This window comes from Lolium perenne, chromosome 5 (genome assembly GCF_019359855.2).
Source record: "Lolium perenne isolate Kyuss_39 chromosome 5, Kyuss_2.0, whole genome shotgun sequence".
Classification (NCBI taxonomy): Eukaryota; Viridiplantae; Streptophyta; class Magnoliopsida; order Poales; family Poaceae; genus Lolium; species Lolium perenne.
In genome coordinates, this window is record NC_067248.2 from 123,933,471 (window position 1) to 124,005,559 (window position 72,089).

The following is a 72,089-nucleotide window of genomic DNA, read 5'->3' on the forward strand; positions in this document are numbered from 1 at the left end:
ATATATTGATGTGGTAATCTAGATGTTAATATTTCTATCTACATAATTGGTTAAACTTTATACTGTTTGACTTTTCAAGAAACATATATGCGCTAATTTTAGCAAGGAGGGGGTATATACTTTCTGGCAACAAGATTTCAAAACTCCCTCCGTCCCAAAAAAGTATGTCGCATATTTGTCTTAATTTAGATTTAGACATCGGATTTAACTAAGTCCGTGACATCCTTTTCGATGTTGAAGGGGTATAGTATTTTTGTTTTGAGCTGAGGAAGTATAATATGTTCATGGTACTACTCTTTTTTGCGAATCATGGAGCTTATATTAATCAACTAGTAGGATTACAATCTTTGGCTAGCACATCAGCCGGGTAAGAGCATCTCCAGTCGCGTCCCCCAAACCGTCCCCCAAACCGCGCCGGATTGAGCGTTTGGGGGACGTGTTTTGTTCGTGCCGCCTTTGGGGGACGTCGCTCCCCAGCCGCGTCCCCCAAACGCCGCCCCCAAACATTTTAAATAATATTTTTAACACATAAACCATTTATATCAAATGTAGCATATGAAAAAAAAATGTTTTCGAGGATTGTTTTCAAATTAAATTACAACAAACAATAAAACAAGTAATCAAATATAAAAAAAAGGGTCGTCGTCGTCGAACGCTAGCTCGTCCTCCAGCAGCAGGGCAACCATCTCATCGTCGTTGTCCATGCCTAAAACAAAATCAATGGTTAAAATTGCGCCGAGGCAGACGACGCAACAAACAGCGACCAATCGCGCCTACCTGGCAAGTCGTCGAGCACCTTCTGTGCGCGGAGGTGGGGCGGATTTGACGGCGCGTTCTGGGAGGCGCTGGCGACGCGGCGGCGGCGGCACGACCGGCGGGAGCCCCAGCCGCGACAACGGTGCTGACTCCCAGCACAAATCAGACGCCCAAACGGCCGGGAAATCGAGCGGCGGCGGTGGAGTGGGAGGCGCGGGAAGGAAGGAGCGACGAGAAAAGAGGCGCGAACCAACGGTTTATGCAAATAGTCGCCGACATGTGGGAGCCCGCCTCGCTTTTCGTTGTGTCCGGCGTCCCCGGAGCGTCCCCTGTGGGACGGGGACGGGCTCGGGGCGCCGGACACCGAATGGGGCCGCGCCGGACAAAAAAGGGCTTTGGGGGACGCGGCTGGAACGCTTTTTTTTGTCCGGCGCGCCCCAAATCCCTTTGGGGGACGCTTTGGGGGACGCGACTGGAGATGCTCTAAGGTGGATTATAATAGACCCATAAGCACCTTCTGATACTAATAGCTTAATTGTGTGCTTTACACACGCATAAATGATGTTGCTACATATACTAGCTTCCTATGTGTGTAAAAGATATTAGTCCTATGCTATGCTAGAATGGAACTGCCGATTCCTAAGTAACCAAGCTTTAAAAATTCAAAACAAAACAAAACTAGCCTAGCTTTCAAAAGCATGAAGCTACTAGTGATCTCTTGGTGATTATAAGACGTACTTAAGAGTTAAGAGGACACGGTCAGTATGATTAATTACCCACTCACTCTCCAAAGTGTTTGAATCGGTCCTCTAGGCACAGTTTTGACTGAGCAAGTTAGTGCACGGTCACTTTATTGTGTCGCCCGTATGTGATGATAACAAAATCGATGTGTTGCTGCGAAAAGGGGCCCCATAGTGCGCACTAGAGAGATAAAATGTGTAGACTAAGGAAAGTGCAAGGGGAAAGATGACAGAAAGGATGATCGTGGTGGGGCTTCGGAATGTGCTGATGGCTACTCCATGATGTGATGGCGAGACGCGGATCGACCATGACACGCGCTTTTGTTGTCTTGCACTAGATTCGCCTAGCTCCTTGCTTACGTCGTGCCAACGAGAAAAACGGCTCATGCTTCCTTGTTCCTCACGGCATCTCCAGCGGCGCGACTCGTCCGCCGTGACCGAAAATGCGTCTGGGGCCTGTTCCAGCGGGGCGACGCAAAGTGATCGGGCCGTCCATCGCGACGCAAACCTGGCCCAAATATGCGCCAGGTTTGCGTCGCGGCGGACTTCTTACCCGGTCCCGCATGTCAGGGACAGCGAAATCGACCGCTTCGATTTGCTTCTTGTTTCCCCTTCTTTGCTGCCCTAGTGCGACGGCACCACCCCCACTCCTAGCACCGCCGTAGCGCCGTAGTATTCGGCGTCGGCTCCGTTCTTGCCACGCGGGAGAGCAGGAGCGTGCTCCGCCGCGTACCTGCCGGCTGTTTTCGGTCGAAACGCTCCCGGTTGCGCCGCCCTTCCGCGCCGCCCACGATCTGTTCGGTCAATTGCGCCGGTAGGTTTCTACTCGTGTTTTCGGCGCTATTGTTCGCGGCCATTGATCCGCAGTTTGTACCCACGCAGATGGACATGTGGCAGATGTTGGACAAGTTCCGCGCGGAGGTCGTCAATGATACGTCTCCGACGTATCGATAATTTCTTATGTTTCATGCCACATTATTGATGATATCTACATGTTTTATGCATACTTTATGTCATATTTATGCATTTTCCGGCACTAACCTATTAACGAGATGCCGAAGAGCCGATTCTTTGTTCTCTTGCTTTTGGTTTCAGAAACTCTAGTAAGGAAATATTCTCGGAATTGGACGAAATCAACGCCCAGGGGCCTATTTTCACACGAAGCTTCCAGAAGACCGAAGATGATACGAAGTGGGGCCACGAGCTGGCGACACACTAAGGCGGCGCGGCCCAAGCCCTGGCCGCGCCGGCCTAGCGTGTGGGGCCCTCGTGTGGCCCCCTGACCTATCTCCTCCGCCTACTTATAGCCTTCGTCGCGAAACCCCCAGTACCGAGAGCCACGATACGGAAAACCTTCCAGAGACGCCGCCGCCGCCAATCCCATCTCGGGGGATTCAGAGATCGCCTCCGGCACCTGCCGAGAGGGGAATCATCTCCCGGAGGACTCTTCACCGCCATGGTCGCCTCCAGAGTGATGAGTGAGTAGTTCACCCCTGGACTATGGGTCCATAGCAGTAGCTAGATGGTCGTCTTCTCCTAATTGTGCTTCATTGTCGGGTCTTGTGAGCTGCCTAACATGATCAAGATCATCTATCTGTAATGCTATATGTTGTGTTTGTTGGGATGCGATGGATAGAGAATACTATGCTATGTTGATTATCAATCTATTACCTATGTGTTGTTTATGATCTTGCATGCTCTCCGTTATTAGTAGAGGCTCTGGTCAAGTTTTTACTCTTAACTCCAAGAGGGAGTATTTATGCTCGATAGTGGGTTCATGCCTCCATTAAATTTGGGACAGTGACAGAAAGTTCTAAGGTTGTGGATGTGCTGTTGCCACTAGGGATAAAACATCGATGCTATGTCCGAGGATGTAGTTGTTGATTACATTACGCACCATACTTAATGCAATTGTCAGTTGTTTGCAACTTAATACTGGAAGGGGTTCGGATGATAACCTGAAGGTGGACTTTTTAGGCATAGATGCATGCTGGATAGCGGTCTATGTACTTTGTCGTAATGCCCAATTAAATCTCACAATACTCATCATATCATGTATGTGCATGGTCATGCCCTCTCTATTTGTCAATTGCCCAACTGTAATTTGTTCACCCAACATGCTATTTATCTTATGGGAGAGACACCTCTAGTGAACTGTGGACCCCGGTCCATTCTTTTACATCGAATACAATCTACTGCAATACTTGTTCTACTGTTTTCTGCAAACAATCATCATACACACTATACATCTAATCCTTTGTTACAGCAAGCCGATGAGATTGACAACCTCACTGTTTCGTTGGGGCAAAGTACTTTGGTTGTGTTGTGCAGGTTCCACGTTGGCGTCGGAATCCCTGGTGTTGCGCCGCACTACATCTCGTCGCCATCAACCTTCAACGTGCTTCTTGGCTCCTACTGGTTTGATAAATCTTGGTTTCTTACTGAGGGAAAACTTGCCGCTGTACGCATCACACCTTCCTCTTGGGGTTCCCAACGGACGCGTGTTGTACGCGTATCAAGCAGATTTTCTGGCGCCGTTGCCGGGGAGATCAAGACACGCTGCAAGGGGAGTCTCCACTTCCAATCTCTTTACTTTGTTTTTGTCTTGCTTTATTTTATTTATTACTTTGTTTGCTGCACTAAATCAAAACACAAAAAAATTAGTTGCTAGTTTTACTTTATTTACTGTCTTGTTTGCATTCTCTATATCAAAAACACAAAAAAATTAGTTACTTGCATTTACTTTATCTAGTTTGTTTTATTTACTGTTGCTAAAATGGGTACTCCTGAAAATACTAAGTTGTGTGACTTCACAACCACAAATAATAATGATTTCTTATGCACACCTATTGCTCCACCTGCTACTACAGCAGAATTCTTTGAAATTAAACCTTCTTTACTGAATCTTGTTATGCGAGAGCAATTTTCTGGTGTTAGTTCTGATGATGCTGCTGCCCATCTCAATAATTTTGTTGAATTGTGTGAAATGCAAAAGTATAAGGATGTAGATGGTGACATAATAAAATTAAAATTGTTTCATTTCTCATTAAGAGGAAGAGCTAAAGATTGGTTGCTATCTCTGCCTAAGAATAGTATTGATTCATGGACTAAATGCAAGGATGCTTTTATTGGTAGATATTATCCCCCTGCTAAAATTATATCTTTGAGGAGTATCATAATGAATTTTAAACAATTGGATAATGAGCATGTTGCACAAGCTTGGGAAAGAATGAAATCTTTGGTTAAAAACTGCCCAACCCATGGACTGACTACTTGGATGATCATCCAAACCTTTTATGCAGGACTGAATTTTTCTTCGCGGAACTTATTGGATTCAGCTGCTGGAGGTACCTTTATGTCCATCACTCTAGGCGATGCAACAAAGCTTCTTGGTAATATGATGATTAGTTACTCTGAATGGCACACGGAAAGAGCTCCACAAGGTAAGAAGGTAAATTCTGTCGAAGAAACCTCCTCCTTGAGTGATAAGATTGATGCTATTATGTCTATGCTTGTGAATGATAGGACTAATGTTGATCCTAATAATGTTCCGTTAGCTTCATTGGTTGCTCAAGAAGAACATGTTGATGTAAACTTCATTAAAAAATAATAATTTCAACAACAACGCTTATCGGAACAATTCTAGTAACAACTATAGGCCATATCCTTATAATAACTGCAACGGCTATGGTAATTCTTATGGGAATTCTTACAACAATAATAGGAACACACCCCCTGGACTTGAAGCCATGCTTAAAGAATTTATTAGTACACAAACTGCTTTTAACAAATCTGTTGAAGAAAAGTTTGGGAAAATTGATATACTTGCTTCTAAAGTCGATAGTCTTGCTGCTGATGTTGATCTTTTGAAATCGAAAGTTATGCCTAATGAAAATCATAATAATAAAATTGTTACTACAGCAAATGCCATCCAAGTTAGAATTAATGAGAATATAAGATTGATGGCTGAATTGCGTGCTAGGTGGGAAAAAGAAGAAAATGCTAAAGAAGATAATATAGCTAAAGTTTGGACTATTACCACCACTAGCAATGCTAATGCTTCACATGTTGCTGCACCTCCTACTATTAATGGTAAAAAATTGGTGTTGGCAATGTTTCCACTTCTAATGCAAAGCGTGAAAAACTGCCTGAAACTGCTAAAACTGCTGAAACTGCTTGTGATAAAACTGCTGAAATTTTTTCCAACATTGGGGATGATGATCCCATTGCTTTAGATTATAATGGATTGGATTTTGATAATTGCCACATCTCTGAAGTTATAAAGTTCTTACAAAAGCTTGCTAAGAGTCCTAATGCTAGTGCTATAAATTTGGCTTTCACGAAACATATTACAAATGCTCTCATAAAAGCTACAGAAGAGAAATTAAATCGCGAAGCTTCTATTCCTAGGAAGCTAGAGGATGGTTGGGAGCCCATCATTAAGATGAAGGTCAATGACTTTGATTGTAATGCTTTATGTGATCTTGGTGCAAGTATTTCCGTTATGCCTAATAAAATCTATAATATGCTTGACTTGCCACCATTGAAAAATTGTTATTTGGATGTTAATCTTGCTGATAATTCTACAAAGAAACCTTTGGGGAGAGTTGATAATGTTCGCATTACCGTTAACAATAACCTTGTCCCCGTTGATTTTGTTGTCTTGGATATTGAATGCAATGCATCTTGTCCCATTATATTGGGAAGACCTTTTCTTCGAACTGTCGGTGCTATCATTGATATGAAGGAAGGTAATATTAAATATCAATTTCCTCTCAAGAAAGGTATGGAACACTTCCCTAGAAAGAGAATGAAGTTACCTTTTGATTCTATCATTAGAACAAATTATGATGTTGATGCTTCGTCTCTTGATAATACTTGATACACACTTTCTGCGCCTAGCTGAAAGGCGTTAAAGAAAAGCGCTTGTGGGAGACAACCCATGTTTTTACTACAGTACTTTTATTTTATATTTGAGTCTTGGAAGTTGTTACTACTGTAGTAACCTCTCCTTATCTTATTTTGTTACATTGTTGTGCCAAGTAAAGTCGTTGATAGTAAGGTTCATACTAGATTTGGATTACTGCGCAGAAACAGATTTCTTTGCTGTCACGAATCTGCGCCTAATTCTCTGTAGGTAACTCAGAAAATTATGCAAATTTACGTGAGTGATCCTCAGATATGTACGCAACTTTCATTAAATTTGATCATTTTCATTTGAGCAAGTCTGGTGCCTCAATAAAATTCATCTTTACGAACTGTTCGGTTTTGACAGATTCTGACTTTTATTTCGCATTGCCTGTTTTGCTATGCTTGATGGATTTTTCGATTCCATTGAATTTTAGTAGATTTGTGCAATGTCCAGAAGTGTTAAGAATGATTGTGTCACCTCTGAACATGTAAATTTTGATTGTGCACTAACCCTCTAATGAGTTGTTTTGAGTTTGGTGTGGAGGAAGTTTTCAAGGATCAAGAGAGGAGGATGATACAATATGATCAAGGAGAGTGAAAGCTCTAAGCTTGGGGATGCCCCGGTGGTTCACCCCTGCATATTTCAAGAAGACTCAAGCGTCTAAGCTTGGGGATGCCCAAGGCATCCCCTTCTTCATCGACAACATTATCAGGTTCCTCTAGTGAAACTATATTTTTATTCCATCACATCTTATGTACTTTGCTTGGAGCGTCAGTTTGTTTTTGTTTTTGTTTTGTTTGAATAAGATGGATCCTAGCATTCATTGTGTGGGAGAGAGACACGCTCCGCTGTTGCATATGGACAAATATGTCCTTAGGCTTTACTCATAATATTCATGGCGAAGGTTGAATCTTCTTCGTTAAATTGTTATATGGTTGGAAACGGAAAATGATACATGTAGTAATTGGTAAAATGTCTTGGATAATGTGATACTTGGCAATTGTTGTGCTCATGTTTAAGCTCTTGCATCATATACTTTGCACCTATTAATGAAGAAATACATAGAGCTTGCTAAAATTTGGCTTGCATAATTGGTCTCTCTAAGGTCTAGATAATTTCTAGTAAAGAGTTTGAACAACAAGGAAGACGGTGTAGAGTCTTATAACGTTTACTATATGTCTTTTATGTGAGTTTTGCTGCACCGGTTCATCCTTGTGTTTGTTTCAAATAGCCTTGCTAGCCTAAACCTTGTATCGAGAGGGAATACTTCTCATGCATCCAAAATCCTTGAGCCAACCACTATGCCATTTGTGTCCATCATACTACCTACTACATGGTATTTCTCCACCATTCCAAAGTAAATTGCTTGAGTGCTACCTTTAAAAATTTCTATCCTTTACCTTTGCAATATATAGCTCATGGGACAAATAGCCTAAAAACTATTGTGGTATTGAATATGTACTTATGCACTTTATCTCTTATTAAGTTGCTTGTTGAGCGATAACCATGTTCCTGGGGACGCCATCAACTACTCTTTGTTGAATATCATGTGAGTTGCTATGCATGTCCGTCTTGTCTGAAGTAAGGGAGATTTACCACTAGAATGGTTAGAGCATGCATAATGTTAGAGAAGAACATTGGGCCGCTAACTAAAGCCATGATCCATGGTGGAAGTTTCAGTTTTGGACAAATATCCTCAATCTCATATGAGAAAATTAATAATTGTTGAATGCTTATGCATAAAAGAGGAGTCCATTATCTGTTGTCTATGTTGTCCCGGTATGGATATCTAAGTTGAGAATAATCAATAGCGAGAAATCCAATGCGAGCTTTCTCCTTAGACCTTTGTACAGGCGGCATAGAGGTACCCCTTTGTGACACTTGGTTAAAACATATGTATTGCGATGATAATCCAGGTAATCCGAGCTAATTAGGACAAGGTGCGGGCACTATTAGTATACTATGCATGAGGCTTGCAACTTGTAGGATATAATTTACATGATACATATGCTTTATTACTACCGTTGACAAAATTGTTTCTTGTTTTCAAAACCAAAGCTCTAGCACAAATATAGCAATCAATGCTTCCCTCTGTGAAGGGCCTTTCTTTTACTTTTATGTTGAGTCAGTTCACCTATTTCTCTCCATCTAAAGAAGCAAACACTTGTGTGAACTGTGCATTGATTCCTACATACTTGCATATTGCACTTGTTATATTACTTTGCATTGACAACTATCCATGAGATATACATGTTACAAGTTGAAAGCAACCGCTGAAACTTAATCTTCCTTTGTGTTGCTTCAATACCTTTACTTTGATTTATTGCTTTATGAGTTAACTCTTATGCAAGACTTATTGATGCTTGTCTTGAAGTACTATTCATGAAAAGTCTTTGCTTTATGATTCATTTGTTTACTCATGTCATTTACCATTGTTTTGATCGCTGCATTCATTACATATGCTTACAATAGTATGACCAAGGTTATGATGGCATGTCACTCCAGAAATTATCTTTGTTATCGTTTACCTGCTCGGGACGAGCAGAAACTAAGCTTGGGAATGCTGATACGTCTCCGACGTATCGATAATTTCTTATGTTCCATGCCACATTATTGATGATATCTACATGTTTTATGCATACTTTATGTCATATTTATGCATTTTCCGGCACTAACCTATTAACGAGATGCCGAAGATCCAGTTGCTGTTTTCTGCTGTTTTTGGTTTCAGAAATCCTAGTAAGGAAATATTCTCGGAATTGGACGAAATCAACGCCCAGGGGCCTATTTTCACACGAAGCTTCCAGAAGACCGAAGATGATACGAAGTGGGGCCACGAGCTGGCGACACACTAGGGCGGCGCGGCCCAAGCCCTGGCCGCGCCGGCCTAGCGTGTGGGGCCCTCGTGTGGCCCCTGACCTATCTCCTCCGCTTACTTATAGCCTTCGTCGCGAAACCCCCAGTACCGAGAGCCACGATACGGAAAACCTTCCAGAGACGCCGCCGCCGCCAATCCCATCTCGGGGGATTCAGGAGATCGCCTCCGGCACCCTGCCGGAGAGGGGAATCATCTCCCGGAGGACTCTTCACCGCCATGGTCGCCTCCGGAGTGATGAGTGAGTAGTTCACCCCTGGACTATGGGTCCATAGCAGTAGCTAGATGGTCGTCTTCTCCTAATTGTGCTTCATTGTCGGGTCTTGTGAGCTGCCTAACAAGATCAAGATCATCTATCTGTAATGCTATATGTTGTGTTTGTTGGGATGCGATGGATAGAGAATACTATGCTATGTTGATTATCAATCTATTACCTATGTGTTGTTTATGATCTTGCATGCTCTCCGTTATTAGTAGAGGCTCTGGCCAAGTTTTTACTCCTAACTCCAAGAGGGAGTATTTATGCTCGATAGTGGGTTCATGCCTCCATTAAATCTGGGACAAGGATGAGAAAGTTCTAAGGTTGTGGATGTGCTGTTGCCACTAGGGATAAAACATCGATGCTATGTCCGAGGATGTAGTTGTTGATTACATTACGCACCATACTTAATGCAATTGTCTGTTGTTTGCAACTTAATACTGGAAGGGGTTCGGATGATAACCTGAAGGTGGACTTTTTAGGCATAGATGCATGCTGGATAGCGGTCTATGTACTTTGTCGTAATGCCCAATTAAATCTCACAATACTCATCATATCATGTATGTGCATGGTCACGCCCTCTCTATTTGTCAATTGCCGAACTGTAATTTGTTCACCCAACATGCTATTTATCTTATGGGAGAGACACCTCTAGTGAACTGTGGACCCCGGTCCATTCTTTTACATCGAATACAATCTACTGCAATACTTGTTCTACTGTTTTCTGCAAACAATCATCATCCACACTATACATCTAATCCTTTGTTACAGCAAGCCGGTGAGATTGACAACCTCACTGTTTCGTTGGGGCAAAGTACTTTGGTTGTGTTGTGCAGGTTCCACGTTGGCGCCGGAATCCCTGGTGTTGCGCCGCACTACATCTCGCCGCCATCAACCTTCAACGTGCTTCTTGGCTCCTACTGGTTCGATAAACCTTGGTTTCTTACTGAGGGAAAACTTGCCGATGTACGCATCACACCTTCCTCTTGGGGTTCCCAACGGACGCGTGCTGTACGCGTATTAGTCGACTCCTCTTCCGATGAGGAGTCCGATGAGTCGACGCAGACATTGGCAACTACTGCGGCCTCCATGATCCACGAGTTCACCTCTAACCCGGGGCCGCAACACCGGGGCTCTGTGAAGGGGCGCTCCAAAAACCTGTCGTGCAACAGAGTGGAAGGGCAGGCCCGCCTCCACAAGGACTACTTCCACCTTACCAATCCGATCTTCCCGGAAAAATATTTCCGGCGCCGATACAGGATGTCAAGGGACCTGTTCTTGGTCATTCTACGGGGCGTCAGAAACTACGACCCCTACTTTCAATGTAGGCGCGATGCAACAGGTGCGTTAGGCTTCACCTCCTACCAAAAATGTTCCGCGGCTATTCGCATGCTCTCATATGGAATGCATGCGGATATATTCGATGAGTATCTTCGAATGGGTGAGAGCACCTGTCTTGAGGCCATGTACATGTTTTGCCGAGCCGTGATTGCCGTGTTCGGAGAGTATTACTGTAGGGAGCCAACTCTTGATGATACAAGGCGCCTCCTGTCTATCAACGAGTCTAGAGGCTTCCCAGGAATGATTGGCAGCATAGATTGCATGCACTGGCAGTGGAAAAACTGTCCATTTGGATGGCAGGGTGCGTACAGCGGGCATGAGGAAGGAAGAACTGTCATTCTTGAAGCTGTCATATCTCAAGATTTATGGATTTGGCATTCATTCTTTGGCATGGCCGGTTCCAACAATGACATCAATGTGTTGCACCGATCACCGGTTTTCAACCGGCTCATGCAAGGCAAAGCTCCCCGGGTGAGCTATGAGATCAATGGAAATGCATATGACAAGCCATATTATCTTGCTGATGGCATCTACCCTGACTGGCCACATTGGTGAAGACTGTCCATAATCCAAACTCCGAGAAGACGAGAAGGTTTGCGAAGATGCAAGAGGCTTGCAGGAAAGATGTGGAGCGCGGGTTTGGTGTGCTCCAAGCTCGGTGGGCAATTGTCCGTCACCCGGCAAGAACATGGTCGCTGAAGACCATGCATGAGGTGGCAACATGATCGTTGAGAACGAGCGTCCTGATGGCCGCAATGAGAACCAATGGGATTTCCAAGGTGAGCTGGTTGCGCCACTTCCTGGAGCTTCATCTTGGCAGGACTATCTACATAGGAATGTAGAAGTCACTGACGAGAACGTCTCCAAACAGCTGCAAACGGATCTGATTGAGCATCAATGGACATTGGCTGGCCATGCAGATCATGCCTAGAGGAGTACTATCTTATTTGCATGCAGACTTTTTAAAATTTAAATGTAATAACTATGACTTCGTTGAATATTATTTTGTTGTTTCGAAACTTCATATTTCATGCAAACGCGGAAATGCGTCGCGCCGCTGGAGCCACCCCAAGGTGCAAACGGACGCGCGGACAAAAACGGTCAGTCTCGCGTCCGCCGCGCGACGCAAACGGATATTTCGGACGTCCGAAATACGTCGCGCCGCTGGAGATGCCCTCAAGCACTCTACTCGGAGGCGTGATACCGAGTCGTGGATGTAGATTATTTTGAAAACGGAAATTCAATTCGGCTCCCGGGTGCGTATGCTCCCTATATCAAAAAATTATACTTCGAGTTGTTGAAAAATTTTGACAAAAAATTCTACATGTACATCTCCATAATACATGTGCATTCGTCAAGTTTCACGAAAAAATCAATATTTTTTGTGGTCTATGTAAAAAAGATAAACTTTATCTTGTAAAAAGTATTATTTTTAGCATTGAGTTTTGTCTTTTTACACACATCACATGATAAGTCTCTTTTTTATGAAACAACTTTATGAGTGTGTAGCACGTGAAGATGTACGCGCGAATTTTTCGTTTCAATTTTTAAAATTCAAAATATGTATAAGATGAATTTCAAAATAAAGGGAGCATATGCTCCCATGTTCCAAAACACCACTCCCATTTGAAAATTAATATACTCTTTTTCATTGGGAACAGCGATTTGGCTCCCGGGCGCACCTACTCCCGCGTGGTGATTGGTCCATTGGTGCATAGGGTGGTGTGCCACTTGATTTTGGTGAAGGAATACATATGGTAGAAATTTGGCTGCAGGTATGTGAATCGTATGGGATTCAATGGGCCAGGTGTAGAGACATGAACGTCCGCGTAGGCTGATCATTCCTGTACCGTCGATTGCATCCCCGTGTTTAAGCATCTCCAACGCGGCGATCCATCCCACGTCCGCGCATCCGGATAGGTCGAATCGGACAAAAACTCAGTCCAGCGCGTTGACCCATCCCAAAAACGGATGGCCGCGGTGTCCGGAACGACCCAAAGCCGGCCCAAATCTGGGTTGCGTTTGCGTGGGCGCGGACGCTGATGGCCGGCTGCTCGCGTCCGCCCCTTGTCCGCCCCTGGCCCGCGTGTTATAGGGAGATAGTTTCTTTCTTTATTAAAGTTAGCTATTACATTTTTTTCTTAAATCTACTACTACTAGTCTACGTACGTACGGAGGCGGCGGGCTCGCAGGTAACTCGCCGCCGGGGCCGTGGATTTCACTCGACGCGGGTGGCATGTACGCGTGAGGATTCCACTCCAGCTTACCAGCTGGGTGGCTCGGCGGTGGCCCTCTTGCTGCGTTCCGCGACCGCCCTCCTCCTTTCCGTCCTCGCAGCTCGGGCGTGCTCGTGCTCCGCCTCCAGCGGCGGCACCATCTGCTTCCCGCACAGCTCGAGCTAATGCTGGGCGGCGCGTTCGACAGCGGTCGTGCCTCTATGCAGACGCGGCCGGCGGTCCGTGCCTCCAGGCGGACGCGGCCGGCGGCCTGGGCCTCGTGGTTCTCCTCCCGACGGCGCATGCGGTCGTGCTACACCGACGCAGCAGCCTCCCGTGCGCGCCGCTTGGGCGAGGGAAGCTGGATGAGGTGGCGGGATGCTCGCATAGCGAGGAGCTAGTTCTTCTGGCCGAGGAGGTCGCCTAAACGGCGGCGGCCTGCCCGGCAGGTGGCCTCGTGCTCCTTTGTCACGCGCATGAGGTCGGCGAGACGCTCCTCGATGGCGACGTTGATGTTCGCCAGCGCGAGGTCGTCGAAGTAGTCCTCCGCGTCGATGGGCTCCGCCTCCTCCTCCGCGGCCTCGTACCAGCCGTCCGCAGTCTCGTGCTAGCCGTTCGCAGCCGCCTCCACCAGCTCCGCGTCCTCTTCCTTCTTCGTCGCCCCCTCGGCAGCAACGCGGATCGCCTCGTCGTCGGCGACCCAACGCGCGTTCGCCCGGTCCTCCTCCTCCGTCCGCGGGAACCTGGCCCGGTCGGCGAGGGAGAGCTTGGCCCACATGGCCTGCAGGGTGCGCGACATGGCGATGGAGGTGTAGACGACGCCGGAGAAGGAAAAGGGGGAGAGGACGGCGGAGCGGGTGTGAGGTCTGTGAGGCCGACGCCGTCTTTTATTGCCGGCGGCCTTGGCAGGAAACTTGGGCGTGAGCGCGCGCCCATGGCCTTTTCACGCGCGGGGGAACTTTCCCGCGCGTTCTCCCGCCCGCCATTGCTATCCCATCGGGGCTGCCATGGCGCAGCGCCGCCCAGGGAAAATGAACCACATGGCGGATTTTTGGGTCGTCGCGTTGGACGGAGTGTGCGACCCAAAGGGACAAGCGGACGCGGGCCGCTGTTCGAGTGTCCGCGCGGCCACCCAAATAGCCTAAAATGTACGGCCCAGTGCGTCCGTTTGGATCGCCGCGTTGGAGATGCCCGAACAGCAGCAAAATAGGGAGTGATTAGTACAAATCTATAACCCACAAGACTTCCCTTTTTGCAGCCTTTTGGTTTGTGGAATGGGACAACGGACCACGGAAAAACGATAGCAGCCTCTCCCCTATAAGAGCATCTCCAGCCGCATCCACAAAGTTGCCCCTAAAGAGATTTGGAGCTCGCCGGATAAAATTTCGTTCCTAGCCACGCGACTCAATACGGTGTCCGGTGCCCCGAGCCTGTCCCCACTCCACAGGAGACGCTTCAGGCACACCGAACACAACGAAATGCGATGCGGGGAGTGGCGGGACCGATGCGTCAACGACACGTAAGCCTATAAACCCGTCGCCCACCTCTGGTCAAGCGGCGTTAATGGCGTCCAGCTTTTCCAGGCGACACAGTTGCGCGTCTCGTCGTGCATGGCCGTGTGGCCATCCGCGCTGGCATTTATTGCGACCAACGCCCCGCTGCCACTTCGCTCCTTCCTTCCCCATTCCAAACTCGCCGCTCCAATCTCTCGCCGCTCCCAATCTCCTCCTCCCTCGCTGCTCCCAAGCTCATCGCTCCCAATCTCCTCCCTCGCCGCTCAAATGTCGTCGTCCCGCAAGAGCGCCGTGGCGGAGGCGTGGGCGCTGTACCACACGGGATATCATGTCCCGCAGGACATGCGCCTGCCAAGCAGCAGCGGGTGGAGGATGGTCGTCAATGGCGGTGGCATCCTGCCGCCGCTGGGCACAGTGCGCTGGAGGGACACGATCAGGACCCGGCGGGCTCGACTCACCGCCGAGGAGCGAGCCGATCCAACCTAGGTGGCGCAGGGGACGCCGACAACTCCTACGGCCACACTGAACTGCAGCCACGCGCGCTGTCTCCTGCTCCATCCCCCGCATGGGATCCGTGGCTGCCGTCAACGCATGCTCCCCTTCCTCCTCCACGACGGCTCCCCTTCCTCCTCACTACCGGTCTACCAACTACCATGGTGGACGCCAGACATTATCGACCTCATCAGCAACGACGAGCAGTATTTCATGGCTAGGTTTTAGCAGGCCTTGCTGGCCCTTTTAAATTTTAAGCTTTTTCTCATTTTTATAATTATGTAAATAATGGGCTTTTAATTTATGAAAAAATTCTTTGTTTATGCGTCGAGTCCGGACACCCTAGATGCAAACGGATGAGCGGTCGATTTCGACCATTTTGAACAACACATACGGACGCGGCCGATCACTTTAAGCGTCTGTTTTGCGTCGGCTCATTATATGCCCTAAGCTCGTTCAAGCGAAATCGGTACTAACGTTGGTCGAACACGTTTTTCGTCTGTCATCTGTACTGGCACCTGTGACAAGCGGATGGTAATAAATGTGCTGAACTGTGAGCCTAATACTACTGTTCAATAATCTAGATACCAAGTCGAATACCTGAGCATATACACAACCGGGGGACCAACTGTCCTCTGCTGGTTGGTTTAAGTCGGGAGAGCAAATAGACCCGGGAGCCAGTTTGGATTTCCGTTTTTCATTTATATAACTTTGCATATAAGGTTTGATTAAAGTTAAATTTTGCAAAGTCTGATCAATCATATGAAAAAAGTATCAATATCTACGGAATCAAATCAACTTTATTAAAATCGTAATACAATATATTTTACTATTATTATTATGCACATTTAATATTATATATGTTGATGTTTTATCCTACGTATTTTGTTAAATATTGTAAAGTTTGTCTAGAAATAAAACCATATTACCATATTTATTATGTCACCCATGACTTATATATATTGGAACTGTGAGAGTAGTATCAAAGACATACTTCATTTGTTTCTAAATTAATTCCATATAGGTTTGTCTAGAAATAAAACCATATTACCATATTTATTATGCCACCCATGACTCATATATATTGCTTGTCGGGATTGCGACAGTTAGATACATACTCTTTAATACATAGTACTCCTTCTGGGAGGATAAATGGTTGGGTAACACCACACTCCGAGAACAATATCCGGCATTGTACATTATAGTACGCCACAAAAGCGATACTATCGATAAGGTGTTGGAAAATTTCCCACCAAATGTGGATTTTAGGAGAAGTCTTATCGGTCCCAGACAAATCTCTTGGCAGGAATTGTTACAGCGTCTTGAGTTAATTCAATTGATGCAGGGACCAGATGTATTTTGTTGGAATCTTACTGGGAATGGTTCATTCTTAGTGGCTTCCATGTACAATGCTTTAATTTAGCCTGAACTTCCGGTCGATAATAATTCCAAAATTTGGAAGATGAAGATACCACTGAGAACAAAAATCTTTGTCTGGTATCTCCATCGGGGGGTAATTCTTACTAAAGAAAATCTTGCCAAACGCAACTGGCATGGAAGTAAAAAGTGTGTATTCTATCATCAAGACGAGACAATTAAACACTTATTCTTCCAATGTAAGTTAGCTAGGTCTATATGGTCAGCCGTCCAAATAGGGTCTACCTTATACCCACCAAGTAGTGTTGTCAATTTATTTGGCAACCGGCTCAATGGTGTGGATGTTAGGTTTAAACGTCTTATTAGGATGGGAGCGATTGCAATCATTTGGTCGATGTGGCTATGTAGAAATGACAAGATTTTCAATAATATTTCATCTTCCTTTTTGCAGGTCATATACCGGTGCACAGCTTTGCTTCGTTCATGGGTACCGTTGCAGCGTATGGAGCACCGAGACCTATTTACGGAGGTGTTTTCACGGTTTGAGAATACAGTGAGGGATATTTTCTCCCAACATGGGTGGCAGCGTGACCTTCGGTTGGATCCTCCTACCTAGACTTTGTTCCTGCTTTTGAACTCAGTTTTTTCTTTGAACACCTTTTGGTTTTGTAACGAATTTGTGAGCGTCTGTGTGCATCTTAATTATGCAGAGGCCGGATCTATTGCGCAAGTAATAAAGTGCCAATTTTCGAAAAATAGTACTTCTTCTATGCCAACGTTTGGTACGTACGAGTTTTGGTCAAAGTAGGATCTCGTAACGTCTGATTAATTATACACAAAAATATCAAGTCTGCAATATAAAATTATACAGATTTCAATACATAAATGAACTTATTTTACAGGGACACAACTCAGACTGTTGCTAGCGTGCACACAAAATTCATGTCATAGAAAAGTAAAAATGAATTTATCTTTAATTTTTTAAACCTTAACTTTACATCAAGATTAACCTTTTTTACAAGGTCCTTATCAACTACATTTGTTTTGGCATGTACACGGAACCAAATTGTGCATCACACCTGCATCCTTGAAACTATGACCAATTTGCGCAATATAATGAGCCACCTAAGGGATGGGAATTTTTTGCTCTCGAGTGCTAGCGCACCCTATACGTCAAAAAATATAAATTTTAAATAAAGTCAAAAATTCTGTTTTTTTGGGGAATCAAAGATGATCAAGTATTGGCCTCGTATGAAAATGTTTGGCCAAGAATCCATTGATCTCAGGGCAACAAAAATTATGATGAATATAGCCAGAATAGTACTTGTATATAGGGCATTTCATCTCTCTTTTTTTACCAAGAAAGTCATTTCATGGCGATCTTCCTTATACGAGTACAATACATCATCTTTTTTTAGAAAGATTTGGATTTTTTGACTTTTTTTAATTACTATTTCTTTTGGCATGTATAGGTTGCGTTGGCACCCATGTCACTTAAGTATTTTCCTCCACCTGAGCTCTTAATATAATAGTTCTTCAGATTATGCCCATATAAGATTCACTCGATGCACAGAAGATTTATGCTGTTTTTTCTAACTAATGGCACTGACTATAAATATATTTTTTCCTGATAATTTAGGTCCTAACTTTCAAAAGATCCACCAAACTCGTATTTTTATATAGATATGATGATACATATAGTCATGAATGATACTATGATTTGTAGTTCCTACACTCACATAAAGACCATGAAAACAACACGCGTAACACTACAAAGATGCACATCTAGGACCTACGAGATTAGTAAATAAAGATAATATAAAACGATATGGTGCAATGCATGTTTTCATGGGTTGGTTGTTACTTTCTAGTGCTAATGGAGGCGGGTTGTTTTCCCGCATGTCCCCCATGCTTGTCGACAGTATACGCGCACGATATTTTTTCATGTTGTTTCATAGTGTCTGATCTGCAAAGTTTTGGCAACGCACAAATGATGGTCAGCTCCACTATACTCTCAAAAAAGCTAGCACAAGCACATCATGCATGGATTAGGCTTGCCTCCAAGATGTTGGACCCACATATGTTTTCTGATCTCATACTTACATATGACGTATATTCTGTTGATGCCGACTTCAGAGTCCTTCTAGCAAGCAATTACCCCCAGCACATTTGTCCCGTAAATCTAGTTGGGTATAACAGTGACTAATTGGCTTTTGGTGAAGCCGGGCAATCAAAACTGAGTTTTTAAATTGTTTTATGTTTTATGTTATTTACATTACAAATTAATTCTGAAATCAAACTCATCTTAAATTAACTCGAAAGTATATCATCCTAACATGTCAAAATATACTGCATAGTAGTGTTGTAGTCAAAATTTGGAAAGTTTGACCAAGTTTATAGCAAATTATATTGATGTCTACAGTACCAAATAATGACAACATGAAAGCAATTATTTCACATGAAGATTATATTGATTTATTATTATAAGGATTCATATTTTTTATAAACTTGATCAAAGTTCGCAAAGTTTTGCTAAGAACAATATTAATAATACATATATACTGACATGGAGAGGTTACTAATTTTCCAAGCATGTATTATTGTAGCATGGAGAAGAGTGATGCCACATTTATCCGACAGAATAAAGTTTTAGGCTTCATATATATTTGAGATTAATTGTGCTAATAGCCCCGTGCTAGTTAAAGTGTTGATTGTTTTTAGAAAATTTAGTGTTTGGCTCCCTATTTAGTTTCTTATGAGTTTGGATATATCCTTTTGTTTGGGAAAAATCTAGAGGTTGATGGTGATCTTTTATTTCGGAAAAACAAAAAGTATAGTTTGAACTGCAATGTGAATGTACAATTATCAACTAGTAAATCCAACTTATTTGCACCTAATTTGGTTTATTAATATGAGCAATGTAGTTTATCGTAAGTACTATGCAACAATTTGGATATTAAGACGCACACTTCGATGTCAAGTCCTACTAGTACTAGTTTTTTTTTAACAAATAATATATTAAACTAGCAAGCCGCCTCATTAAAAACCTTCCAGTCCCCGTAGGTACCCTGGTAAGGAAAAGAGTGCGTCTGAAACTTGCCGCCACCACATCAAAGTTAAGTTACATCGTTTATCAAAGTGCTAACAATAAACCTGGGAGCTTCAGCCTCCCAACTACTAGAGCTATTACTAGTGAAACTATCCCTAGCTATCTCATGAGCCACTTGATTAGCTTCTCTCGGGCAGTACTGGAAAGACACAGATCCTATTTGTGATCGCATATCGGTGCAATCCGCGAAAACTGTTGTTGCTTCATTCCACCACGTTTCTTCTCCCGTACATGCTTGGATCACCTCCAGGGAGTCTGACTCCGCCACTACATTGCTGCAACCCATCTTGATCGCGAAAGAAAGACCCTCTCTCATAGCTATTGCTTCCGCCATCAGAGGTGAAGCTACATATTGCAGAAAGGAGCTAGAAGCCGCCACAAAACCACCTTGATGGTCACGAATAATAGCCCCAGTCGAACCTGCATAAGAGTCCACATGAAATGATGCGTCAACGTTTAACTTCACCTCTCGAGGCCCTGGTTTCGACCACTTATTATCAGATGTCACATTCTGGCCTTGGGCCGATAACTTCGCCGAGTTCACCACTATGGAGAGGATAGATATCATGCATCGATATGATGTAGGTACGTGTTCTTCACGGGTTCTTCTTCTTCGCATCCACCATAGATACCAGCTTGTAACACAAACCAGTTCTCTAAGCCCCACATTTTCCAATCCTTGGAAAGTATTATCTTGCACCATCAACAGATGCTCCAGGACTGCAGAACCTGACCGATCCACCTGGGTAGCTTCATCAATGATGTTACTAATCCCCAAGTGCCTCCAAATCTCCTGGGCTGCTGGGCAAGTAAAGAGAAGGTGCAAAACATCCTCAGGTCCCAACCTACAAATCGGACATGCACCAGAAGTACCATGCAATGAACGCCAGATGAATACTTTCACTTTGCTCCGAATTTTTAATTGCCAAAGGGTCTTCCAAACAGGATTAAGCGCTGAAACACTTGGTCTTGCTAGTTGATTAGCCGATCCATAGTGATGGCGCCATTGAATATGATAGCCAGACCTAACTGTGTATCTTCCATGCTTGGTAAAGTGCCAAGCAATAAAATCCTCGTATCCTTGATGATTGATCGGAATTTGCATAATTCTTCGGACGTCCAAAGGGTTGAATAGAACATTCAGCAGCTCCTCATCCCATGTACCAGAAATCGGACAAATGAGTTCGCTCACTTTAGTGTATACCGCGCCTGCTCTCGGCGATAAAACTCGTCTAGATGGGCTCGATGGGATCCAGGGATCCTCCCAGATTTTGATACTGTCTCCATTGCCCACTCTCCAAATGTATCCTCGTTTAAAGGTCTGTAGTCCCGCTATGATGCTTTGCCAAGTAAAGGAGCTTCCAGATTTGGGCCCTGCCTTAAGAATACCCCCCTGAGGATAATATTTAGCTCGGAGAACCTGTGCACATAATGATCCTGGAGCATTTATAAGCCTCCAAGCCTGTTTAGCTAACATTACTAGGTTGAAAGAATGAAAATCCCTAAATCCCATGCCTCCTTCATTTTTTGGGTAACACAGTTTCCATCAAGCCATCCAATGCATTCTTTTAGAGTTTTCATCATCAGAATTGAGAAATAGCATCCATCATACTTTTGCAAATACCTTTAGGGATTTGGAATACTTTTGCAAATACCTTTAGGGATTTGGAATACAGACATTGCATACACTGGGATTGCTTGTGCCACAGCTTTAAGCAAAATTTCTTTCCCTCCCATAGAAAGTAGCTTTTCTTTCCAGCCATTTATTATCTGTATAATCCTCTCAGTGAAATGTTTAAAACAATCACTTCTGTCAGCGCCTACTAGTACTAGTTAATAGCCCAAAGGACATGCATGTCGAGCGTCAACCGCGGTCAAGGACATGAAGGAACAAAATAGAAGAGCAGCCGTCCAGTGCCTCTTTTTTCCTTAGTGGCTATAGCTTGCTTTTGCACCTAGGAGGCAACTTCACTTGACTTAGGTAGGCCAATGCTGCTTTACAAAAGAAAGAATTTGTCACAAAAATGAAAGCAAGTAGGCCAATGGCATTCGTGAAATAAGCTCTTAAATATTTGGTCATTCTGTAGCAACACTTCTTTATATAGAGCACTCCAATGGTCCATCCAACCTCCCACTTACACAGACACACTAACACACGCGCACTTGCAAATTGCGATCTTTCCACTGTCCTTCCCTCGTAGCTCATTACCAATCTGCTAGCTAGCATCACAGCTCATCGCCGGCCATGGGGAACTGCCTGGTGATCCAAGACAGGAAGGAGATCAAGGTGATGAACGTCGTCGACGGTGAGATCCTCAAGACGCTGCCGCCGCCCATCTCGAAGGGCCACCCTGACGCCGATGCGCTTCCGGCGGGCGACATGGGGCAGCTGTACCGCCTGTTCCCGGCCGCCGCCGGGAAGGCGCCTTCTACCGCCCCCGAAGACCAGAGTGCCGTCGTGAGGGTGAAGCTTGTCATCAGCAAGCAAGAGCTCAGGAGGATGCTGGGAAAGGAAGACCAGGCCGTCTCCGTGGACGACATGGTGGCTCTCATGCGAAGACGATCGGAGGAGCAGCAGCGGCAGGAGGAGATCAGTTCCTGCAGGGGGTGGCGCCCTGCCTTGCATAGCATACCTGAAGGCAGCGGTGATCTATTCTACTAGCAGAAGAAATACTGGCCATTTCCGGAGCTTGCTCAACAAAGTGCATATATGGGCAATAAGCATAAGAAATATGCATGTTTGTATGTATATAATTATATACACACAGAGAGATAGGCACAAGAGATGGGGTAGATTTGCTAGGAGTTTTGAGATAGGGGTTATCTTCATGTTGTCTTTGTTGCATGGTTGCATGCATGGATGTAAGACGATGTAAAGATAGTCCTGGAAATCACAACAATATAAACTTCAAAGTTTGAGGCATCCAATGGTTGTTGTTATGAAGCTTAATTTGCTGATCATGATCTCAAACAAAAGTGTTCTCAGCTATGCGTATGTGTTTTGTAGTTCTCATCGTTCTCCTTCTTTTAACAGTTTCGCTATTTCACACGATCTATATTTTAGGTCGATGCTGAGAACAAATACATCTCTCATCATTGAGATTCATACAAGTAGTACAAAAATAGACAGTCCGGAAGATATTTGTGGTGAATATGATTGTTGATTAGTAAAACATAGCCATTTTTTCTAAATCAACTAAATTAAAGACAGTCCCTCCCATTCTAATATTTCTTGATGAAAGAGATTTTTTTTATAGAAGTTAGAACTGAGTGCAATCTACATATTTTTAAATATAAAATAAATTTGTTTATCATTGCATCACCCGACCCAAGTCTGCTGTAAAAACTAGGGAGTGACCATACAACAATTGCAGTGCGTGGACCTAGCTAGCTAGTTTTCATGCTAGCTTATCAATCATATCAAACACGTAGGAAGCAATGCATCATCTCCTATGAGCTAAATACATCAATAGTTGGGTCGACATGTATACATCTACTTTCTATATGGTGGAGCACGATGATACACATTCTAGAAATTCAAGTGGAGAGATTAACGATAGTACTTCCTCCATCTATAAATAGATGTCCGGGGTTTTTCTAAATCTAGATGTATCTAGAGTCTAGACACTAAACAACGTCTAATTACAGCAAGATTTAGACAAATTTCAGACATCTATTTATGGACAGAGTTAGTAGTAAACTAAGATGTGAGTAACTTTCGGGAGGGAGGTATTTCTTCATGCTTCTGATTACTTGTGTTAGAACAAATCTGGTCATGATCATATGAAGGATGGTGGATCAATTCATGAGTATGGTGGTCCACTTAGATCAGAGAAAGCGACTTTAAGTCAGAAACATTTTATGCTTGGAATTACCAATAGATCCGTTGTCGTACACTCTGAAGCTTCAAGCTTAGGCTCTGGCTGGATGAAAAAATAATTAAATCCATGATTTTTGGAGTGGAAACTTTTCAAGGTGAAAGCTACCAAATACCCGCAAAAAAAGCTACCAAATACCGAAGTATCTGAATAACAGACTATTGCGGTATTCAAAAAGCCATGTGGGGTGTTTGGCACATGCATAAATATTTATTAATAGAATATTTTCTTTTACATAGTTGTCCTTGAAAGAACCAAAAAAAAAACAAGGTATATAAGTTCAACTTCAACTACCAAAGTGCTCTGATGTATATGTGTGCTATAGCTTGTTTAAACCATGTACGTGTACGTTCGTGAGGTAGCTTTGTTTTTGAATGACCATGCTTATGTTAGTCAGGGACGGAGACAAGGGAGGACGGGGGGGGGGGGGGGTATGCTCATGATTTTTCTTTGAGCACAAGTCATGACAACTCCTTATTGCGTGATTTAGCTAGTTTTGCCCCTCTTATACTTCATTCCTGGCTCCATCCCTGATGTTAGTATTCGGTCAAGCACCACTGATGCACTCATGACGTACATGGATGATGCTCGACTAATCTTATCCAAGTCGATTGAGCAAAAAGTAGAATTCCGTAGAGTTGATTTTTTTAGTACTGCAGTACATAGCTTTAGCAATATAAGATCTATAAGACTAGTATTTTTTTTTAAGCCAAACACCTCGAAGTATTTTAAACTACTACTTCTTTTCAAAAACTGTGGATTAAATTTTATTTGCATCCAGTAACCTCTTATTTTGGTGAACTATAAGGCTTTAAAACTCTTGTAGTATAAAAGAGAAAAAAAAGTAGGCTTAAGGGTCGGCGGTGAAATAAGAAACCAGAATGAGGGTGTCAATTCAGTTTGTGGTGCTTAATTCATCACAATCGAAACTGGAAATTATCTGGCCAATTCGGTTGTTGGGCCAAGTAGCCGGAATAAGGGATTGAGCTTGGCGCAAACCCATTGGTAAGTCTCTACATCGTGCTGCTTCCTTCAGGTCAGGCCCAAGAGCTTGATCCTTTTGTCGTGCAGAATAATGTTCCTGTCGAGAAATAAAATGACGACGGCGACATGGATCCAGATCTGCACGCCCTCATCACACCGCTGGACGCCAACCAACCACAAGTAGGCAGCCACTAACCGATACAACTTGTTGGTGCACGCACGTTGCGCTGCGTGCAGCCAGCTTCTCCGCCTACGCAAGCTCAAGCTCAAGCTCAAACAGAAACGTTAACTGATCACCGATTCCGGTTCCTTAATTTACAACTTTTGTTAGAAGACTCAACTTTATATAGTAGATGTGGATAATCTGTACTACTCCGTAAAATGAATCTACATGTATCCGCATTTACTCTCTTCGTCCATTAATTTAAGATATTTTAGCTTTTCGGTATGTATCTAGAAATTTAGAGGCGTGTTAGTGGAGGTTCACTTATTTTGGTCTATCTAGTTCACCTTAAAATATCGATACATTAGAAAGCCAAGGAAGTAGATGAAATCGAATCACATATTTTCAAATGGAGATATTTTCGAATAAAGTGGGTATTTTGGAAGCATTATATATATGAAACTCTTTCCATCTAAAAAAGGAGATTGAAGATTTGAATAAGTTGAGAACCAATCTATGGTTGGGTGGTTAGGAGGGAAGTTGCACCCCCAACCCACCAGAGTTTAAATCTTAGATTTGACACTTTAGTGTCTCATTAAAAGGCGAAATATTTTTCAGTGGGAGGCAACGTTTTCGTCGACAGCGAGGCGCTCGTGGTGACTTCGCCAATCTCAAGACCTGATGGATCAGTTTCTTGTACTCAGTCTCTCGGAGGTGCTCATAAGGGTAGGGTGTGCGTGTGTGCGTTCATATGGGCGAGTGTATGCACATATGTATGAGCATTTGCGTCTGTACTGAGTTTCGCAAAAAAAAAAAAAGATTTGTCTAAATTCGGTATTGAGTTAGGATTTGCATACTCCTAGAGAAAGGAGACGTTCCCCCTCGCATATCCCCCTCCAAGCGACCGAGGAGGCGAAATCCTAACCGTCGCCGCCGCTCCCCCCCTCCTCGTCGCTCCCCTAAGGCGCCGACGGGCCTGGCTTGAGACGCCGATGAAGGGGGCGGCGAGGATCTGGGCCCTTGGCTCCCCATGCGTCGTATGGGTGGAGGAGCTTCGCGCCGGGTTCGACGCGGCTGATGCGGCCGCTCGGTTACATCCTCCGATGCCGGTGGTTGGCCTGCCTCAGTTGTTGGTTCGGGAGGACTCCGCGGGCGGCTTCCTCGGTGGGGGCTCGGGATCTCAAGGCGGCAGTGACAAGGGATTAACTTGTCAATGCCTACAGGTTGTAGACTAGGGTTTTAGCTAGAAGTAGAGGGCAAGTAAATCTCGAAGGTTTCAGCCGAAAAGTACTCGACGATATGAAAACTAGGGTTTGTGAGACAATGAATCGATGCTTTCTTTGTCCCTCGGCTCCCCCTTATATAGGAGGTGGAGCCGGGGGATTCGTAATACACAAGTTACAGAATCCGTGAAGGTTTCCAACTCATCCCGCAATATTACAAGTGCTATCTCCTAATACAACTCTATCTTTCCTTAACTATCAACTTGGGCTTCCGATTCTTCTTATCCTTCGGGTCGTGGGCCTTCAGTAAACCCTGGGTACCATCTTCGGCAGGCCCATTGGGGATGCCTATGTCAGTAGCCCCCGAGGTTTTGCTTGAATCGCAGAGTCAGGGAAAATCTCCACCTTTATTTTTACTCCATAGTTCTGATCTTTAACACATATCTTTGGATACGAAATTATATATTGTGCAGGGATAATGGTAGTTGGGGCTAGTTCATCTAACGGATCAGGTACTAGTTAACTGCTCTAGTGGCAATCCGCAAAAACCTACTTCAAGATCACGTCCCTGGACAAGATCTCGGGATACTGGTGTAAACTCCGACATGTGCCGCTTAAGGTCTTACCATTCTGTCGAGTCCCAGTCATATTTTATCGGGTACCTAACGCGTCCGTTAGGATTTTTCTTCGTATCTGTTGATACGAAAAAAGTAGCAAACCGACGTCAGAGACGGCGCTACGCCACGCAGAACGGATCTGGGGTCTTACCTTCGCAAAGTTTTGCGGCATTCAGAAATTGTTTGCAACTTTGGCGTTCTGAGAATATATTGTCGAGTGCTTATTCGGTTGTTGGAATAGCACATTTTATCGAGTCAACGGATGACTTATATTGCTCTCCCAATGGGAGTATATGTAGAGTTATTTATATGACTCGAAATATGCTCACTTTTTCTTCTTCTTTCTTTCTTTTTTTTTATAATTTCATCGGGCACGCGAACAGCGTTCCCGATGGGAGTAGCCCCCGAGGCTACAGCCAAGTCCTTGTGCTTGGGTGTAGGCTCCACGCCTTATGTTGCTATATTTTTCTTCTCTCTCGAAGTTTTCAAATCTCTCGGGTGCGCGAACAGCGCTCCCGATGGGAGTAGCCCCCGAGGCTATGAGCAAATACTTGTATTTGATCATAGGCTCTCGCCATTTCTATTTTGTCTTTCTCGAGTTTTTCATTTTTCCAAAGTAGCCCCCGAGCATTTGATCAAAAACTTGTATTTGATCAAAGGCTCTCAAAATAATCCATAATCTTCTGCTGTCGCCATTCTTATGAAGCTATCGAGACCAGAATTTTTCTCTTGCCAAGGTGACATCACTGCTGACGATAGCTACGACCGCTGTATCAGGAAAACGCGAGAACTACTCTCTCTGCCTTGCAGGCCCAAATTACCCATCAAGTTGACACGTCGTGCAAGTGGGGGACACACGTCCTCCGCTTTTTCTGGCGCACGTACTGTAGCTCTTGTTCTTTCTCGTCTGAACGAAATTACTTTTTACCCCTTGTCCACGTGTACACCATCTGTCCCGCAATCGCTTCATCCAACGGCGCGTCGATTCACCGCACCTCTATATAAAGTCATCATCTTCCTCCTTCAGTCCTTTCGCTCGTGCCGCACCTCTGCTTCTCCTCTGCAAAATCCTCCATTACTCCCATTGCTTGAAGCGCTCAACCATACTCACACCTTTCGCCGCCACACTCATTGATGCCACCTCGCGCCCGTTTGACCAGGCATAGCACTCCGGAGTCCAAGATGGCCGCCAAAGATCTGGAGTGGGAGAGATCCAAGATCTCGAACCAGGACATGAACCTGCTGAAGAAGTTAGGGTTCACCAAGAAGGAGGACATGCTGCGCTTTCCTAAGGAGGAAAGCTATCCATCACCTCCAATCGAATATCGGGTCAGTTTTGTTGACCACCTCATCCGAGGTCTTTCTCCCCCCATCCACGAATTTCTTCGGGGTCTTCTTTTTTTCTATGAGCTTCAGCTGCATCAGCTGACGCCCAATTCCATCCTCCACGTGTCGATTTTTATCACACTGTGTGAGTGCTTCCTCGGAGTCCAACCTAATTGGGCTCTGTGGAAGCGTATCTTCTGCCTCCGCCGTAATGGCTCCCACAACGTCGCCTACAACATTGGTGGCGTTGTTATCTGTGTTCGTTCTGACGTCGAATACTTCGACGTCAAATTCCCCGACTCCGTCCAAGGTTGGCGGAAGAGATGGCTGTATGTACATGAAGAAAGCTTCAATCCAGTGGAGGACAACATCGCCCCTTTTGACGGAGGAGCCAAAATCCTTCGCCGCCGTTCATGGGACGCTGAAGCAACCGAAGCTGAGAAGTTGGCGACAGAAGCGCTAATGACTCGCATCCACGAGCTACAGAACACTCGCGGCAAGGAACTATCGGGTATTGAGATCACAGCGTATTTCCTTAGGATTAGAGTGCAGCCTCTCCAGGCTCGCAAAAATCCTCTCTGGAAGTATGCTGGTGAAAAAGACGTCGACAGGCTCTCCAAAGACCTTCCTTTGAAGGATTTTGAAAAGCTTATCCGAAGAATCTCATCGCTCAGCAAGAAGGATACCATTCCATCCTCTTGCCGCATTACGCCATATAGTGGCGCCAATCCCCTTCCCGAGGTAATTTTTCCTCTTAGTTGCTATATTGTCTTCTCGAGTTTTATTATTTGTCGACTACTATCTTGCTAGCTTTTTTGCCTAACTTCTTTTTTTATCGACAATCTTTCTTTTTCTCAGAACCACCCCGTTCTTGCTTCTCTTCCTCCTCTTCCTGAGGGTGGAGAAGTTGAAGATCGTACCGTTGTCGATGATGACAACCAAGGTACCTCGCGCCCTGAAAGTGAAGTTGCGGGTTCTCAAAACTCCGCGGCTTCCTCTGAAAAAGACGCCAAGTCTGAGGCCACTGCCTCGACACGTTCCCTTCCTTCCGCTGTTTCTCCAAGGAACAAAAGGAAAATGGATGAAGTCACTGATTCCGGCACCTCCAAAGCCGAAGAAGTTGGTCCTTCCGAAAGGAAAACAACTTTTAACCCTTACGATGATGCCCTCGTCAGCTCGTAAGTTTTCTACTGCTTCTTATTGTTTTGCTCTCGATATACTTGTATATTTTGATGTTTATATTGTCGCCGTTTTGTTGCAGTGGTGACGAGGGAGAAGCGCAACCTATTGACGCGGCTGCTCGAACGAGTACATCGCGTACTTTGGTTGTTTCTGAAGCGCAAGCTGATGGAGATGAATCTTCGCCTCCTCGGCAAAACACCGAGCACCCAACTCCTCCTGCAAGCCCCCGTGCCCCTTCACCAAAAAGGGCAAGGGTTGAATCAGTCACGGAGCCTGCCCTACAACTTGGTGGCTCCATGACTCCTCTTCTGGATGATGTAAGTCCCTTCGTCTTTTTTGTGCAGAATACTTTCCGATGCTATCGACTCTTTGTTGTTTGCTTCTTTTTTGCTTTTTGCTGTCAAGCTTTTTACTATATTGACGCTTTCTTTCTCTACCTTTCTTTATCAGCCTTTGATTAAGGAATTCATCCGCTTCGGTACCCAATTCGTCGGGTACCGTGATCATGCTAACAAAGCTGAAGGTAATATTTTGCCACTGCTTCTGGCAAATGGCCTCTCTGTCGAGGGTACTCCTCGCCAATGCCCTCCGATAGGGGCTTAGGGTTGATGGAATCCTGCAAGCTGACACGAGACATCGGTTCACAGACAAGCGGGGAGAGCGATTTACCCAGGTTCGGGGCCCTCGATGAGGTAAAACCCTTACGTCCTGCCTGTCTGTTCTTGATTATGATGATAATGGGTTACAATGGGGTGCCGAATAGTTCGGCAGAGATCTCGTCGAGTTGGCTATTGCTAAGATGACCTAGCTCTAAGCTTTTTCTGGCTAAGATTACTAAGATTGATCGTGTCCCTCGGCAGCCCCTCTTCTGGCCTTTATATAGGAGGCCAGGTCTCAAGAGTCCTAACCGAGTACGACTAGGTTTACAGTACATTTAGATCCGATCTTTCCTTGTTCGACCGCTTCCTTGTCTTGCCCGCCAAGGAACCTTCTGGTGCACCGTCCTAGTGGCCCATCTCGCCTTCGGGTGTCTTCATGGGCCTCCAATTAGTCAGTACAGGATAGGGCAATGTCGGTTACCCGAAAGGTAGTGCCCACGTCAGTAGCCCCCGAGTGTCTAGCCGAAGATAGTTCGGGTAGAGACTAAAGCATGTCTTCTCCTGATGTTCTTCTCCTTCATTGTTCTTGTTCATCTTGAATCTGCTTCATCTTCTTCTATCGGGTGCGCGTCAGCGCTCCCGATGGGAGTAGCCCCCGAGTCTAGGTACGGATGCTTGCAATCCGTGCGTAGACTCAACTTGTACCACTCGAATATTCTCCTCTGCCGAAGTTTTCCGCAGGTCTTCATAGGTCATCCGATATATTTTCTTTATGCAAGGGATAATGAGTAACGTGCCCAACTTTTGTTGGTTAACTGCCGATGGCAAAACAACGTTACCCTACACAGAATCAAGTCCCCGGGCATGATCCTGGAGTGCAAAAAACTTCTATCGGGTGTGCATCACGCGCTCCCGATGGGAGTGTAGCCCCCGAGTGTCTGGGTGCGAGTGCTCGTAACCAAGTATAGACTCAAAACCTTCTTCCTTCGATTGCTCATTCTGTCGAGTCTTCATTTTATCGGGTGCGCGCCAGCGCTCCCGATGGGAGTAGCCCCCGAGTCTAGGTACGGATGCTTGCAATCCGTGCGTAGACTCAAGTCCTTCATCCGATAACTTTCCATTTTTCCTTCGAATGCTTCTAGGTTTTTTTTATGACGTCACTGTTGACGTGTAACTGCTGTGGGCTGATTGACAGGACTTGACCTGACGGGCTTACCCTAGCTCTGCGTGTGCAGTTTTTAGGGCTTGACCACTGCACGCGTGGCGATCGAGGTGTCTCCTCGATTTTCGCACAACGTGGGAATAATGGGCCGCCGGTTCCACCCGTTCTTCAAGCGCCACGTGCTTACACAGCTCTTAACTTCTCCTCAAAATCTCCAAAGGGCGAAAAATCCCTAATCTCCTCCACGGCTCCCGTAGCATCTCCTCATTCTTCCCCTTCTTCCTTCCTTTGCCGTTGCTGCGCCGCCACCGCTGCTTTTCCAATATTCATCAGATCTCACAATGGTGAAGAAGAAGAATCCTGCCGCCGCCGCCAGTTCCACCAGCGGAGGTGCTGCCGCCAAGTCCTCCTCTTCCCTTCCGAAGGGGAGTGCTCCGAGTGCTCCTCCCCCCAGCTCCGGCGCCGCCAGCGCCATCGAGTTCAATGGTCAAGCCCGGAGATTGGGTGGCATCAACCATCACCAAGCGTGACGAGAAGAGATCCCGAAGCCTGGGATTGATATCCTCTGACGGGGGAAACGTGATCCTTCCAGGTGCGATTTCTCGGCCTGATCCCCCTGCTGGCTTTACCATGATGTTCTTATCTTTCCTATACCGAGGCCTTTCGCTTCCCACTCATGGATTCCTCCTCCATCTCTTGCGAACGTACGAAATTCAACTATGGCAACTTACCCCCAATTCAATCCTCCACGTTGCTGTGTTCATCACCCTTTGTGAGGCGTTTCTGGGTATCGAACCTCATTTCGGGCTGTGGAAAAAGATCTTCTATGTGAAGAGATACAGCAGCAGTAATGGATACTTTGTCACTGGAGGAGTGGGGTTTGTAGCTCGTTCGGAGGTCAATTACTTCAATTTCCCAATGAGAGAGTCCGTGCAAGGGTGGAGGCTGAAATGGTTTTACATCAAGGACTCCCTGTCACCCGAATCTCGGGTTCCTTGCTTTGCCGATGTCTCCGAAGCCAAGCCCAAGAATTCTTGGAAGAATATTCTCTCACCCGACGAAAGAGCAACAGCCGAAGAATTATTCGCCAAATTCCTTCGAATCAAAGAGGCCGACGGCCAAACTATGATCGGCACAGAGGTGGCAGCGTTATTCTTGAAACGCCGGGTCCAGCCAGTCATGGCCAGAGTTCACCCGATGTGGTTGTACTCAGATCCAAAGGATGAAACCAGGATTAATGCTGCCGATCTGTCGGAAAAGGAGTTGCTAGACGAAGTCCGTCGCCTTACTTCCTTTAGCCAAGAAGATTCGTTTCCGCTGATTCCTTCTTACGCTCCCCTTGACGCTGACCATCCACCATCAAAGGTATTTTTCTTTCTTCATGTTCCCACTATGCTGCTTTTACTTAGCCGACATGATTACCGTTGTTCTTACTTGCTATTTTCTTTGACAGATTCCCATAGTTCCTGGAAATATGCATGATTCGTTGGATGATACTTCTGAGGGGAGAGGCTCCTCAACCCCCGTAGACTTTCACACTGTCGAACATACAGGCCTAGAGGACGAATACAATGGTCCGATAGATTTTGAAGTTGCCCACTCCGACCTCCCTTCCTCAGCCGATGACGCTGGTGTCGCAAACGGATCAGTGCGTAACGACGACGCTGATTGTGATACCTTTGTTGATGCAGCTGCGGAGGAGGCCAGGGTTTCACCTGTGAAGAGATCAACCGGCGGCTTTGCCGATGAAGATGATCTCTTCGATATGTAAGCAGTTTCTTTTCTGAAGTTATACTTTGCCCTTTTATTTTTCATACTCTTTTTACAACCATTGTCGACCTTTCACCTTTGCAGCGACGAAGGCTTTATCGAGCCTCCGTCTAAAAAAGCCAAATCTGATGCTGCCTCGCCGGTCGTGGTGGCTTCCGAAGCTTCGGCTCCTAAGGCTGCCCCTGTGGCTCAAGCATCGACTGCTTCTTCCCTTTCCAAAGGGAAAGATATCTCTCCAACTGCTACCACCGCGACTCCTCCTTCTGTAAGTCTTTTTCTAATTGTGATGCAAATCTCTTGGAGCGTGCTTTGCTTGACAATTTCTGGTAAAACATCCTTCTTTCTTAAGGACTTGCGAGGTGTTATTTCCTCTTTGGAGGCCTTCGCCTCCCAATTCACTTCTCTGGAAGCTGACAAGGCTCGGCTACAAGAGGAAGTCAAATCTTCCTCCTTGAAATTGGATGGCGCAGTCAAGATAGCTGCTGAGGCTCGCCAAGAGGTTGACTCTCTGAAGGAGGAACTGGGCAAGCTGAAAGAGAAGCTGAAGGAGGAGGAAGCATCCAGGCTGATGGCTGAAGCTCGGGCAGCCGAAAAGGATGAAGTCCTTCGTCAGTCTTCTTTGGCCTTACTTGGTAATTTTTTATACACCTCTGTCGATTGATGCACTTATGGATTCGATCCTTTTGCCAATGTATTTTTTTCCTTCTTTCCCTTGCAGAAGCGGCAAACATCCCTGCTGATGCCCTGGACAGAGTTCCAAACAACTCTCCGGCAAATGCTATGTCGATGATTCTTGCCTCTCACCAGCTTACGCGGGAGCTTCTTGTAAAGGGGAAGGGTGCCCTGGCGCGGATGCACTCGATGATTTTCCCCAAGATCAAGCAGGAGAAGACCCTGGGGCAGCTGATCGATGCCTTCACGGTTGACACCAAGGAGGTTATCGAGGTATTCAAGCGTACATCATGCACTTATGGTGCTGTCCTTGCCTTCCAGCTTATGATGGGTTACAGCTTTAAGGGAGACATCGAAGAGATGACTAAGGAGCTGCCGAAAGAGCAAGACGGGCAGCTTATTGACTTAAGCGCCTTTAAAGCGTCTTCCCTTACTTGTGCTCGCCAGCTCCTTGAGCTGGTTTCATCAAGGAAGTCGTCGGCTGGACCCAGTTTATCGACTCAGACCCAAGCCCCTTGATTTTTGTAGCAAACTTATGCTTGATCTGATGTGAAACATTGTTCTGCCGCAAAACTTATGCTTGTAATAAACTCCGTGCTAGCAATGTTGTTAGCACACTTTTGTTATGATATTTCTTCTTGTACTTCTCCCGATGGGAGTTACTTCGGATGCTCAGCTGTACCATATCCATCATCCTTTTGTAACGGTGTTTCCTGCAGGTCTTCCCAGTGCCCTCATTTGTTGACGACTCTTCGGGTGCCCTTCCTGAAAGTGATCGGATCGAGCGTATGAAGGACCGGATTACGCAGATGGAAAAGGACCTGCGCAGCACTTATGCCTTAGCTGCTATTGTCAATAAGAAGAGCGAGCTTGCAGCCGACGTGGAACGGTACATTCTTACTGAGCTGCATAAAGCTACCGAGAGTTTGAACTGTAAGTTCCCTGATTCCTTTGCCCTTTTGTCAACAACACCTTGTCTGAATCGTTGTTGATTCTTTTGCCAGTCATAGCTTTGAACCGTGCGGAAGAGAACAAACGGATACACGAGCGAGTGCATGCTTTAACCCAGCTTTCCTCATCCGAAGAGATTTTCTGGCGGGAACACTCGAAGGCTTCGGCTGTCGCGAAATTTCAGGATCGTGTCCAACAAGTCCACCAATTCTTTGACAAGTGCTACAAAGCTATGAGGGTGGTTTGGAAGACGATGTTTCCTTTGAATGCAATTCCCCCCACGCTTTTGACTTTGATGTCCGAGTTTGGAAACGCCAAGAAGGTTCGGGACTTGGTGCGAGCTCAAGTTTTCGCAGGGGCCAAGTGTACGCTTGCCCTTGTGCTTGCTCGCTATCCCTCAGCATGTTTGCTTTCTATTGCCAACGCAACTGGTGATTTTGAAGAACTGTACCCGAAGGTTTTAGTGCCCGCCAATATAATTGTCGACAGGCTTGAAGAGGAGTCAAAGGTACCTGAAGAAAGGGAAACTCCGCAAGGGTGATATCAGGGTGTAAAGTTGCTTTTGTAAAATGAATTGCATTGGCTAGTCCATCCAAGTGTTAGGATTGTTGAGCCGAAACTTTTTTATTTGGTAAATACATGAATATGTACTTTTACTGTGTCGTTGGCAAATTTTTGAAGGAGCAAATCTTAATTGCCCGTTGTATGTATACTAGTTGGTCAGAAAATCATTATGAGTGATCAGCTCGTGTTGCAGGTTTTGCTAAACCTGTTGTATGTGCAACTTTGCTTTCAACCGATTGTAAGTTTCGACAGTCACTCCCGAATATTTCGGGTGCAGTGATTCTGCCGATGAGCCCGTTGTTCTTTGATATTTCCATAAGTAAAATATCGAACGTGGGTTGCATTTATGTTTTCCAAACTCTTGCTTTGTATGGCACTCGTAGAGGCATCTGAAGCAGAGGGAAGGATTAACGTCCTTGTTTTTCTTTGCAGCACTCGTAGAGGTTTTTCCCTTGGGGCGCGATCTTCTGCCGCGCGTTACGTTATACCGTTGCTTGTAAGCAAGGTCCACGGTGGCGCGGTCATAGTCGCTTTAGATTACTGCAATGCTCAACAAGGAATCGAAACTTAAGTTCTCATTAATAGGGTAAATACGAAACTAGAGGGCGAAAAAGGGAGGCCCTGTGTAAAGTAAAGGGAAAAAATTTAAAGGCTAAGGAAGTGCTTTATCAAGGAAGGGGTTCTTCTCATCTTCAGCAGCATCTTCTGACTTTTTTGCCATGCTAGTGGTTGCTGCAGCATTGTTGATTTCACCAGGGGTCTGGGCAGCGATTGTCAGTGTCTTGCTGTCTCCTATATCTTCTGCATCGGCAACTGCCGAAGCTTTTGCTGCCAAATCTTTTGTTGACGAAGCTTTTGCTGCCGAGGCTTCAAGAGCAAGGTTGGCTGGCTTCTTCTTGATTTCTCTGTCGTGTTTTTCCTCCTTGATTTCTCGTATCGTCAGCTTGGGCGGAGGGTCGACAGTTTCTCGTTGTGGCCCAAACTTTGCAGCAATCCTTTGAAAATCACGATCACAATTGTCCGAGCGTGAGAAACTTCCATAAACTGTGATGTTCGTCCCGTTGTTCCCAGGCATCTTCAGCTTGAGGTATGCATAGTGCGGCACAACCATGAACTTGGCATAAGCTGGTCTCCCGAGTATGGCGTGATACTGTGATTCCCAGTTCACGACTTCAAACTCGATCTTCTCCTTCCTGAAATTATCGGGTTTGCCGAAGACGACGTTCAGGTACGCTTTGCCAAGAGAGTACGCCAGTGAAGTAGGGAGGATCCCATGGAAGCGGGTGTCTGATTCTTCTAACATTCTCATGGTGATCCCCATACTTTGAATTGTGTCAAGGAATATCAAGTTGAGTCCACTTCCTCCGTCCATGAAGACTTTGCTCATCTTGAACCCTCCTATCTGTGCTTCGACCACTAAGGCAGCGTGCCCTGGTTTTGGTATAGTCATCGGGTGATCCGCTCGGCTGAACGTGATGTTCTGAGACGACCACTCGACATACTCAGGGATGTTCGCCATGACGCTTTCTGCCAGGTTAATTTCTCGGGCAAGCTTCTTCATTTCTCTCCTTGAGACGCCTGTCCTGTGAATCATACTCATCTGCCCACGTGGTGGTGGAAATGCCTCGTTGGGTTGATGAGGTTGAGCTTGCTGGACCTGATGTTGTGGTGGGGGTGGCGGTGGTGGTGGTGGTAGCTGTTGTTGGCCTGCCTGCTGGATGAGTTTATGCATATCGATGAACTGCCGACAGTCCCTGAGCAGGTGGCTAGACTTTATTTTGCCATCCTTGGAATCAGTATATGAATGCAGGTAGCAAGGGGCGTTGATCTGCTCAGCGTAGGGTAGTTCGGGAGTTCTCTGTTGTCGTGGCTTATAGTTGCCACGGTTCCCAGAGTTGTTCCGATTACCGTCATGTCGATCATCTCGCCTGTCATCATACCGATCATCCTGCCGATCAGAGTAACCTGCGGCCACCAAGTTATTGTCATCGTAACTGCGGTTCTTTCTTCTCTTGTTGCGATCCCTTCGACCACCCGAATCATGCTTCGGCTGGTCATCCTCTTCGTCGTCACTGCGATGTCGTGGCTTTCGAACGTTGTCTTCGCCATCGGCCCAGCTGTTGGCGATTTCCATTAACTTGGTTATGGTTTTCGGCTTCTTGCGCCCAAGTTCTTCTATATAGCTTTCACGTCGGATGCCATCACTGAAGGCGTCGATTGCTCTGTCGACAGATACGTCTTCCGCAACGTTCAGGAGCTTGGTGAATCTCCCGATGTATGCGCGCATCGACTCCTTCTGCTTTTGCTGACAATGCCGTAACTCCTCGATCCCGACGGGCCTTTTGTAGGTTGCTTGGAAGTTGGCGACGAAGGCTTCTACTAGATCGTCCCATGACTTAATGGAACCCTTCGGCAGACCTCTTAGCCAGGCTCGCGCTGAGTCCTTTAGGTAAAGCTGTAGGCACTGCATTGCTACTATCTGGTTCCCTTTTTGCAGAATCACTGTCTGCAGATAGTCCTCTATCCAGGATCTCGGCTCCTGCTGCCCATCGTATTTGGCGGCGTCGGTAGGGGTGGGTTTGAACTTCTTAGGTGGCATCGCCTCCCGAATTTTGTAGCTTAAACAATCGGCTCCCCTAAGCTCGCCGTCGTTCTCCTGGGTCTCATCCGAAGAATCGCTGTCGAATTCTTCTCTAGCGGCGCGTCGTCGCCTCGCTTTGTCGATCCTACTCTGAGTAATTTCATCCCGAGCGTCTCTTGCGTGGTGCTTTGAGCCGCTGGCCTGCAACGTGGTCTTTTCCTTCCGTGGAACTAGATTATCTCCTAATATCGCGAGACTTTCTAAGGCACCACGGTGAGCCTGAGCCATGGATCCTTCGGGACGCTGGTTAATGAGGTATGCTGCAAGGTTGGCTGTTGCTCCCGCAACGGTTTTTGGCCGTGGCATGCCCGCGGTGTCCGTAGTCATAAAGGACTTGGTCAAGTTTGACGTTATATCCCTTGCATCATCTTCCGAAAGCCTGGACATTCTTGATCGATGTTTGCCTCCTCCATGGGTACTTCGAGAGGCACTTCCCTGCGAGCCCCTTCGTCGCTCGCTGGATCGGTCTGCCGCGGATAGGCGTCTCTCGAGGGTGGCTTGCTCCTTAGATAGGCGCTCCCAATTTTTCTCCAATATGGAGCGGTAAGCATTGAGAGTGCCAACCGTGGTCCCCGCCGGAAGTGGTGTGTTGTTAAGCACGGCTGCCTTGGCTGCTGCCCACTCCTCCTCTGCGATGGTGTGGTCGCTGTTGTTGTTGCTGGCGCTGTTCTCAAAACTAGCTCGCCTGCGGGGGGTGCGATCTCCATCTCCCCTGTTAGCAACATAAACTTGGAGGGGCGCCACTCTTCGGGTGTCTCCTTGGGTGATGCTGTCGCTGCTGTCCTCTTCCGACGAATAGTAGGCATTGCATATGAACGGTGTGTTGCTCGACCCTAGCCCATGCCTGGTGATGGCGTGTAACTCACACGTTCGTTGGGAACCCCAAGAGGAAGGTATGATGCGCACAGCAGCAAGTTTTCCCTCAGAAAGAAACCAAGGTTTATCGAACCAGGAGGAGCCAAGAAGCACGTTGAAGGTTGATGGCGGCGGGATGTAGTGCGGCGCAACACCAGGGATTCCGGCGCCAACGTGGAACCTGCACAACACAACCAAAGTACTTTGCCCCAACGAAACAGTGAGGTTGTCAATCTCACCGGCTTGCTGTAACAAAGGATTAACCGTATTGTGTGGAAGATGATTGTTTGCAGAAAACAAGAGAACAAGATTGCAAGAGATTGTATTTCAAGATAGAGAATTGGACCGGGGTCCACAGTTCACTAGAGGTGTCTCTCCCATAAGATAAACAGCATGTTGGGTGAACAAATTACAGTTGGGCAATTGACAAATAAAGAGGGCATGACCATGCACATACATATTATGATGAGTATAGTGAGATTTAATTGGGCATTACGACAAAGTACATAGACCGCCATCCAGCATGCATCTATGCCTAAAAAGTCCACCTTCAGGTTATCATCCGAACCCCTCCGATATTAAGTTGCTAACAACAGACAATTGCATTAAGTATTGCGCGTAATGTAATCAGAACTACATCCTTGAACATAGCACCAATGTTTTATCCCTAGTGGCAACAAAGACATCCACAACCTTAGAACTTTCTCACATCGTCCCGAGATATCAATGGAGGCATGAACCCACTATCAAGCATAAATACTCCCTCTTGGAGTTACAAGCATCTACTTGGCCAGAGCATCTACTAGTAACGGACAGCATGCAAGATCATAAACAACACATAGACATAACTTTGATAATCAACATAACAAGTATTCTCTATTCATCGGATCCCAACAAACGCAACATATAGAATTACAGATAGATGATCTTGATCATGTTAGGCAGCTCACAAGATCCGACAATGAAGCACAATGGGGAGAAGACAACCATCTAGCTACTGCTATGGACCCATAGTCCAGGGGTAGACTACTCACACATCACTCCGGAGGCGACCATGGCGGCGTAGAGTCCTCCGGAGATGAATCCCCTCTCCGGCAGTGGTGCCGGAGGCGATCTCCGAATCCCCGAGATGGGATCGGCGGCGGCGGCGTCTCTGGAAGGTTTTCCGTATCGTGGCTCTCGGTACTGGGGGTTTCACGACGGATGCTTTAAGTAGGCGGAAGGGCAGGTCAGGAGGCGGCACGAGGGGCCCACACCATAGGGCCGCGCGGCCAAGGGGGGGCCACGCCGCCCTAGGGTGTGGCCACCTCGTGGCCCCACTTCGTCTCCTCTTCGGACTTCTGGAAGCTTCGTGGCAAAATAGGACCCTGGGCGTTGATTTCGTCCAATTCCGAGAATATTTCGTTACTAGGATTTCTGAAACCAAAAACAGCAGTAAAAAACAAAGAATCGGCACTTCGGCATCTTGTTAATAGGTTAGTTCCAGAAAATGCACGAATATGACATAAAGTGTGCATAAAACATGTAGATAACATCAATAATGTGGCATGGAACATAAGAAATTATCGATACGTCGGAGACGTATCAGCATCCCCAAGCTTATTTCTGCTCGTCCCGAGCAGGTAAAACGATAACACAGATAATTTCTGGAGTGACATGCCATCATAACCTTGATCATACTATTTGTAAAGCATATGTAGTGAATGCAGCGATCAAAACAATGTATATGACATGAGTAAACAAGTGAATCATAAAGCAAAGACTTTTCATGAATAGCACTTCAAGACAAGCATCAATAAGTCTTGCATAAGAGTTAACTCATAAAGCAATAATTCAAAGTAAAGGTATTGAAGCAACACAAAGGAAGATTAAGTTTCAGCGGCTGCTTTCAACTTGTAACATGTATATCTCATGGATATTGTCAACATAGAGTAATATAATAAGTGCAATAAGCAAGTATGTAGGAATCAATGCACAGTTCACACAAGTGTTTGCTTCTTGAGGTGGAGAGAAATAGGTGAACTGACTCAACATTGAAAGTAAAAGAATTGTCCTCCATAGAGGAGAAGCATCGATTGCTATATTTGTGCTAGAGCTTTGATTTTGAAAACATGAAACAATTTTGTCAACGGTAGTAATAAAGCATATGTATCATGTAAATTATATCTTACAAGTTGCAAGCCTCATGAATAGTATACTAATAGTGCCCGCACCTTGTCCTAATTAGCTTGGACTACCGGATCATCACAATGCACATGTTTTAACCAAGTGTCACAAAGGGGTACCTCTATGCCGCCTGTACAAAGGTCTAAGGAGAAAGCTCGCATTGGATTTCTCGCTATTGATTATTCTCAACTTAGACATCCATATCGGGACAACATAGACAACAGATAATGGACTCCTCTTTTATGCATAAGCATGTAACAACAATTAATAAATTTCTCATATGAGATTGAGGATATATGTCCAAAACTGAAACTTCCACCATGGATCATGGCTTTAGTTAGCGGCCCAATGTTCTTCTCTAACAATATGCATGCTTAACCATAAGGTGGTAGATCGCTCTTACTTCAGACAAGACGAACATGCATAGCAACTCACATGAAATTCAACAAAGAGTAGTTGATGGCGTCCCCAGTGAACATGGTTATCGCACAACAAGCAACTTAATAAGAGATAAAGTGCATAAGTACATATTCAATACCACAATAGTTTTTAAGCTATTTGTCCCATGAGCTATATATTGCAAAGGTGAATGATGGAATTTTAAAGGTAGCACTCAAGCAATTTACTTTGGAATGGCGGAAAATACCATGTAGTAGGTAGGTATGGTGGACACAAATGGCATAGTGGTTGGCTCAAGTATTTTGGATGCATGAGAAGTATTCCCTCTCGATACAAGGTTTAGGCTAGCAAGGCTTATTTGAAACAAACACAAGGATGAACCGGTGCAGCAAAACTCACATAAAAGACATATTAAAAATATTATAAGACTCTACACCGTCTTCCTTGTTGTTCAAACTCAATACTAGAAATTATCTAGACCTTAGAGAGACCAAATATGCAAACCAAATTTTAGCATGCTCTATGTATTTCTTCATTAATGGGTGCAAAGCATATGATGCAAGAGCTTAAACATGAGCACAACAATTGCCAAGTATCACATTACCCAAGACATTTATAGCAATTACTACATGTATCATTTTCCAATTCCAACCATATAACAATTTAACGAAGAAGAAACTTCGCCATGAATACTATGAGTAGAAACTAAGGACATACTTGTCCATATGCTACAGCGGAGCATGTCTCTCTCCCATAAAGTGAATGCTAGGATCCATTTTATTCAAACAAAACAAAAAACAAAAACAAACCGACGCTCCAAGCAAAGCACATAAGATGTGATGGAATAAAAATATAGTTTCAGGGGAGGAACCTGATAATGTTGTCGATGAAGAAGGGGATGCCTTGGGCATCCCCAAGCTTAGACACTTGAGTCTTCTTAGAATATGCAGGGGTGAACCACCGGGGCATCCCCAAGCTTAGAGCTTTCACTCTCCTTGATCATGTTGCATCATACTCCTCTCTTGATCCTTGAAAACTTCCTCCACACCAAACTTAGAACAACTCATTAGAGGGTTAGCGACAATAAAAATTAACATGTTCAGAGGTGACACAATCATTCTTAACACTTCCGGACATTGCATAAAGCTACTGGACATTAATGGATCAAAGAAATTCATCCAACATAGCAAAAGAGGCAATGCGAAATAAAAGGCAGAATCTGTCAAAACAGAACAGTTCGTATTGACGAATTTTATCGAGGCACCAGACTTGCTCAAATGAAAATGCTCAAATTGAATGAAAGTTGCGTACATATCTGAAGATCACTCACGTAAATTGTCATAATTTTCTGAGTTACCTACAGAGAAAACAGCCCAGATTCGTGACAGCAAAGAAATCTGTTTCTGCGCAGTAATCCAAATCTAGTATGAACTTTTCTATCAACGACTTTACTTGGCACAACAAAACACTAAACTAAGATAAGGAGAGGTTGCTACAGTAGTAAACAACTTCCAAGACACAAAATAAAAACAAAGTACTGTAGGTAAAAACCATGGGTTGTCTCCCATAAGCGCTTTTCTTTAACGCCTTTCAGCTAGGCGCAGAAAGTGTGTATCAAGTATTATCGAAGGGTGGTACTTCTACAGCGGGATGTGGAGTTTTCTCAACCAGGCATAGTATATTAGATACATAAGTTTTAGCATCTCCCTTTTCATTAGTCTTAGGCGTGCTACTCTCATCAAACAAATTTTCAGGAACAAGCCAAGCATAGTTATTTTCTAGTGCATCATTCATAGCTAAGAGTTTACATGGTATTGGTGCTTTGATCTCCCCATCATCATCAATATTATTAGTGTATCTTATTCTATCCATGTCCATCTTTTCAAGGAGACTAACAAAATTGGTATAAGAACCAAGCATATTAAATTTAGCAACGACCTTTCTAGCCTCTCTTGCTATACCACCAAATTCTTTAAGAAGGGTTTCTAATACAAAATCTTTCTTTTCTCCTTCTTCCATATCACTGAGTGTAAGAAACATATGTTGAATCACAGGATTAAGATTAACAAATCTAGCTTCTAACGCGTGTACTAAAGAAGCAATAGCAATTTCATAAGTGGGAGCAAGTTCTACCAAGTGTCTATCTTCAAAATCTTCGACCGTACTAATATGAGTGAAAAAATCTTCTATATTGTCTTTCCCAAGGATAGACCCTCGGCCTACCGGTACATCTTTAAGAACAAACTTAGGAGGAAACATGATGAAATAAGTAAAGTAAATGCAAGTAACTAATTTTTTTGTGTTTTTGATATAGCAAACAAGATAACAAATAAAGTAAAACTAGCAACTAATTTTTTTGTATTTTAATTTAGTGCAGCAAACAAAGTAGTAAATAAAACTAAGCAAGACAAAAACAAAGTAAAGAGATTGGGAAGTGGAGACTCCCCTTGCAGCGTGTCTTGATCTCCCCGGCAACGGCGCCAGAAAAAGAGCTTGATGGCGTGTAACTCACACGTTCGTTGGGAACCCCAAGAGGAAGGTATGATGCGCACAGCAGCAAGTTTTCCCTCAGAAAGAAACCAAGGTTTATCGAACCAGGAGGAGCCAAGAAGCACGTTGAAGGTTGATGGCGGCGGGATGTAGTGCGGCGCAACACCAGGGATTCCGGCGCCAACGTGGAACCTGCACAATACAACCAAAGTACTTTGCCCCAACGAAACAGTGAGGTTGTCAATCTCACCGGCTTGCTGTAACAAAGGATTAACCGTATTGTGTGGAAGATGATTGTTTGCGTAAAAACAAGAGAACAAGATTGCAAGAGATTGTATTTCAGTATAGAGAATTGGACCGGGGTCCACAGTTCACTAGAGGTGTCTCTCCCATAAGATAAACAGCATGTTGGGTGAACAAATTACAGTTGGGCAATTGACAAATAAAGAGGGCATGACCATGCACATACATATTATGATGAGTATAGTGAGATTTAATTGGGCATTACGACAAAGTACATAGACCGCCATCCAGCATGCATCTATGCCTAAAAAGTCCACCTTCAGGTTATCATCCGAACCCCCTCCAGTATTAAGTTGCTAACAACAGACAATTGCATTAAGTATTGCGCGTAATGTAATCAGTAACTACATCCTTGAACATAGCACCAATGTTTTATCCCTAGTGGCAACAGCACATCCACAACCTTAGAACTTTCTGTCACTGTCCCAGATATCAATGGAGGCATGAACCCACTGATGACCCACAAGTATAGGGGGTGTATCGTAGTATCTTCGATAAGTAAGAATGTCGATCCCAACGAGGAGCAGAAGGTGTTGGCAAGCAGTTTCGATGAAGGATTCACTGTAAATGCTCACAGACAAGTATTCAGGGGGTTTTGATGTAACAGTTGAATAAAGTGCGAGTATGTAAAGTGCGAGAGTAACAATTGCAGCGAGTGGCCCAATCCTTTTTAGCACAAAGGACAAGCCGGTTTGTTTACTTATAATGACCAAACGTTCTCGAGGACACACGGGATTTTAGTCTAGTGCTTTCGCTACATACGGCTAAATAATCTTCATTGTTATGATAAGTGTTGTGTGGGTGAACCTATGCTAATGTACCGCCCTTCCTAGGACTAATACATACTTGTGATTATACCCCTTGCAAGCATCCGCAACTACAAGAAAGTAATTAAGAATTAAATCTAACCACAGCCTTAAACTACGAGACCTCGCGATCCCTCCTGCATCGATATACCAACGGGGGTTTAGGTTTCTGTCACTCCGGCAACCCCGCAATTGGCAAACGAGTACAAGATGCATTCCCCTAGGCCCATAAATGGTGAAGTGTCATGTAGTCGACGTTCACATGACACCACTAGAAGAATAACACCACAACTTAAATATCACACCATTGAATATTACTCAACCATAATTCACTACTAACATTTAGACTTCACCCATGTCCTCAAGAACTAAACGAACTACTCACGAGACATCATATGGAACATGATCAGAGGTGATATGATGATGAATAACAATCTGAACATAAACTTGGTTCAATGGTTTCACTCAATAGCATCAACAACAAGTAGAGATCGATACCGGGAGAGTTTCCCCTATCAAACAATCAAGATCAAACCCAAATTGCTACGGCGGTGACGGTGTCCAGCGGTGATGACGGCGGTGATGATGGTGGAGATGATGATGATGGTGATGGCGATGATGTCCAGCTCGATGACGGTGACGATGGCGTCGATTTCCCCCTCCCGGAGGGAATTTCCCCGGCGGATTCCTGCCCGCCGGAGAGCTCTTTTCTCTCTGGTGTTCTCCGCCCCGTAGAGGCGGCTGTAACTCTTCGCGAGGTACCCTCTCTGGCTTTGGTTTTCGGGACGAAGGATTTCGCGAAGAAAAGGACGCCAAAGGGGTTGTGGGCCCCCCAGACCACATGGCGGCGCGGCCAGGGCCTAGGCCGCGCCGCCCTAGGGTGTGGGCCCACCCTGGGTCCTCCTGGCCCCTCCTTCTGGCTTCCTTCGTCATCTTGAAAAATAGGATTTTTGGTATAATTTCCTCCCACAGTTGATCTTCCGAAATATTGCGTTCTGACGGTGCTTTTTCCAGCAGAATCCTGGCTCCGGTGCTTGATCCTCCAATAATGATGAAACATGCAAAATAGATGAAATAACATAAGTATTGTGTCCCAATATGAAATATATCAATGAATAACAGCAAATTATGATATAAAATAGTGATGCAAATTGGACGTATCAACTCCCCCCAAGCTTAGACTTCGCTTGTCCCCAAGCGAAACTGAACTCGATAGACATGACCACATGTTTATGGAGTGAAGAGTCGATAAATAAAATACGGACAAGAAGCATCATATTCATTCACACAGGTCATTATAGTAAACAACCTCTTATAACTCATATTGAAACAAGTATAAGGTAATCACAAGTAAAGGTGCATGAGAAATCATGATTGGTGATGGCAAACTTCGTTCTTGGTCAGAGAACAATTAACAGATTATATTTATCTCATTGAGCAGCGCTCTCATGTTAAAGTTTATAAGGCACAACTTGCATACTCAATCATAATGGTCTTCTCATGATCATTGATAACTTGCAAAGCTATATTCATTCAGATAAAACTTGTACTAAACAAGGAAGAATAAAAGACATGATGTAGCAAATCACAATATAATGGTTTGATCACAACTACTCAAATGCTTGCTTGAGATGGAGGGAAATAGGTTTACTGACTCAACATAAAGTAAAAGACAGGCCCTTCGCAGAGGGAAGCAGGGATTAAATCATGTGCTAGAGCTTTTTCAGTTTTGCAATCACATAAAGAGAATAAAAGTAACATTTTGAGAGGTGTTTGTTGTTGTCAACGACTGGTAGCGGGTACTCTAACCCCCTTGCCAGACAACCTCCTAAGAGCGGCTCCCATATTATTTTCATTTTGTGTGGCACTCCTTCCAACCTTTCTTTCACAAACCATGGCTAACCGAATCCTCGGGTGCCTGCCAACAATCTCATACCATGAAGGAGTGCCTTTTTATTTTAGTTTTATTATGATGATGACACTCCCCCCAACCTTTGCTTACACAAGCCATGGCTAACCGAATCCTTCGGGTGCCGTCCATCAATCACATACCATGGAGGAGTGTCTATTTAGTTTAATTAATTTGGGACTGGGAATCCCATTGCCAGCTCTTTTTGCAAAATTATTGGATAAGCGGATGAAGCCACTAGTCCATTGGTGGAAGTTGCCCAACAAGATTGAAAGATAAAACACCACATACTTCCTCATGAGCTATGAAACATTGACACAAATAAGAGATGCTAAGTTTTGAATTGTTTAAAGGTAGCACATGAAGTATTTACTTGGAATGGCAGAAAATACCATGTAGTAGGTAGGTATGGTGGACACAAATGGCATAGGTTTGATTTAAGGTTTGGATGCACGAGAAGTAATCCCTCTCAGTACAGGTCTTTGGCTAGCAAGGTTAATTAGCAAGCATAAGAGTTGAGGGAAACAAACAAACATACATATGATAGAAACAATCATGCATCTTCCTTGTAAGCACAAACAATTTTAACTTCAGAATAATAAGCTATGAGCTAACAAGAAAGACAATGAAACATCTACATGTATTTCTCTTTTCTATTTAAACCTCAAAGTGTTGTTGCTATTGACCAATGCTAAGTTTGCCAAAACCAAATAGATTTATTCAATGCTCCCAAAGTGATACCAATACTAACAACAAGGTAAATCATATAGTAGAGATTGCAAACTAAAATAAGATGTGCAACATGTAAATGATAGGACTTCTCATTAATATTCCATAACGATAACTCACACCAAGGGATACATAGATAACCAACTAAAGGAGAGATACTTCCAAACGCAACCCATCTTATATGATAACTTCCCTACTCATGATATGACACTACTTGACAATAAAAGTAAAAGGTAGTGATAATGTGATACCGCGGCACTCCCCCAAGCTTGGAACAAACCAAGGGGATGCCAATACCGATGATGAATTACTCCTTCGGCGATGGTGGTGATGAATTCCTGACAAGCTTCTCAATAAGCTCCTGAAGCTCGTCAATCCTGTATATGAGATTGCGAATCATCTCTGAGTTGTGCTCAACACGGTTAAAGAGTCTGTCTGATGGCGAGTCCCAGCTTTTGGAGTTATTTCCCCACTCTTTAGCCTCAGGCTCCTTCTCTCCTGCAATGTTAGAGCGATCTATATCCCACTGGCTAGGCAATGCTGCCTTGGGAGTCCCTTCAATTTGATTATTGAAAATTAGATTGTGGAAGGGGTGATGAGTGCCTGATGGAGATGTTTTCGGAGCTAGGTAATGACGTGGAACCGCTCCTCCAGTGCGAATTCTTGCGCTCTTGTTTGCACTAAAAGGGTTGTCCACCACCTTGATGCTTGCGATGGTAGCACGCGGGTGTGCGCGCGAATCTTCCTCCACCTCTTCTTCATCTTCTTCCTTGACGTCCTAGTCTTCCTCTTTCCACCCAAGATCTCGATCATCTTCATCCGGAGACTCCTTGCCCTTGTTCTTGGAGACCATGGTGCTTCTAAACCGAAAACAGATCCTGGCAGAAACAGCTCGAAACAAAACACGTCGAGAAAACGATATACGGACCTCCAGGGGTCCGGGGGATTATATAGCAAAAAATTTCTCGTCAAAAGGAAAGCACCAGATCGAACCAGAGTCGGAAAGGGGCGACGGGGCGGCCAAACCATAGGGCGGCGCGGGCCCTGGTCAGGCCGCGCCGGCTTATGGTGCCACGCCCTCGTGCGTCCTTTCCACTCCGTTTCGAACTCGTAATTTCTCATATTTTCTAAAAACAGCAAAAATATTGTTCGGAAAGTAAATTGCGTACTTTTCATTACCAGTACTGTTACCTATTCAAAGTCGAGTTCTGGCGGACTGTCAATTTGCCCTTTGATGAAAGCCTCCGGTGTTTCCACTTGAATAATATCAACATCAACATTATAGGAATCACCTGAGATATAATGCTTGAGTCTTTGTCCATTCACCACTTGCGTAGCATTGCCTTGGAGAGAGCTAATTTTGATTGCTCCTGAACGATACACCTCCTCGACAACATATGGTCCTTCCCATTTCGAGAGTAATTTCCCTGCAAAGAATCTGAGACGAGACCGATACAATAGGACTTTATCCCCAATATTAAATTCTCTTTTGATAATCCTCCTATCATGCCATTTTTTAACTTTCTCTTTAAAGAGTTTAGCATTTTCATAAGCTTCACTTCTCCATTCATCTAGAGAACTCAATTGCAACAATCTCTTATCACCGGCAAGTTTAGGATCTTTATTTAATTCTCTAACAGCCCAATAAGCTTTGTGCTCTAGTTCTAAAGGTAAATGACAAGCTTTCCCATAAACCATTTTATAAGGTGACATTCCCATGGGATTTTTATAAGCAGTTCTATAAGCCCAAAGTGCATCCTTCAATTTACTAGCCCAATTCTTTCTAGTTTTATTAACAGTCTTTCCCAAAATAGATTTAATCTCTCTATTTGATAATTCTACTTGACCACTAGTTTGAGGATGATAAGCGGAAGCAATTCTATGATTAATACCATACTTAGCAAGAGTTTTTCTAAAACCTCCATGAATAAAGTGAGAACCTCCATCAGTCATAATATATCTAGGTACTCCAAATCTAGGAAAAATAATATCTAAAAGCATTCTTAAAGAGGTCTCACCATCAGCACTTTTTGTAGGTATAGCTTCCACCCATTTAGTAACATAATCAACAGCAACAAGTATATGAGTGTTACCTTCCGAAGACGGAAAAGGTCCCATAAAGTCAAATCCCCAACAATCAAACGGTTCAATAACAAGAGTATAATTCATTGGCATTTCATTACGTCTGGAGATATTACCAACCCTTTGGCATTCATCACAAGATAAAATAAACTTTCTCGCATCCTTGAAGAGAGTTGGCCAATAAAAACCTGATTGTAGAACCTTTTGCGCGGTTCTTTCTCCGACGTGATGTCCTCCATAAGCACTACCATGACATTTACTCAATATCTCCTGTTGTTCATATTCGGGAACACATCTTCGCATAATACCATCCACTCCTTCTTTATATAAGTGTGGGTCATCCCAGAAATAATGCCTCAAATCATAAAAGAATTTCCTCCTTTGCTGAGCTGAAAAGGTTGGAGGCAAGTACTTGGAAACAATAAAGTTAGCATAATCAGCATACCAAGGACTGTCTCGCGAGCTCACCTTTATTACAACCAATTGTTCATTTGGAAAACTATCATTAACAGGAACAGGATCATAAGCAATATTTTCCAATCTAGACAAATTATCAGCAACAGGATTATCAGCACCTTTCCTATCTACAATATGTAAATCAAATTCTTGCAAAAGAAGTACCCACCTAATAAGCCTCGGCTTAGCATCTTTCTTTGTCATAAGGTATCTAATTGCAGCATGATCAGTATGAATAGTAACTTTTGAATCAACAATATAAGATCTAAATTTATCACAAGCAAAAACTACAGCTAATAATTCCTTTTCAGTTGTAGCATAATTTCTTTGAGCAGCATCAAGAGTTTTACTAGCATAATGAATAACATTCAGTTTTTTATCTACTCGCTGTCCAAGAACAAACCTACAAAGAAATCACTAGCATCACACATAATTTCAAAGGGTAAGTTCCAATCGGGAGGTTCAACTATAGGAGCAGCTTGTTAAGGCTTTCTTAAGAGTTTCAAAAGCTTCCTTACAATCATCATCAAAAACAAATGGTACATCTTTTTGAAGAAGATTAGTAAGAGGCTTTGAAATCTTGGAGAAATCTTTAATAAATCTCCTATAAAACCCAGCATGACCAAGAACACTACGAATACCTTTTACATCCCTAGGATAGGGCATCTTCTCAATTGCTTCAACTTTAGCTCTATCAACTTCAATACCTCACTCGGAAATTTTATGTCCCAATACAATTCCTTCATTAACCATAAAGTGGCATTTCTCCCAATTAAGAACAAGGTTAGTTTCTTCACATCTCTGCAAAACTTTATCAAGGTTTCGCAAGCAACTATCAAAGGAATTCCCATAGACGGAAAAATCATCCATGAATACTTCTACAATACTTTCACAAAAACCATGAAAAATAGCAGACATGCATCTTTGAAAAGTAGCAGGAGCATTACATAAACCAAAAGGCATGCGTCTATAAGCATAAGTTCCATAGGGACAAGTAAAAGTGGTTTTCTCTTGATCTTTAGCTTTAACAATTTGTGAAAACCCAGAATAACCATCAAGAAAACAAAAATGAGTATTTTTAGACAATCTTTCCAAGATTTGATCAATAAATGGTAAAGGGTAATGATCTTTCTTAGTAACTTTGTTAACTTTTCGAAAATCAATGCACATTCTATACCCTACAACTACTCTTTGAGGAATGAGCTCATCATTATCATTAGGCACAACAGTCATACCTCCTTTCTTGGGAACGCAGTGCACAGGACTAACCCATCTACTATCAGCAATAGGATATATAATACCAGCTTCAAGAAGTCGTAATACCTCATTCCTTACCACTTCCTTCATCTTTGGAATTAGACGACGCTGATGTTCAACAACAGGCTTTGCATCATCTTCCATATTAATAGCATGTTGGCAAATAGAAGGAGAAATCCCTTTCAAATCATCAAGAGTGTAGCCAATAGCGCCGGTGCTTCTTCAATATTTCCAATAACCTTTCTTCCTCAATCTCTGAAAGCTTAGAACTAATAATAACAGGATATATTTTCTTATCATCAATATGAGCATATTTAAGATTATCAGGTAAAGGCTTTAAATCAAAAACAGGATCTTCCTTTGGTGGCGGTGTTGTACCCAAATCTTCCACCGGTAAATCATGCTTGAGAATAGGTTGGCGAAGAAAAATTTCCTCAAGCTCATCTCTTTCTTTCCTAAAAATTTCACTCTCGCTATCCTCCAAATGTTGCTGCAAAGGATTATTAGGAACAAGAACAATAGATGCACATTGCTCCATTTTAAAATCATTACTAGGCAAATCAGCTTTATAAGGAGTTTTAGTAAATTTAGAGAAGTTAAACTCATAAGATTCACCAGCAAATTTAGTCAAAATTTTCTCTTTCTTGCAATCTATAATAGCTCCACAAGTATTTAGAAAAGGTCTACCAAAAATAATAGGACAATAATCACTAGCAGCAGAACCAAGTACCAAGAAGTCAGCAGGATATTTAATCTTACCGCATAAAACTTCCACATCTCGAACAATACCAATTGGAGAAATAGTTTCTCTATTAGCCAGCTGAATAACCACATCAATATCTTCAAGTTCACAAGAATCAATTTCGTGCATAATCTCTGTGTAAAGCTCATACGGAATAGCACTAACACTTGCACCAATATCACATAATCCATAATAGCAATGATCACCAATTCTAACAGATAGCATAGGCACACTAGCTTGTTTGGGTTTATTAGGATGTGAAACAATATTAGAAGCATCTTCACAGAAAATAATATGACCATCCTCCACATTTTCAGTCACAAGATCTTTAACTATTGCAACAGCAGGTTCAACTTTTATTTGTTCTTCAGGTTCTACAGGTTTCTTTTCACTTTTATGAACCGCACTATTTATAACAGAGTACTCCTTTATTTTAGCAGGAAAAGGAGTTTTTTCAATATAAACTTCAGGAATAACATGATCAGCAGTTTCAACTACAACGCATTTATTAATAGATGAATCAATTTTATCTTTATACGGTTCATGATACTTATCAAAATTCTTCTTTGGCAATTCATAATGAGAGGCAAAAGCTTTATAAAGATTTACAGCAACTTGAGAATCAAGACCATATGTAGCACTCATATTACGAAATTTATCAGTATCCATAAAAGCTTCAATGCATTTATAATCATAAATTATACCTGATTCTCTATCCTTGTCGTTCTCCCATCCTTCGCATTTTCTTGGATCCGATCAAGAAGGTCCCTTTTAAACTCTTCTTTGTTGCGTGTAAATGATCCGTAACAAGAAGTATCCAAAGAAGGTCTTGTCTTGAAAAGAAAGTCTTGCGTAGAAATTATCAATAATAACATTACCAGGAAGCTCATGAATGGGGCATTTGAGCATTAACGACTTCAATCTCCCCCAAGCTTGGGCAATACTCTCTCCATCATGAGGCCAAAAATTATATATGCGATTCCGATCCTTATGAATTTCACTTGGAGGATAGAACTTAGAATAAAACCGGGGCACAATATCATTCCATTCAAGAGAATCCCCATTATCCAAGAATTTATACCAATGCGCCGCCTTACGGACAGCGATAAAGAGAATAGTTTCTTCCTCACTTCATCCATAGCAATACCTGCACATTTGAATAACCCGCATAATTCATGCAAAAACAGTAAATGATCACCGGGATGGACAGTTCCATCCCCTTCATAGCGGTTATCCATAACACGTTCAATAATTTTCATAGGTATTTTATATGGTATTACTTCCTCACCTGGCGCTTCATCCACTACCGTTGCAGTAGTAGTAGATTTCCCAAATAGAAATTGAAGAGAAGATCTCTCCATAATGACTTATAGCAGCAGTAAATAAAATCAGAACAACAAGAAAGGTTTTCCTTACCAATTCCACTTACCAATAGCGCTTCACTCCCGGCAACGGCGCTTTAAAATAGTCTTGATGACCCACAAGTATAGGGGGTGTATCGTAGTATCTTCGATAAGTAAGAATGTCGATCCCAACGAGGAGCAGAAGGTGTTGGCAAGCAGTTTCGATGAAGGATTCACTGTAAATGCTCACAGACAAGTATTCAGGGGGTTTTGATGTAACAGTTGAATAAAGTGCGAGTATGTAAAGTGCGAGAGTAACAATTGCAGCGAGTGGCCCAATCCTTTTTAGCACAAAGGACAAGCCGGTTTGTTTACTTATAATGACCAAACGTTCTCGAGGACACACGGGATTTTAGTCTAGTGCTTTCGCTACATACGGCTAAATAATCTTCATTGTTATGATAAGTGTTGTGTGGGTGAACCTATGCTAATGTACCGCCCTTCCTAGGACTAATACATACTTGTGATTATACCCCTTGCAAGCATCCGCAACTACAAGAAAGTAATTAAGAATTAAATCTAACCACAGCCTTAAACTCTGAGATCCTGCGATCCCTCCTGCATCGATATACCAACGGGGGTTTAGGTTTCTGTCACTCCGGCAACCCCGCAATTGGCAAACGAGTACAAGATGTATTCCCCTAGGCCCATAAATGGTGAAGTGTCATGTAGTCGACGTTCACATGACACCACTAGAAGAATAACACCACAACTTAAATATCACACCATTGAATATTACTCAACCATAATTCACTACTAACATTTAGACTTCACCCATGTCCTCAAGAACTAAACGAACTACTCACGAGACATCATATGGAACATGATCAGAGGTGATATGATGATGAATAACAATCTGAACATAAACTTGGTTCAATGGTTTCACTCAATAGCATCAACAACAAGTAGAGATCGATACCGGGAGAGTTTCCCCTATCAAACAATCAAGATCAAACCCAAATTGCTACGGCGGTGACGGTGTCCAGCGGTGATGACGGCGGTGATGATGGTGGAGATGATGATGATGGTGATGGCGATGATGTCCAGCTCGATGACGGTGACGATGGCGTCGATTTCCCCCTCCCGGAGAGAATTTCCCCGGCGGATTCCTGCCCGCCGGAGAGCTCTTTTCTCTCTGGTGTTCTCCGCCCCGCAGAGGCGGCTGTAACTCTTCGCGAGGTACCCTCTCTGGCTTTGGTTTTCGGGACGAAGGATTTCACGAAGAAAAGGAGGCCAAAGGGGTTGTGGGCCCCCCAGACCACATGGCGGCGCGGCCAGGGCCTGGGCCGCGCCGCCCTAGGGTGTGGGCCCACCCTGGGTCCTCCTGGCCCCTCCTTCTGGCTTCCTTCGTCATCTTGAAAAATAGGATTTTTGGTATAATTTCCTCCCACAGTTGATCTTCCGAAATATTGCGTTCTGACGGTGCTTTTTCCAGCAGAATCCTGGCTCCGGTGCTTGATCCTCCAATAATGATGAAACATGCAAAATAGATGAAATAACATAAGTATTGTGTCCCAATATGAAATATATCAATGAATAACAGCAAATTATGATATAAAATAGTGATGCAAATTGGACGTATCACCAACTATCGAGCATAAATACTCCCTCTTGGAGTTACAAGCATCTACTTGGCCAGAGCATCTACTAGTAACGGAGAGCATGCAAGATCATAAACAACACATAGACATAACTTTGATAATCAACATAACAAGTATTCTCTATTCATCGGATCCCAACAAACGCAACATATAGAATTACAGATAGATGATCTTGATCATGTTAGGCAGCTCACAAGATCCGACAATGAAGCACAATGGGGAGAAGACAACCATCTAGCTACTGCTATGGACCCATAGTCCAGGGGTAGACTACTCACACATCACTCCGGAGGCGACCATGGCGGCGTAGAGTCCTCCGGGAGATGAATCCCCTCTCCGGCAGGGTGCCGGAGGCGATCTCCTGAATCCCCCGAGATGGGATCGGCGGCGGCGGCGTCTCTGGAAGGTTTTCCGTATCGTGGCTCTCGGTACTGGGGGTTTCGCGACGGAGGCTTTAAGTAGGCGGAAGGGCAGGTCAGGAGGCGGCACGAGGGGCCCACACCATAGGGCCGCGCGGCCAAGGGGGGGCCGCGCCGCCCTAGGGTGTGGCCACCTCGTGGCCCCACTTCGTCTCCTCTTCGGACTTCTGGAAGCTTCGTGGCAAAATAGGACCCTGGGCGTTGATTTCGTCCAATTCCGAGAATATTTCGTTACTAGGATTTCTGAAAGCAAAAACAGCAGAAAACAAAGAATCGGCACTTCGGCATCTTGTTAATAGGTTAGTTCCAGAAAATGCACGAATATGACATAAAGTGTGCATAAAACATGTAGATAACATCAATAATGTGGCATGGAACATAAGAAATTATCGATACGTCGGAGACGTATCACCTGGTGTCGCAGTTCATGCAGTAGTACGAGGTTAGCTCCGAGGACGCGGGTTCATCGGATCCGACCGACATGGAGGATGCCGAACGGGGAGTCGAAGGCGCGGACGGACTCGACGGGCTTGTCAGGCCAGCCGAAAGGTCGAGTGACGACGACGCGCTTGGACTTGTCGATCTAGAGATGGGAGATTCCAGCAGCCGAAGAATTCCTTCTGAGTTGACGTTGTAGTGGACGCTCCCGAAGGCCATCTCCATGTTGCCTTGTAGACCGGAGAAAGGCGAGCGAGACGAATCGCTATGTGGGGTGAACTCGTAGGAGCCGAAACGAATCGGGCTTCCCAGACGAGGCGATGACGGTGTTGATGAAGCTGCCGATGACATGACGGGTTCAGCCGATGTCCGATCTTGTGCCGACAGGTTTCCCACAGACGGCGCCAATTGTCGAGGGTACTCCTCGCCAATGCCCTCCGATAGGGGCTTAGGGTTGATGGAATCCTGCAAGCTGACACGAGACATCGGTTCACAGACAAGCGGGGAGAGCGATTTACCCAGGTTCGGGGCCCTCGATGAGGTAAAACCCTTACGTCCTGCCTGTCTGTTCTTGATTATGATGATAATGGGTTACAATGGGGTGCCGAATAGTTCGGCAGAGATCTCGTCGAGTTGGCTATTGCTAAGATGACCTAGCTCTAAGCTTTTTCTGGCTAAGATTGCTAAGATTGATCGTGTCCCTCGGCAGCCCCTCTCCTGGCCTTTATATAGGAGGCCAGGTCTCAAGAGTCCTAACCGAGTACGACTAGGTTTACAGTACATTTAGATCCGATCTTTCCTTGTTCGACCGCTTCCTTGTCTTGCCCGCCAAGGAACCTTCTGGTGCACCGTCCTAGTGGCCCATCTCGCCTTCGGGTGTCTTCATGGGCCTCCAATTAGTCAGTACAGAATAGGGCAATGTCGGTTACCCGAAAGGTAGTGCCCACGTCACTCTCCCTCCTTTCCTGTCGTGATCTTGATTGATTTCGACTATTTTGGCAGAAAATCTTGCGGAAGCCAATAAGCGTGCTGACGCACTTGCTCGAAAACTGGAGCAAAGTGAAAAGGCTCGTAAGAAGGCTGAAGCAGATGCTAAGAAGGCCAAGGCGGATGTTGCTGCTGTCGAAGATCTTTGGAAGAGACTTCATGACGCAGAAACTGCTTTAAGCGACAAAGTGACCGAGCAAGCTGCTCGAGAAAAAGAGATCCTCAGTCGCTTGCAGTCGCAGAGTCGACGTTTTGTTAGTAAGTGCTCGAATCCTTGTGCATTTCTTCGGGTTACTTCACGTTTTTCGAGCGTATTTATTGACGAGCTTCCTTTTGCTTGTTCTCGGGGAGAACGCATCAAGAGTATGAACTGGAATGTCCTGAAGGTGATGAGCTGATCGACACACTTTCTCTTCTTGAAATCCATGGAGATGAATGATACGTCTCCGACGTATCGATAATTTCTTATGTTCATGCCACATTATTGATGATATCTACATGTTTTATGCATACTTTATGTCATATTTATGCATTTTCTGGAACTAACCTATTAACAAGATGCCGAAGAGCCAGTTGCTGTTTCCTGCTGTTTTTGGTTTCAGAAATCCTAGTAAGGAAATATTCTCGGAATTGGACGAAATCAATGCCCAGGGGCCTATTTTCACACGAAGCTTCCAGAAGACCGAAGAGTCAACGAAGTGGGGCCACGAGGTGGCCAGGGGGTAGGGCGGCGCGGCCCAGGTCTTGGCCGCGCCGGCCTGTCTCCTGGGCCCCTCGTGTGGCCCCCTGACCTGCCCTTCCGCCTACAAATAGTCTTCGTCGCGAAACCCCCAGTACCGAGAGCCACGATACGGAAAACCTTCCAGAGACGCCGCCGCCAATCCCATCTCGGGGGATTCAGGAGATCGCCTCCGGCACCCTGCCGGAGAGGGGAATCATCTCCCGGAGGACTCTACGCCGCCATGGTCGCCTCCGGAGTGATGAGTGAGTAGTTCACCCCTGGACTATGGGTCCATAGCAGTAGCTAGATGGTTGTCTTCTCCTCATTATGCTTCATTGATGGATCTTGTGAGCTGCCGAACATGATCAAGATCATCTATCTGTAATGCTATATGTTGTGTTTGTTGGGATCCGATGGATAGAGAATACTATGTTATGTTGATTATCAATTCATGTCTATGTGTTGTTTATGATCTTGCATGCTCTCCGTTATTAGTAGAGGCTCGGGCCAAGTTTTTGCTAGTAACTCCAAGAGGGAGTATTTATGCTCGATAGTGGGTTCATGTCTCCGTGAATCTGGGGGAGTGACAGAAACCTCTAAGGTTATGGATGTGCTGTTGCCACTAGGGATAAAACATTGATGCTATGTCCGAGGATGTAGTTATTGATTACATTACGCGCAATACTTAATGCAAGTGTCTATTGTTAGCAACTTAATACTGGAAGGGGTTCGGATGATAACCTGAAGGTGGACTTTTTAGGCATAGATGCATGCTGGATAGCGGTCTATGTAGTTTGTCGTAATGCCCAATTAAATCTCACAATACTCATCATAATATGTATGTGCATGGTCATGCCCTCTCTATTTGTCAGTTGCCCAACTGTAATTTGTTCACCCAACATGCTATTTATCTTATGGGAGAGACACCTCTAGTGAACTGTGGACCCCGGTCCAATTCTCTATACTGAAATACAATCTACTGCAATACTTGTTCTACTATTTTCTGCAAACAATCATCTCCCACACTATACATCTAATCCTTTGTTACAGCAAGCCGGTGAGATTGACAACCTCGCTATTTCGTTGGGGCAAAGTACTTGGTTTGTGTTGTGCAGGTTCCACGTTGGCGCCGGAATCCCTGGTGTTGCGCCGCACTACATCTCGCCGCCATCAACCTTCACGTGCTTCTTGACTCCTACTGGTTCGATAAACCTTGGTTTCTTACTGAGGGAAACTTGCCGCTGTGCGCATCACACCTTCCTCTTGGGGTTCCCAACGGATGCGTGTCGAACGGAAAGACAATACGTCAACCACGCGCATCAAGCAAAATTTCTGGCGCCATTGCCGGGGAGATCAAAACACGCTGCAAGGGGAGTCTCCACAATCCAATCTCTTTACTTTGTTTTTGTCTTGCTTTACTTTATTTACTACTTTGTTTGCTGCACTAAATCAAAATACAAAAAAATTAGTTGCTAGTTTTACTTTATTTGCTATCTTGTTTTCTAAATCGAAAAACACAAAAAAATTAGTTACTTGCATTTACTTTATCTAGTTTGCTTTATTTACTGTTGCTAAAATGGGTACTCCTGAAAATACTAAGTTGTGTGACTTCACAACCACAAATAATAATGATTTCTTATGCACACCTATTGCTCCACCTGCTACTACAGCAGAATTCTTTGAAATTAAACACCTTTCTTGAATCTTGTTATGCGAGAGCAATTTTCTGGTGTTAGTTCTGATGATGCTGCTGCCCATCTCAATAATTTTGTTGAATTGTGTGAAATGCAAAAGTATAAAGATGTAGATGGTGACATTATAAAATTAAAATTGTTCCCTTTCTCATTAAGAGGAAGAGCTAAAGATTGGTTGCTATCTCTGCCTAAGAATCGTATTGATTCATGGACTAAATGCAAGGATGCTTTTATTGGTAGATATTATCCCCTGCTAAAATTATATCTTTGAGGAGTAGCATAATGAATTTTAAACAATTGGATACTGAGCATGTTGCACAAGCATGGGAAAGAATGAAATCTTTGGTTAAAAATTGCCCAACCCATGGACTGACTACTTGGATGATCATCCAAACCTTTTATGCAGGACTGAATTTTTCTTCGCGGAACCTATTGGATTCACCTGCTGGAGGTACCTTTATGTCCATCACTCTTGGTGAAGCAACAAAGCTTCTTGATAATATGATGATTAATTACTCTGAATGGCACACGGAAAGAGCTCCACAAGGTAAGAAGGTAAATTCTGTCGAAGAAACCTCTTCCTTGAGTGATAAGTTTGATGCTATTATGTCCATGCTTGTGAATGGTAGGACTAATGTTGATCCTAATAATGTTCCGTTAGCATCATTGGGTGCTCAAAAAGAATATGTTGATGTGAATTTCATTAAAAATAACAATTATAATAATTCTAGGCCATATCCTGCTAATGGTAACTCTTATGGTAGATATGTTTCACCTAATGAGGAAAAGATGTTAGAAATTGAAAGATCCACCAATAGCTTTATGCAATCACAATATGAGCAAAATAAATTGTTTACTAAAACTATGAATGAACAATCTACCTTGTTGAAGAATATAGGAAATCAACTTGAAAATCTGAATATGGAGATCTCTGGGTTACAAACTAAACTTGCAAATGCTGAAAACCGAATCTCATACATGTTTGCGTCACAATCTTCTTTAATTAATAAAATGGCTGCTAAACTTGAGGATATAGATAATAAAATTGTTACTACAGCAAATGCCATCCAAGTTAGAATTAATGAGAATATAAGATTGATGGCCGAATTGCGTGCTAGGTGGGAAAAAGAAGAAAATGAAAAAGAAGATAATATAGCTAAAGTTTGGACTATTACCACCACTAGCAATGCTAATGCTACACAAGTTGCTGCACCTCCTACTATTACTAATAAAAGAATTGGTGTTAGCAATATTTCCACTTCAAATGCAAAGCGAGAAATCACTAAATCGCTAAATCATTAAAGCTGCTGTGATAAAACTGCTGAAATTTTTTCCAACATTGGGGATAATGATCCCATTGCTTTAGATTATAATGGTTTAGATTTTGATGATTGTCATATCTCTAAAGTTATAAAGTTCTTACAAAAACTTGCTAAGAGTCCTAATGCTAGTGCTATAAACTTGGCTTTCACGAAACATATTACAAATTCTCTCATAAAAGCTAGAGAAGAGAAACTAAATCGCGAAGCTTCTATTCCTACGAAGCTAGAGGATGGTTGGGAGCCCATCGTTAAGATGAAGGTCAATGACTTTGATTGTAATGCTTTATGTGATCTTGGTGCAAGTATTTCTGTTATGCCTAAGAAAATTTATAATATGCTTGACTTGCCACCATTGAAAAATTGTTATTTGGATGTTAATCTTGCTGATCATTCTACAAAGAAACCTTTGGGGAGAGTTGATAATGTTCACATTACCGTTAACAATAACCTTGTCCCCGTTGATTTTGTTGTCTTGGATATTGAATGCAATGCATCTTGTCCCATTATTTTGGGAAGACCTTTTCTTCGAACTGTTGGTGCTATCATTGATATGAAGGAAGGTAATATTAAATATCAATTTCCTCTCAAGAAAGGTATGGAACACTTCCCTGGAAAGAGAATGAAGTTACCTTTTGATTCTATTATTAGAACAAATTATGATGTTGACACTTCGTCTCTTGATAACACTTGATGCACACTTTCTGCGCCTAGCTGAAAGGCGTTAAAGAAAAGCGCTTATGGGAGACAACCCATGTTTTTACTACAGTACCTTTGTTTTTATTTTGTGTCTTGGAAGTTGTTTACTACTGTAGCAACCTCTCCTTATCTTAGTTTTGTGCTTTGTTGTGCCAAGTAAAGTCGTTGATAGTAAGGTTCATACTAGATTTGGATTACTGCGCAGAAACAGATTTCTTTGCTGTCACGAATCTGGGCAAAATTCTCTGTAGGTAACTCAGAAAATTATGCCAATTTACGTGAGTGATCCTCAGATATGTGCGCAACTTTCATTCAATTTGAGCATTTTCATTTGAGCAAGTCTGGTGCCTCAATAAAATTCGTCTTTACGAACTGTTCTGTTTTGACAGATTCTGACTTTTATTTCGCATTGCCTGTTTTGATATGTTCGATGGATTTTTCGATTCCGTTGACTTTCAGTAGCTTTATGAAATATCCAGAAGTGTTAAGAATGATTATGTCACCTCTGAACATGTATATTTTGATTGTGCACTAACTCTCTAATGAGTTGTTTTGAGTTTGGTGTGGAGGAAGTTTTCAAGGATCAAGAGAGGGAGATGATACAACATGATCTAGGAGAGTGAAAGCTCTAAGCTTGGGGATGCCCCGGTGGTTCACCCCTGCATATATCAAGAAGACTCAAGCGTCTAAGCTTGGGGATGCCCAAGGCATCCCCTTCTTCATCGACAACATTATCAGGTTCCTCCCCTGAAACTATATTTTTATTCCATCACATCTTATGTGCTTTGCTTGGAGCGTCGGTTTGTTTTTGTTTTTGTTTTGTTTGAATAAAATGGATCCTAGCATTCTTTGTGTGGGAGAGAGACACGCTCCGCTGTTGCATATGGACAAGTATGTCCTTAGGCTTTACTCATAATATTCATGGCGAGGTTTCTTCTTCGTTAAATTGTTATATGGTTGGAATTGGAAAATGATACATGTAGTAATTGCTATAATGTCTTGGATAATGTGATACTTGGCAATTGTTGTGCTCATGTTTAAGCTCTTGCATCATATACCTTGTACCTATTAATGAAGAAATACATAGAGCATGCTAAAATTTGGTTTGCATATTTGGTCTCTCTAATGTCTAGATAATTTCTAATATTGAGTTTGAACAACAAGGAAGACGGTATAGAGTCTTATAATGTTTACCATATGTCTTTTATGTGAGTTTTGCTGCATCGCTTCATCCTTGTGTTTGTTTCAAATAGCCTTGCTAGCCTAAACCTTGTATCGAGAGGGAATACTTCTCATGCATCCAAAATACTACCACTATGCCATTTGTGTCCACCATACCTACCTACTACATGGTATTTCTCCGCCATTCCAAAGTAAATTGCTTGAGTGCTACCTTTAAATTTCTATCCTTTACCTTTACAATATATAGCTCATGGGACAAATAGCCTAAAAACTATTGTGGTATTGAATATGTACTTATGCACTTTATCTCCTATTAAGTTGCTTGTTGTGCGATAACCATGTTCCTGGGGACGCCATCAACTACTCTTTGTTGAATATCATGTGAGTTGCTATGCATGTCCGTCTTGTCTGAAATAAGGGCGATTTACCACTTATTTAATGGTTAGAGCATGCATATTGTTAGAGAAGAACATTGGGCCGCTAACTAAAGCCATGAATCATGGTGGAAGTTTCAGTTTTGGACATATATCCTCAATCTCATATGAGAACATTAATTGTTGCTACATGCTTATGCATTAAAGAGGAGTCCATTATCTGTTGTCTATGTTGTCCCGGTATGGATGCCTAAGTTGAGAATAATCAATAGCGAGAAATCCAATGCGAGCTTTCTCCTTAGACCTTTGTACAGGCGGCATAGAGGTACCCCTTTGTGACACTTGGTTAAAACATGTGCATTGCGATAATCCCGGTAATCCAAGCTAATTAGGACAAGGTGCGGGCACTATTAGTATACTATGCATGAGGCTTGCAACTTGTAAGATATAATTTACATAACACATATGCTTTATTACTACCGTTGACAAAATTGTTTCTTGTTTTCAAAATCAAAGCTCTAGCACAAATATAGCAATCGATGCTTTCCTCTTTGAAGGACCTTTCTTTTACTTTTATGTTGAGTCAGTTCACCTATTTCTCTCCACCTCAAGAAGCAAACACTTGTGTGAACTGTGCATTGATTCCTACATACTTGCATATTGCACTTGTTATATTACTTTGCATTGACAACTATCCATGAGATACACATGTTATAAGTTGAAAGCAACCGCTGAAACTTAATCTTCCTTTGTGTTGCTTCAATACCTCTACTATGAATTATTGCTTTATGAGTTAACTCTTATGCAAGACTTATTGATGCTTGTCTTGAAGTACTATTCATGAAAAGTCTTTGCTATATGATTCAATTGTTTACTCATGTCATTTACATTGTTTTGATCGCTGCATTCATTACATATGCTTACAATAGTATGATCAAGGTTATGATGGCATGTCACTCCAGAAATTATCTTTGTTTATCATTTACCTGCTCGGGACGAGCAGGAACTAAGCTTGGGGATGCTGATACGTCTCCGACGTATCGATAATTTCTTATGTTCCATGCCACATTATTGATGATATCTACATATTTTATGCATACTTTATGTCATATTTATGCATTTTCTGGAACTAACCTATTAACAAGATGCCGAAGAGCCGATTCTTTGTTTTTCTGCTGTTTTTGGTTTCAGAAATCCTAGTAAGGAAATATTCTTGGAATTGGACGAAATCAACGCCCAGGGGCCTATTTTCACACGAAGCTTCCAGAAGAACGAAGAGTCAACGAAGTGGGGCCACGAGGTGGCCAGGGGGTAGGGCGGCGCGGCCCAGGTCTTGGCCGCGCCAGCCTGTCTCCTGGGCCCCTCGTGTGGCCCCCTGACCTGCCCTTCCGCCTACAAATAGTCTTCGTCGCGAAACCCCGAGTACCGAGAGCCACGATACGGAAAACCTTCCAGAGACGCCGCCGCCGCCAATCCCATCTCGGGGGATTCAGGAGATCGCCTCCGGCACCCTGCCGAAGAGGGGAATCATCTCCCGGAGGACTCTACGCCGCCATGGTCGCCTCCGGAGTGATGAGTGAGTAGTTCACCCCTGGACTATGGGTCCATAGCAGTAGCTAGATGGTTGTCTTCTCCTCATTATGCTTCATTGACGGATCTTGTGAGCTGCCGAACATGATCAAGATCATCTATCTGTAATGCTATATGTTGTGTTTGTTGGGATCCAATGGATAGAGAATACTATGTTATGTTGATTATCAATTCATGTCTATGTGTTGTTTATGATCTTGCATGCTCTCCATTATTAGTAGAGGCTCTGGCCAAGTTTTTGCTAGTAACTCCAAGAGGGAGTATTTATGCTCGATAGTGGGTTCATGTCTCCGTGAATCTGGGGAAGTGACAGAAACCTCTAAGGTTATGGATGTGCTGTTGTCACTAGGGATAAAACATTGATGCTATGTCCGAGGATGTAGTTATTGATTACATTACGCGCAATACTTAATGCAATTGTCTGTTGTTAGCAACTTAATACTTGAAGGGGTTCGGATGATAACCTGAAGGTGGACTTTTTAGGCATAGATGCATGCTGGATAGCGGTCTATGTACTTTGTCGTAATGCCCAATTAAATCTCACAATACTCATCATAATATGTATGTGCATGGTCATGCCCTCTCTATTTGTCAATTGCCCAACTGTAATTTGTTCACCCAACATGCTATTTATCTTATGGGAGAGACACCTCTAGTGAACTGTGGACCCCGGTCCAATTCTCTATACTGAAATACAATCTACTGCAATACTTGTTCTACTGTTTTCTGCAAACAATCATCTTCCACACTATACATCTAATCCTTTGTTACAGCAAGCCGGTGAGATTGACAACCTCGCTGTTTCGTTGGGGCAAAGTACTTGGTTTGTGTTGTGCAGGTTCCACGTTGGCGCCGGAATCCCTGGTGTTGCGCCGCACTACATCTCGCCGCCATCAACCTTCACGTGCTTCTTGACTCCTACTGGTTCGATAAACCTTGGTTTCTTACTGAGGGAAACTTGCCGCTGTGCGCATCACACCTTCCTCTTGGGGTTCCCAACGGACGCGTGTCGAACGGAAAGACAATACGTCAACCACGCGCATCAATGAAGCACGTGAAGGCCTTGATGACGCCGAAGTAGGTCTGTTGAGGCTTTTCCCCTATTTCTTCCTGAAGAAAGAGGAGCCCAACACTTTTACTGCTCTTGCCAAAAGCTTCAACGTGCCAGAAGATTTTGGGCTCAAACTTCGCCAAGAAGGCCTGAAGATTGGTGTTGAAGGCACCATCGCTCTGATTGCTGATAGCCAGCAAAACGTCGACTGGGCTAAAGTTGGCGACATAAAGGAAATGGAGACGAAGAAGTGGCAATCTCTAATTAGAGCTGCCAAGCCTCCCTCAAAGCCGATCCTTGCCTTCCTTGGTGTCAAACCAACTCCTGCTCCAAGCGCATCCAAGCCGGAGGTCAAGTAGACCACCCTTTCTTTCTTATTTTTTCTTTTTCCTTTTGATGTTGTCGCCAAAGTAGCTTTGGCGACACTTACCCCACTAGTTTGTTAGGGCGACCTCCATTGTAATGTCTTGTAAATATTCTGAAAATCAATGGAACTCTATTTTGCTTGATGATTGATGTCGAACCTTTTGTTTCAGTTGACATTTGATAACTATACTCCAACTCCTGCTCCTTTCGATGTTTTTCCTACTTCCTCTCGCTCGAAGAAAACGCCTATTAATAGTGAGCTTGGTGAAGATTCCTCGAGTATGGGTTTAGCGCAAGACTTGGAAGAACTTCGTCAGCAACTTCAGTATACAAAGAAGCAAACACTTGTGATGATGGAGCAATCTCGAAAGTCATCCGAAAAAGAGAAGATTGCACTGCAGCAAGCTCAAGAAGCCATAGCTGCCAAGGAAGCCGCCGTTTCTGAAGCTGCAAAAGCGACCACTCGAGAGAACTTCATGCTGGACTTGATGAATGAAGCCAGTTTGGATATGTCAGGTATGCTCTTGCAAGCCAAAATTGCTTCTATTTTCCCGTTGTTTCTTCCGTTGAAATTCTTGTGCTGTCGCCAAATAGGTTCCTTTCTCGACGCTGCTGCTGAAGACCAAAGGGTAGACGCAAGAACAAATCTCCTGGTTCACCTCTCCCTTGACCATGGTTCTCTGTTCTGGGCCACTCCAGAACGTACCCGACAGATTGTCAGGTTTCAAGACCGCGCCTGTCAGGTTCGTGAGTTCCTTGATTTCTGTACCAGGACCTTGTCCTTGGTTTATAGCACAATATTTCCTCGGAACGAGACACCAGACACTCTTCTTGGTCTGATGGAAAAATTTCGGGATGCCCCTCGTATCCATAACTTTGTGCGAGCTCAATTGTCTGCTGGAGCAAGATTCACCATGATTATGATACAGATCTGCTGCCGAAAATTAGACCTAACGAAGATTGTCTCCAAGTGCCTGGCCAAGCAGTCGAAGAGAAAAAGGAACATCGACAAAATCAATGATATTGTAACTCCTGTAGCCGAAGAAATGATGGACGAACTTCTTCGGATGGACTCTGAATTCTTTGTCAAAGGGAGCTATGCTGAACATACGACAACTGCTGCGAATAACAAAGGTCTATCCATAGATAGTATATTAGGCATTAACTGAGTTGTACTATATTTCGAGAAATCATGTCTATATTTTTTGTCAAATTCTTCGTGATAATGAAGTTGTCTATATTGTGAAGTGTAATCTATATTGCGAAGCCCTCGAGCCTTTGGCCGGAGCTCAAACTATTTTTTGTGTCCCGATGAATTTACTATTTTGCGAGAGTATATATATTTTGCTGTCGTGGGTTATGAGACCCCGAGCCTGTCGACGAAAAAAGATGTATATCACCAATATCTTTTACTATATTGCAGCACAGCGAGCCCGCCTCATTAAAAACCTTTCAGCCCCACTCGGTGCCCTGAAAAGGAAAAGAGTGCGTCTGAAAACTCGTGGGCGTTTCAGTACATTGTATTTTTACAAAGGAGGACTATATTTCGACTCTAAGCGTAGAACCGCCTGAGTTGCGCCACGTTCCAGGGGTTTTTCGCGGGAACCCCCGTCTTCTTGTCCTTGATCCTGTACGCTCCTCCTTCGATTACTTCTGTGATGATATAAGGGCCAAGCCATGGCGACTCGAGTTTTTCAGTACTCTGTTGATTGAGCCGTAGAACTAAATCTCCGACCTGAAAAGACCTTGGTCGCAATCGTCGACTGTGGTAGTTTTTCAAGTCTTGCTGGTACTTGGTGACCCGTGATAGTACTTCATCTCGAGCTTCGTCAAGTGCATCGACATCGTCCTCTAATGCTCTTCTGGAAGTTTCTTCATCATACTCTGTGACTCTTGGGGAATCATGCTCTATTTCTATCGGTAGTACTGCCTCAGCTCCATGGACCAGAAAAAACGGAGTTTCCTGTGTCGCTGTATTTGGCGTTGTTCGAATACTCCACAATACACTTGGCAACTCTTCTGGCCAAGTATGTCGAGCTTTTTCCAGCGGTCCCAACAAACGCTTCTTGATGCCGTTGCAGATGATACCATTCGCTTTCTCGACTTGATCGTTGGTTTGCGGGTGCCCAACACTGACGCGAAGTGCAATTTGATGCCTACTTCTGCGCAGCACGCCTTGAATTCCTTGGATGGAAAGTTACTGCCATTGCCCGTGACGATGCTATGAGGTACTCCAAACCGAAAAACAATGCTTTTCACGAACTTTATTGCTGACGCTGCATCTGGTGAATTTATCGGCTTTGCTTCTATCCAATTGGTGAATTTGTCGACAGCGACGAGCATATACTCGTATCCTCCTGGCGAGGCTTTGTGTAACTTTCCCACCATATCGAGGCCCCAATGAGCAAAGGGCCAAGACAACGGTATTGGCATCAGTTCTGCTACCGGAGAGTGAGGTTTTGCGTCAAATCTCTGGCACGTGTCACAAGTTCGTACTATCTCCTTCGCGTCCTCGATTGTTGTCAACCAGTAAAATCCAGCCCGAAAAACCTTGGCCGCGATAGCTCGACTGCTCGCGTGATGACCACATATTCCCTCGTGTACATCCTTCAAGATTATCCTTCCTTCTTCGGGTGTGACGCACCTTTGTAACACACCCGAAATACTGCGCTTGTACAACTCCCCTTTGACCACTGTAAAGGCTTTGGATCATCGAATAACTCGCCTTGCTTCGACTGGGTCGTCGGGTATTTCTTTCCTTAAGATGTATGATATGTATGCTTGCATCCATGGGACCTGCACCATCATCACTACCTCCTGGTCCTTTTCTTCTTCTCGTGCTTCCTTGGGAGTCGTCGAGGTTTCCTCTTCCTTCTGCTTCTTCTGTGCCTTCTTTGGCTTTGTGGATATCTCGGTTATCTCTTCCCGAAACACACCTGGTGGAATTGCGAGGCACTGCGACCCGATGTTTGCAAGAACATCGGCTTCATCATTGCTCAGCCTGCTGATGTGATTTACTTCGCATCCATCAAATAACTTCTTGAGCTCATTGTACACTTCCTTTTATGCTACCATGCTATCATTGACTGCATCACATTGGTTCATGACTTGCTGAGCCACCAATTGTGAGTCGCCAAAGATTTTTAATCGAGTTGCACCACAAGCTTTCGCCATCTTCATCCCGTGTATAAGAGCTTCATATTCTGCTTCATTGTTAGATGCGTTTGGGAACGTCATCCGTAGGACATACTTCAGTTTTTCGCCTTCAGGTGATATAAGTATCACGCCTGCACCAGCTCCTTCTACCCTCTTGGACCCGTCAAAGTTTATAGTCCAAGTTCTCGATAAATCCGGGGGTCCTGTGTTTTGCAGCTCCATCCACTCTGCGATGAAATCTGGTAGAATTTGCGACTTTATTGCTTTTCTTTTTTCATACGTGATGTCCCGAGGAGAAAGTTCTATTCCCCAAAGGGAGACACGACCTGTACCTTCTGGATTATTTAGTATATTTGATAGAGGTGCTTCATTGACTACTATTATCGGGTGTGCCGAAAAATAGTGCTGCAATTTCCTTGCGGTTGTGAACACTCCATATGCTAGCTTCTGGTACTGCGGGTACCGCTGTTTTGAAGGCGATAAAACTTCACTGATGAAATATACCGGCCTCTGCACTCCATGGAGTTTTCCTTCTTCCTCTCTTTCGACGACTAGTGTCGTGCTGACCACCTGAGGTGTGGCTGCAATGTACAACAAGAGGGGTTCCTTCTCTTTCGGCACCACCAAGATTGGTGGTGTCGAAATTGTGCGTTTAAGATCCTCGAAGGCTCTATCTGCTTCTTCGTTCCAGTGGAACTTCTCTCCTTGCTTGATTAAAGCGTAGAACGGTAACGCCTTTTCTCCCAATCTGGCGACGAATCTGCTTAAAGCTGCGACTCGCCCAGTTAACTCCTGTATTTCTTTCAACTTTATTGGCTTCCTCATTGTTACGACAGCTTGGATTTTTTCGGGATTAACTTCAATCCCTCTTGCTGAGACTAAGAACCCGAGAAGTTCTCCTGCAGGGACGCCGAAAGAACACTTCGTTGGGTTCAGCTTGAGACAAAACTTGTCGAGGTTGTCGAAAGTTTCCTTCAGGTCCTCGATTAGCGTTGCCCCCTTTTTTGACGTTATGATGACATCATCAATGTATACTTGTACGTTTTTCCCAATCTGTGTTGCTAAGCACTTCTGCATCATCCGATGATAGGTTGCTCCCGCATTTTTTAGACCGAAAGGCATTGTTCTATAGCAAAACACGCCGTACGGTGTAATGAACGCTGTTTTGACCTCGTCCTCTTCTTTCAATCTGATCTGGTTATAACCAGAGTATGCATCCAAGAAGGAAAGACGTTCACATCCTGCCGTGGAGTCGATAATTTGATCGATTCTCGGGAGGGGAAAGTGATCCTTTGGACAGTGTTTGTTGAGACACGTAAAGTCGACACACATGCAAAGGACTTTAGTGTTTTTCTTCGGAACCAACACTGGGTTTGCTACCCACGTGGCTTCTGTATGCAGCTCCTTGATGAAACCAGCTTCTCTTAATCGATCGATTTCTGACAACATAGCTTTGCGGTTTGGCTCCGAAAAACGCCGCAAAGGTTGTTTGATTGGTCTCGCTAGTGGATCCAAGTTTAGGTGGTGCTCGGCAAGTTCCCTGGGTACTCCTGGCATGTCAGCTGGACACCATGCGAAGATTTTCCAGTGCTCACGGAGGAACTCGACGAGCGCGCTTTCCTATGCGAGGTCCATGTCCGTCGCGATGGACGTCGTCTTCTTTGGATCTGTCGGGTGAATCTGCACCTCCTTAGAATTTTTCGCAGTATTAAAGGTTGACTCTTTGTTAGGCCTTCCTACGTCTGGCAGCACATCATAATCAGTCGTGAGCCTTGACGCCATGTATTCTGCTTGCATTCCGAAGGTTTCTGACAGTCGATGAAAATCCTTGTCACATTTATCGGCTAACGCGAAGCTTCCTTTAACTGTGATTGGTCCCTTAGGTCCAGGCATCCTCCATAACAAGTATGTGTAATGTGGTACCGCCATAAACCTGGCATATGTTGGTCGTCCCAACAAGGCGTGATACTGCGACGGGAAATCCACGACTTCAAACTCCAGCCTCTCTATCATGTAGTTTTCTCGGGTCCCAAACTGAACATCGAGATTGATCTTCTCCAACGGATAACTTGGCTTCTCTGGCGTGATGCCATGGAAACGTGTGTCAGTTGGTTTCAGATTTGCTAGGGATATGTTCATCTTCCTGAGTGTATCTGCGTACATAAGGTTTAAACTGCTGCCTCCATCTATGAATACGCGAGACACGTCGAATCCTGCGATTACTGTTGGTAAGATAAGTGCTGACTGGCCTGGTCGAGGAACTTGCTGCGGGTGATCCGCTATTGTGAAGCCAATGTCTTGCCCTGACCAATTTAGGTACTCAATTGTTGGAGGAGGCATCTTTTCTGCCATGAACACCTGTCGCGAGATTACTTTCTGAGCTCTATTGGACGGCCTACCCTTCTGAATCATCGAGATCGCTCCGTTGGAGTTAGGATCAACGTATGGAGGTGGCGCTGGTGCTGCCGCTATTCTGAGCTGGTGTCGATTTTCGTCCGTAATTGTGGGAGGAGGTGGCAAGTGGATCTCGCTCCTGGGCCCTTGAGGGTTTCTATTTGTCGTCTGGGCATTGGCGTGCCCTGCCCACCTTAACATTGCCTGAAAATTTCGACAATCCTTTTGCAGGTGTCCTGACTGTCTCTTTCTATTGTTGTCGAGATAGAAATGCATCTGACACGGCCCGTTCATCATATGCTCGGGGGACACGAAAGGTCTCTGGAACCTTGGCCCATTATTTCGCCTGTTGTTTCAGGAGTCATCTCTATTGTCGCCTCGCTGCTCGTTGCTCCTTTGATAGTCATCTCTATTGTTTCCTCCAGCGCTTGCTCGAAAGCCAGCCGAAATTTGTCCAGGAACATCATAGCTCGAGTACTGCCGAGGAAATCGTCGCCTATTTTGATAATTTCGACCGCGGTCCTCCTCTGGTGACCTATGCCGTTTGTTGTGAACAACATCTTCTCCATCTGCCCATCTGTTTGCTATCTCCATCAATGCGGATACTGTTTTTGGGTTGGTTCTCCCCAAGTCCTCGACAAAATCTCCTCGCCGGATTCCTGCGACAAACGCATCTATCGCTCTCTCGTCAGATATATTCTCTGCCGAGTTTTTAATGATATTCCACCTTTGGATATACTTTCTCATTGATTCATCCTGCTTCTGTCGACATGCTCTCAACTCTTCCAACGACGCAGGTTTTTTGCAGGTGGATCGAAAATTCTTGACGAACACGTCCTCGAAGCTATCCCAACTGTCGATAGAACCTGGAGGAAGCTTCTTTATCCAAGATCGCGCAGCTCCACTCAAGTGTACTTGGATGCTCTGCATGGCTGTTGCTCTGGTTCCTCCTATCAGCTTCACCGTCTCGAGATAATCAACTAGCCAATCCTCTGGATCTTGCAGGCCGTCGATTTTTTTGAAGTTATCGGGTAGTTTGAACCCCGAAGGGACTCGAGTTTTTCGGACCCTCCTTGTGAAGCACGACAGCCCACACATATCCTCGTCATCTATCTCTGGGGAGTGTCGATGTTCCCTTCTATTTTGTCGTGCTCTGTCCACCCTTGCTTGCGCTGTTG

At 44.2% G+C, this 72,089-nt stretch overlaps 1 protein-coding gene across 1 annotated transcript; it reads left to right on the forward strand.

Annotated features, from left to right (window-relative positions):
- The first annotated feature begins 21,703 nt into the window (after positions 1–21,703).
- LOC127299798 (uncharacterized) lies at positions 21,704–22,519 on the forward strand. The gene has a single exon (XM_051329845.2). The coding sequence runs from the start codon at positions 21,837–21,839 to the stop codon at positions 22,251–22,253; it is 417 nt and encodes a 138-aa protein (XP_051185805.1). The 5' UTR covers positions 21,704–21,836; the 3' UTR covers positions 22,254–22,519.
- The last annotated feature ends 49,570 nt before the right edge of the window (positions 22,520–72,089 follow it).

Bases quoted from the DNA above. Each gene is read 5' to 3' on its own strand.
- LOC127299798 (XM_051329845.2), top strand. From the start codon at position 21,837: ATGGGGAACTGCCTGGTGATCCAAGACAGGAAGGAGATCAAGGTGATG.